Source organism: Lemur catta, chromosome 20 (genome assembly GCF_020740605.2).
Source record: "Lemur catta isolate mLemCat1 chromosome 20, mLemCat1.pri, whole genome shotgun sequence".
In the NCBI taxonomy this organism is placed as follows: domain Eukaryota; kingdom Metazoa; phylum Chordata; class Mammalia; order Primates; family Lemuridae; genus Lemur; species Lemur catta.
This window is the reverse complement of record NC_059147.1, coordinates 8,017,607-8,089,695: the sequence shown is the minus strand read 5'-3', so window position 1 is coordinate 8,089,695 and position 72,089 is coordinate 8,017,607.

Sequence of the window (72,089 nt, the reverse complement as noted above, 5' to 3'; positions counted from 1 at the left end):
ATGGAAATGGCCCACTCGCCGTTAGCGCAGCCAGTCACATCCACTTCTGTAAGACTCCCAGAGTGGCCCACTCTGAAGTTAGAAGTGGCCGCCTCTCCTCCCTTCAATTGCTTTGTTTAAAAGATGCAGTTAGATCACTGAGATTGATTCTTTAATCAAACCTGGCCTGTAAGATGGCCCCCACTTCATGAACAGATAGCTGATCAACCTTTCTGTTTTCCAACATCTACATGTACTGAATAGAGCAGTCATCCTGAAGGTGTGGTATGTGCTTTCAGGTTTAGTATTATAATTTGTTTTCTTTTTCAAGGTGATTAACCTCCATGCCATGTGCTGGGGAGTGTAACAGAAAAATACTTTCTCTTATGATCTTGCTGCTGCTTTGAACTAATCATTCGGTGTAGCATGGCAGGAACAAATTAGAGCAGCATTTATGGATTCCAGCAACTCGTGTTTAGTCTGGAAGAAGGAAATCATGCTTTGAATAGTGAAATTTGACCAAATATAGGACATGGTCTAAAACCAGAGATTATATGGCATTATTTTTTCTTAATCTTTTATTGTTTGATTCTTGATGTTTCTGGGCAAAAAAAAAAAAAAAAAAAAAAAAACCTCAAAGGCCCATTTTAAGCATAATAGGACAGTTTTGGAATAATGAGGTTAATTTGAAGAATTAATCAGGAATCTTTGATTTGCTGATGATAGAAACCAGTTCAAACTAGCCTATACCACGATGACTTTTTTGTTTTTGTTTCTTTGGCTCATATGGCCTGTGAAGTTTAGGGTCCTGGCTGGGGATAACCAGAGATAAGCACTGGGGTTTATCTTCTTCCTATCTGTAGATTGACATCATTCTTTCCCATTGCAAAAGTGACAAGTCAGGGAATCAGCTTCACCAGAGAGAAGGTGCCCCTTCTCTTGGAAGGTCCTAGAAAAGAACTGACTATTCCAGCTTGTGTCACACATGTATTTCTTGGCAGTCACTGTGATCATAGAGACAGAGTCATACCTATAGATACATTTCATGTTTGAACACGTTAGAATTCCAGATGGGGACTGAGTAGGGGCTAGTAGCAACCAGGAAAGAAAGGGGTGGCACAAACAAGGCCTTGAAAAGTTAGGCTATGATCTCAATTTGTATCTACCATAATGAACTGAGAAAGGAAGATGAGAACCAAGAGTAGAATGGTGATGAAGTTGAACAAATGATTGCAGAAAAAACTCTGCCTTGAGACTGTGCCTATTATAACCTAATGTGTTAGTTGGGGTAAAGACTATATTGCTATAAAAAGGATACCCCCAAATACAGACTAATGAGAGAGACATTTATTTCTCTCTCATGTAATAGTCTAGAATTGGGCAGGAGGTACAAGTTAATTAAGTTACCTTGTTCCATGAGATTATCCAAGGACCCAGGCTACTTCTATGTTGTTGCTCTGCCATGCTCTAGGTATAGCCCCACATGGTTCAATCTGGCTCACAATAGTACCTTACACTGCAGCACACAGGAAGGGAAAAAGGGTAGAAGGCAAGAGCCTCCTTGTAAAATGATCTACACATTAAAAACATGGCTTCTTCCCACATCACACTGGTCAAACACAATTCAATGGCTACACCTACCTATAAGGAAGGGAGGGAAAAATAATCTTTAAATGAGTAATCTTCTGCCTTGGTAAAGCTCAGGGGTTCTGCTATTATAGAGTCTGGGAAACAATTAGCATTCTACCACATCCCAAATGTGGAAGATCTCTTAAAAGGACTCTAACTTCAATGGTGGTGAAAGGAGTGTATTCACAGTTTACAATGCTGATTAAAATACATGTAGTCAGGTAAGTGTAGACCCAGGCAACATGTGCAATGGAGTTTATATGTCCCTATTACTTGGTGAACATCCTTGGTAGAAAAAGCACCTTTTGCTTTGCAACTGAGGTTGCATTTGTTTTGCTTTTTTTGTCTTATTGTTTGTTGAAAGGTAGATTGGGTCTCCAGTATCATGATATTTTGCCCAATTTAAGTCTGGGTAATAAAGGTGAGGGGTGGAGAGAGACTTAGAAGAAATGACATGCATTGTGGCATTTCTAATGAATCCATTTGTACAATCATCATTGTTTCGCCTCCCTTGTGTAATTTTGCCTAGGCATTCTCCGGCAGTTTCCAGGAGTAGAAAATGCTGCCCCTCATAACATCTTTTCAGTCTTGGGCTAAACCAGCCTTCTCTTTCCAGGTCTCCAAGCAACAGAATCTTAAAAATGAAATATTCATTTTCTGAAACCTAATTTAATTTCAGCGATGACTGGGTTGCAGAGCTTATCAGATCACAGAATCTGAAAAATTCCCCGAATTAACAATTCTCTCCTAGTGATGTAGGGTTTTTTTTTTTTAATTTTTCTTTCTTTCTTTCTTTTTTTTTTTTTTGCTGCATCTTGTTAAATGTATGCATTCAGTTTTAACCTTGGTTTGTCTGACAGTGATTTACTCATTTGTGATCTAGGGGTAATGAGAAACATTGCAGGCAATCATCTTGCTGTCAATAAATGAAATACATCGTTATTTTTCTGAAACAGGGATTAGTATTTCTCCCAAATGTAGCTTCTACCGTGAGTGAGAAGTAAACTATTCTTTAGCTTTATTTTTGGAGCAAATTCTGAAGTATGGTGGTAAGGAATTCATCTTTCATAACTTCTAGGGCTGATGAGTCATTACTGACATGTAACATCCAATTAAAGCAGTGACAAATGTAATTGTGTGTCATGCACCGTGGGGGTGATAAATTGTACCACATTCTAAAAGACATGTTTTGGTAAATGCTGTTTTGCTGAAAGACTGCAATTATAGCCTACTTTCAATGGGGTGCCTTTGTTTTAAACACAGGGTAATGGAGGTCTAAATAGAGAGATCAGGTTAACAAAAGACATTTCAGAGCAGAGTTTAACCAGGCTAACCAGCAGTTGAAGTTCTGCTATCACTATCATTTACACCTGCAGCCATAATCTATCTTAATTCCTCAAAGTATGATTGTTCCTACAAAGTTTGGTCCAGATGACTTAATTCTCTCTTAATGACATGAGCCATTTTGGCTAATACTAATTCCTTGACACTGTAGGTTCTCAAAACAGAAACTCAGGAAACTATTTGATGAGGTTGGCTTATTTTTGGACAAGTGGAAAGAATTTACGTCCTTCAAAATTTACCTTTCTCTAAAATACTTAGATGGAGAGGGGGACAATTTGGTTAAATTTTGAATTTACCAGATAATTTTTCATCTGTCTACATAAACTTTCCTTTGCTAGCATATGTATTTTATGACTGTATCACACTGTTTTATGTGTGTGTCTGGTATAAAACCTGATCTTAATAAGGAGATTAAGAAAAGTGGTGATGATTATAGTCTAACATTTTCAGGTAAGAAAAGAATCAAGTATTTAGTTTTATATGATGATTGCTTTGTCCATTAAACTAAGTTTGCTGAATTTGATAAATAGTTAAGCCATTCTCAACCAATTTTATTACTGTGATAATTTTCTTTGTTGTTTTGCTGAGGGTTGCCTTGCAGAATTATAATAATACACTTACAATGATAGTGTGATAATAACAGACTACATTAATTGAGAACTTTTTTTTTTTTTTGAGACAGAGTCTCACTCTGTTGCCCAGGCTAGAGGCTAGAATGCCGTGGTATCAACCTAGCTCACAGCAACCTCAAACTCCTGGGCTCAAGCGATCCTACTGCCTCAGCCCCCCAAGTAGCTCGGACTACAGGCATGTGCCACCATGACCAGCTAATTTTTTTTATACGTATTTTTAGTTGTCCAGCTAATTTCTTTCTATTTTTTTAGTAGAGACAGGGTCTCGCTCTTGCTCAGGCTGGTCTCGAACTCCTGAGCTCAAAAGATCCGCCGGCCTCGGCCTCCCAGAGTGCTAGGATTACAGGAGTCAGCCACCGCACCCAGCCAAGAACTTCTACTATGCTGAAAGTGATGATAATCCTAGTGTTTGCAAATTGCATGAATAAAATGTTCAGTACCTGGACCCAAGTTTATTTCTCTATTCAAAGATACATGGTCTCTATCTTTAAAAAGATTGCTATATAGTAGAGGAGAAATACAGTGCAATATAAGAATACACAAGTGTTCGTCCTACAGAATAAATATTCCTAAAAATATCTGCATATGAGGTAGATTAATTGCAGAATGCAATTTGCATTTATCAGTAAGAATATTTATTTTAACAACATGGGGAGTATTTCCATTTTGAGCTATCTTGGATGAGCAGAACAATCTTCCTGCTCCTAAATAAAGCTTTAAAAGATGTCTTTTTGAAAGTATCGGTAGGAGGATTTGAAGGGGGTCAATATCTTGGAGAGAAAGGAAGTGCACAGAAGCCCAGTAATCTCAGCCACTTTTCCATACAAAGTAATTTCCAATTCAGAAGTAGTTCAAGGCAAAGGAGAGAGAGAGGAAAAAAAAAGTATAAAGTAGGAGAAGGAGGCTTCTAAAAGTAGAATGTATAAACTCTTAACAATTTAGATAAAATGGATAAATTCATAAAACAAGGACTTATTAAAATTGACTTAAGAAGAAAGAGAAAATCTGAATAGTCTTACATCTAGTAAAGAAAGAGAGTCCCCAATAAAAAACTTCCCACAAAGAAACTCTGGCCTCAAGTGGGTTTACTAGTGAATTGGTCCAAACAGTTAAGGAATAAATAATACCAGCCTTATGCAAACAGAGAGAATACTTCTTGATTAATTTTATGGCAGGACCTTGAATGCAAAATCTGATAAACACTCAAGAAAGGAAATTTACAGGTCAATCTCTCAAAAACTATGCCAGTCAGTGGAAGGAGGGAATAAAAGGCTCAGAGCACTGGGCCTATTAGGTGGATATATGATGCAAGTCTGGAAAACCCATCAGATGTCTGTGGTCCTGAGAGAAGGCCTGGTGGATACATTATTTACCAAATAAAGCAAATTACAACATCCACTACAGTCCATCCCATGTACCACTCAGATTCACTTCTTCATATAGCTTCTGGGAACAACTCCCCCAGAACTCCCATGGGCATCTTTTCCCAAGGGAAACTCAAAAGTTAATGGGATAATCTGTAGCCCCTGCCACTTGCAGCTGGTCTCAGAGCTGTAACTAACAGCCACTATTTCCCTCTTCTACTACCATTTTAGACTCTCCTCACCCTGAGCTAGCACCTTTGCTGGACTCAGTGGCTTAGCTGGTAGTGAGATCCATATCCTTATTCCTGAGCAGTTTGAGCCCCTGGTCACCATGCCCCTCCCAAGCCATGGTGGCTGTATGTGTACATTTACAAATAAAATTCATCAGACAAGACCAACAGGGATCCAAGTGGATCACCTGGGTACCACACATGTTCCTCTCTGCTGTCATTGTGTAACCACAGCTCTACCTCTTTATGAGATTTGGGTAGACAATGATTTCTTCAAAGGCCATGTAAAACATTAACTCAAAGAGCAAAAAACTGATATATATATTATTATATAAAATTAAGAATTTTTTTCAACAGCCTTGTAGATCAAAAGACAACTTTAAGGAAATTAAAAAAATACAAGTATAGAGTGAAATAATTGATTTGCAACACATATATCTGATAAACATTCAAAACACATAAAGAAATCTTATAAATCACATGGAAGGAAAAATTTAACCCAATAGAAAATGGGCAGAAGAGTTAGACTTTTCACAAAAGAGGATATCCAATAATCACATGAAAAGCTAAATCTTAATAGTCATAAAGGCAATGCAAATTAAAACCATAGTGGATATCATTGTGATCCTACCAGGAAGGCTAAAATGCAGAAGACAGAAAACACTAAGTGTTGGTGAAGACGTAGAACAACCAAATTTCCATTAACTGCTGGTTTACAAGTATAAGTTAGTACAACTACTCTATCTACTAAAGTTAAACATGCAAACAGTATATATTAAACAAACAAATACATAGGTACACCAAAGGTTTATACAAAAAATATTCATAATAGAAGTATTTTTTAAGTTGAAAACTGGAAATAACTCAACTTCCCATTAACAGTGGAATGGAGAAATAAATTGTAGTATACTCAATAAAAGACTACCAAGTAATATTTTGATTCCATTTATATGAATTTAAAAATCAGGCAAAACTAATCTGTGGTGATAAAAGAAGGGCATTCATCACTAAAAAGGGGCTCAAGGGAGATTTTTGGGGTTTGCGGTGGCAAGTGATGATCAGTTTCTTGATATAAGTAGATACATAGGTGTCTTCACTAGGAGAAAATTCGTTCAGCTGTGTACTTCTGATTGTGTAGTTTCCTGTAAGTATGTTATATTTTCAGTTAAAATGTTAAAAGTAAAGTTAGGCAACCAGCAGAGTCTAGGATCTAGCAACTTCTTAATGGAAAGCATGTTGTACTTGTGATGAGACTTTTTCGTTTGAGTGGCTTTGTGTGTTGTCTTTTGTATGTTCCATCAGCACATCAAGCTTGTCCCTCACTCATGTACCCAGGTATTCTTTAACCTGCCAGCCTGTTTTTCCTCATGCTAGCAACTGCCATTTGAAAATCATTTACTTGTCATTATTTGTCATTACTGTCAAATCAGTGATAGCAGGAATCTTGTCTCTTGTTCATTGCTGTATCCATTGTACCTAGATCAGTGCCTGGCACATAGTCAGAGCCCAGTAAATATGTGCTGAATGAATGAATGAGAAAAAGCTATCAAGAATATATATGATAAAAAGACAAAGGTCTGTTCACTGCCTGAACAGAAGTTGAACTTATTCCAATACTAGATTTATTCAGTGATATTTACATTTTAGAGCTATACACAAGCATCTATTAATCTTAAAATTAGTGCAGATGATATAACTTTGTTACTGTGAATCAGAGGCTATTGCCTCATTCCTATTTTCTTCATCAACACAATTGTTTAAACAGCATATTTTTATAATAATCTCTTAGGGATGCAACTACACATTAAAGTAGGAAGGACTAAATATAATAAAGTAGCAAAGTGGAAGGATAAGGTTATAGGCACCAAAAAAAGAACTGGAGAAGGAAGAGATCCTCTGTGGCTGAAGCAGTCAGGGTACCTTCCTGAAGAAAATGGAGTTTGAGCTGCTGTGCAGGAGGAATAGGATACGAGCAAGGACAGATGAAGGAAGCCAATAGAAACATGGAATATGGGGCCTGTGATAGCCCTCTGGCTGGGCTCCAGGGCAAACTGACAGGATGAGGATCAGTCATAGAATCTCAGAAGGGGAATAAATGTGGTTCAAGAGCCCAGTATAAATGTTTAAGCACCTGGGGCAGCATCCTGTTCCAGCTCATTGCCTACCTCTTCTCTTACCAGAACCACATTCATTAGTATTGTTGATTATAAAGAAACTTGGCCTTACATTTCCTAATGGGCCAATCATAACATTTGGTTGTGGGATGACGATACTGTTAGGGGTGAGGTGTGTGCACACATATGTGTATGTGCATGCACGCAACACCACAGTAGTGTTTATTCACTTCTCTAAATCATTATCTCTTAGAAATAGTTGTACAAATATTTCTACACTTATGAAAACTGAGTGTCCATTGTGAATTAGGGACAGAAAGGTGAAAAAGACACACTATTAGCTTTTAAGGAGCTCACTGTCTAATAGGAGAGAAACATATACACAAATAATTACCATTCAGTGGGATATTATGGTGTCAGAGTTATATTCAAGGTACAACAGAAATAGATGGAGATAGTATCAAGACTGGTGCAGGGGTGGTAAGACACAGGAAAGATAAATTGACACAGCCATTTGGTACTCCTAGGACATAGTGATTTGGCTGTTTTGCGTCTGTGATAATGCAAATTCTAAGCTAATCAATAGAGGAAAAAATGAGGGATAAGCAGGAATCACAAATGACATCATTTGTTTGAATGCAGCCCAAAAAAGTGGCCAATTTGGCCTATAGAGTTAAAAAGAGAGAGAGTAAAAAAGATCAGTTGTAATTTAAGGGTAGGGCTAGTACCACAAAGATCTGGTTTAACAGCTTCTCTTGAGACAGTGAAAGATTTGGCAACAACTAACCCTCTTGTTTTCATGGGAGTAAGTAGTTTGTACTCTCTGGTTTGCCATAGTCCCTACCCAGCCTTTGTCATGCAACTGCTCTGCCTTCCTGAACCCTCTGTGAATCTGAAATTGATCCTTATTTATCAGGATGGTTGGGGTCAAAGGACAGCTGAGGGTATCTGCAGCACACAATACTGAGTAATAAAAATCTGTGTTATGTACTGGTCAGTCTGTTTTCTCTTGCCAAAAACAAATACCACAAACCAGGCAATTTATAAGGAATAGAAGTTCATTTAACTCACTGTTCTGTAGAGTGGGAAGTCCAAAAGCATGGCACTGGCATCTTGTGAGGGCATCCCATGGTAGAAGGCAAAAGATGGAAGCTAGTACAGGAGACAGAAAGAGAAAATTGGGTTGAACTCATCCTTTTAACAGGAGCTTGCTCTTGCTGTAACAAACCCACGCCCATGATAATGGCATTAATCCATTCATGAGGACAGAGCCCTCATGGCCAAATCATGTCTTAAAGGCTCCACCTCTTAATACTGTTAAAATGGCAATTAAGTTCCAATGCATGAACTTTGGCAGACATATTCAAATCATAGCAGTACCCATCAGGGAAGACCATTAACATGTGGTCATATGTCAAAGCATTAAAAAAATATGCTATGGAATTGTGCATTCAATGACTAATTAAGACATTACCTTATGAGTGGACTTGTTAACAGCATTCATTTCCTTAATATACTTCATTATCCTAGGGTGGCTGTGGGGATCAAAATACGATAACAAATATAAAAGTGTTCTGTAAAATGGATGTGCTTTACAAGTATAGGAGAGGATATAGAGGACAAAATAATGGATGCAATGAAACTTTCATAATGACAGAATAAATATGAGCAGATGAAAACAGAAGAGAGTGGCATCTGAAGGAGTCGTCTAAATTTTAATAATATGGAAATTGTTATACTGGGTAAACTGGGATGGGGGGGAAGATGGCATCCTGGCAGTGTTCTAGTACTACCTTCAACATCAAGATATGCTATTGTGGGTGTATATAATAGTTGCCCACACTGGTGATAACCCCAAGACACATCCTAGGCACTCTTAACTTTCTATTATAGACCAACTCTTCATGAATTTAAGTCTTTCTTGATTGAGCCTGTTAAATGGTAAAGAAAATAACAGATAAAACAAAACAAAACAAAACAGGAAACCTAGTAGGCACAAGCAGTATAGTGAATCAAAGCAGATTAGAAACCCAGCAGTGAATGCATCTCTCCTTGGTATTTAATCCGGCGAATAGTTCACAGTTAATATGCAGGCTGGTTATTTCACTTCCTCATTAGAAACTTGGCTTCTTGAATGAGAGTTCTCTTCCTGCAAGCAATTAAAAAAAAGGAATACGTTCTCTATAGAAAAGGGGCAGAAATGAAACTGGTGGACAGAAAGAGTAAAGGGCAGGAGAATAATTTCCTCCTCTGAGCACATTTCCCAGAAGTTCCAACTTTTCATCAATTTGTTTTGTAAGCTTATGTGATGACATAATAGCTGTTGAGACCAGCATAAAAACATACCAGAGAAAGTAATGTGAGAGCAGAATAGTGAGAAGAAAAAGTATGGTGCTTTTAAATATACTTATTATCTCCTCATGCAACAAAGTACCCGCCCCCAAAACCAAACCTTCTCCCGAGGGCCCCTACCTCAATTCCCCTAACTTTAGGATCTGCCCTGGGGTGGGGAGAATTAGTTTGGTTAACCAGGATGAGGGTTCTTGGGAGTAAGGTAATTTTTCCCCCTTCTGTGAGCTAAGTTTACTGAACAACAGAAGGCAGATGCCCCATGACACCAGTTCTCAATCACGGCTGTCCAGCAGAATCAACTGGGGAAGCTTTTTTAAAATACCCACATCCAGCCTCCTCCTGTCCACCCTCCAACAATTAGATCAATCTCCAGAGGTGGAATTCAGGCATTTGAGACGTTTGAAAAGCTCCTCAGGTGATTTTAATGTGCAATGTGAGCATCTCAGCCTTCGGGATTTAGGTCCGTTTCTGAACTCCTGGGTGCCAGAGCAGGGGCTTTCAGAGGTGTGCACGTCGCTCAGTGGTCAGCGACTGTCTCCAGACAGGACAGGAGCCAACAAATGGACACCTGAGCAGAGAACACCTGCCCTCTTGCTTCCTCCCAGGCCCCACCCCAGTCCTCCATGGCCTCCTCCTTTTTTCTCCACTCTTGTGAACACCTACCATGTTACTAGGTCAGCATCCCGTCATGCTACTTCTAGCGGCATCACCGCCGTTCTCCTCTCCATAACCAACTTTCCCGCCGTCTCCAACTCTCAGCCGGGAGGGTCCAAGAGTACTCCCTCCACTCACGCTGACCGAAGTACCCCGTGACCCCGACTTGGCCAATCAGAATACCAGCTCCCCTCGCCCGGAGTGATTGGGTCAGGAATAAGTACGTGACCGGATCCCAGCCAATGAGAGGCAAGCTCTCTGGAACGCTGAGAGCCGCGCAGGCGCCGTGGAGCATTGGAGGTGCTGCCGGCGTCCGGTCCCCGTGGGGGAGGAGCCGGCCCTGCGCCAGGGGAGTCGGGAGAGAAGTGGGAGCCGCCCTGGAATTTCCCAGTCACGGAAGCCCTGCTTTCCTTGCTGAGCCAATTTGCAGTGGCCTTTCTGTCACTTGCAGCTCAGTGTCCTGACTAGTTTGCCCACTGTCCTCCGGGAAGTGGCAGTAAGGCCTTGGCGGGCAGTTGTGGCTGCGCTGAAGGGAGAGGTCCCCTCCATCGGAAGGCCCTGATGGGCGCAGCAGCCCACTCGCGTGCTCGATTGCGGCCCCCGACTGTCTTTTCAGTGTTGTTACGGGGGGCGGACAGCGTGGACACCATCTTCGAGGGCAGCCCTGGCGCGGTGCACTGGGCTTTGAGCACAAGCCCCTCGATGGGGATCCTGCTGGGAGAGTCGTAGGAGTGCCTCAAAACATGCCATCCGCTTTGATTTCGTTTCCCCCTTGATTCAGTGGGAACCAATTCAAGCTTGCAGGCCTCTCATACTACGGGGTCACAAAGGGCAGCCCCCTGAAGAGTAATTAGTTGCGGACTTCTGTTTTGGATAAAATATCCATATCACATATACTGTGTAAGCCTTTGGCAGCTATCAAGAGTATTATAACTAACATTTATTGAGGACTTACTATGTACCAAATACCATAGATATGTGTGTCTGCAGGTGCGAGTGTATCTCGGATTATATGTAATATGTTCATTTTATTGTCGTAACAACCCTTATGAGAATTACTACTCATATGGAGGTTATTACTGTTATTTTGTGCATTTTACTTATAAGAAACAAAGGCACAGAGGGTTTAGGTAATTTGCCTGCTACAGTGAGGTTGCTGATGTGGAATTCCAACCCCAGACTTTCTATTCTAGAGCCTGGGTTCTTAAGCAGTATGCTTTATCTCAGTCTCAACAAGGTCACTTGCTCAACACGGAACCAATAGTCATTTTTGGCAGGAGAACAGGTTGCTGGATCCAGGATTATATGTGTATGCCTCTGGCAAGCTGGTCATTTTTTCAGGTGTCTATGTATGTACCCACCTCTCTCCCCTTCTGAATGGAATGTTTGCTGTAGTGGATATTGGCTTGGTTATACAAATACGTATTGATTTGGAGGAACTGCTCCAACAGGTAAAGGGCAGAGTAACTCAGGAATCGAACTGTCATGACCATGTTCTAGGTCCAGATATAGTACTTGATCAATAAAACTATAAAGGGTGCTTTGTTGACAGAAGGAAATGTTTAGTAGCATTTTTCCTTTTCAATTTAATATGCAAGTAACACTTGATTCTCTGGGCATTTTTATTTCTAACGAGAGCTCTGAAATGCAACCTAATTAGCAGCACTGCCTACAAAGTGGAGCTTTCCTCTCCCAGGGAATGGGGGGCCGTTAGAGAGCACTTTCTGTCTGTTGTTCCCCACTTGCCTTACAGTGATTTCAGTTTGTTCAACTTGTCCCTCCTTGCCTCTCCTTGCCCCAAATAGCCCAGTGGAACAAAGAATATAATCTTACTTCTTGCCACACCTTGCATTTGGCTCCTTTTTTCTTATTCTTGGTAAGGTTGAAAAACAAAGCATTTCAATGTGGCTATTCTCTCCTGTGGTTGGAGGCCAGGCCTGAGATTTCAAAGAAACCTCCTTTGTTCAAGATTTAAGAAAACAATCACTGCACAGCAAACATTGATATGACTTTTAATGGCCATTTACCTGATTAATATCCTTTCATGCTATAAGACAGCATGAGACACCGTGCTTTAATGAAAGCCAACAACAAAGCATGGACCAGGTGTGTTACTAAGAAACAATCTCTTGTGTGATTTAATTAGTCAAAGCATTGCATGGAGCAATTATAAGCAACCTTGCAGAAGTGGCAGCAGTATGGAGGAGCCCTCTGCTATAAATTGGTTTTTAAAAGAAAGACATCATGATTTAATAACTGTGCATCTCTAGTGAAAGAAGAAACCCCTCTTTAATTGGGAGCAAAAAGGGGAAAAAATAACACACTAATCACAATTTTTAGATCTTCCCCCACCTCTCCTCATCTCTAATTGGGTATAATAAAAAAAAAAATCCAAAACAAAAAAACATTCAACAATTTCTAGGAGGACTTGAAAATGATTGTTTCTGTTGTGTTTTCTTACTCAGTTTCTTCTGTTCCCTGAGCTACTTACTCAGTATCATCCTTGAAATTAGCACTCTAATTAGTGTCGTAACTTTGGAGAAAAACCTGGAATAACCCCATTTGATCAGGTTGAATGCAGGATATCTGTAATTTTAAGAGTTGCCTTTATTGTATTGTTACATATAAAAGAAATGGGAGTTGTGATGGTTTGATGGGGCTCCCCACCCCCCCCCTTTTTAATCCTCATGCTGTGGTTTAATGATGTGTCAACCTGCCGTGGAAAGATTGACTGACATGATGCTTATTACTTAAGATAAAGATAGATTTCTTGTGTGATGGGGGAGCTTTACAATAGATAGGGTCTTATCAGGGAAAGTCTGCCTAACCCAGGTAGGATTTGTGACTGACTTCTACATTTCAGTTCTCTATACTTCGACTTAAATTAAGGAGACAAGCGTTCAAGGCAGAGAGAGGGAAATACAGCTTTGAGAACCAAAACTGCACCTTCTTTTCTCCATCCAGCTTTTGTGTCCTTGCTCAGTTGGGGGGTCTGGGGTGAGTTTGTGTACGCTGAGGACCTGAATTTTCTTGAGTATGGGAAGTTGAACATCACATACTCTCAGAATCATTTTCTCTGGGGTCATGGGGCAATGCTGGGGTGGAATCACTTTGGAGCTTTTACTCTGTTAATTTTTATCTCTTAATGTATAAAGGTGTTATCTAGGATTGAGAATCTCCATCTGGCTTTGGGTTTTTGGTCCCTCAGGCCAGTGATGAGTCAAGAGAGAGACAAGGTATTGGCAACACTAGTTGTCAGCTTTGGGGGTTTGTAAAGCATGGCCTGCCAGAGGCCTGTTTCTATCAAGAATGTTTTATTGGAGCATAGCCACACCCACTCATTTCCTTATTGTTAGCATTGTGCTACAATGGCAGAGTTGAGTGATTTCCACAGGGGCCATCTGGTCTACAAAACCTCAGATATTTACTACCTGGCCCTTTATGAAAAAGTTGACAAACCCCTGTAAGTTGTCAGAGATGACTTCTGATGAACAGGATTTGCTTTTGTAGCCTGTCAGGTGGGAATGACCCAAGAGGGACCCTTTCCCCCTGTTTCTCAGTGTCCAGGTGGCTCAGGCTGGGAAGGAAGATTGGACTGGGACTTGAACAACAGGAAGTTAGTCCACCTCAGCACACTGAGTGGCCATTTCCCAGGCTGGAGGTAGGGTTCCAGATGTATTTTGAGTCTAACTGGAAGCATCCTTTAGCTTTTGGAAAATTATGGATTTGTGGAATGGATCACTGGATAATAGTCTCTGTACTACAAAACCATATGCTCTAAGCTCTTTTTGTGAATAAAATACATATGCCTTGCACATATAATCTTTTCTTGTATATAACTTTTCAATTTCAAAAGAATTATGTGAATTCATTTGCTAAAAATATTTGAACAGTAAAGATAAGGCCAGGGATGATATTCAAAGTGCCCAACAACAGTTCAGCATGTGCACTGACCAGTCAAGTGGACACCAGCCTTAAAAAACAAGCACTGCTTAGTGGTCTGTCCCAGTGCAGGGTACACATTGCTAATGACCCCTTTGCTAATGACAACTCACCCCTGACTCCCATCCATTTCATTCCCTTCCCCATTGTTCTTGGTGGGGCATGTAACTTGCTGGAGAGTGTTGTGTGCTTGTATGTAGGTGCCCACTGAATTTGGAGTTTTCAGGGGATGGTTTTTATATAAATGGTGTCATAGTATAAGTGGTTATTACCAAACTTGTTTCTTTTTAGTAGATCTTTTAGTGCTAATACAGATAGAGCTACCTCATTCTTTTTAGCTGCTGCATGATACAATGTAGTATAAATATTGTTAAATACCCATAGAAGAAATTTTTTAAATGAATACAGATGTTGTTATTAATAAAATATTAGTGTATTGAAAGTGTCACTAAATTCAGTATCTGTGTTAACATATGAAAGCAAACATATAGCAGCTATCATGGGGATCTGAGAAATATTCCCTGTTAAAAAGAGCTACAGAAAACAAAAAAAGTGTGTATATTCACGTATTTGCCTAATTGGGCATAAAAAAGTCTTTGGAAGGATTCAAAAAACAAACCCAGAGACTGGTAAAGTTATTGCCTTTATGGAATGAACTAGGGGACGAGGTTAAGTAGGAGAAAATTCTTTGGTAGATTTAGAACTTTGAACCATGTAACTATATTATTTGTTTAAAGGAATACTATAAAATAATAGCAGAAGCAGAAGGAAGTGCCTTGGTGTTGATATTGGGATCCCCTGGTCAGGTCTGTGACCCCTAACAGTTGTTCTCATATCAGATCAAATAATTGAATACTTAAATTACTATTAACAACCTCAAGGGAGGGCTGGGACTTTCCTAAAATACATTGCAGATTGAAAATCTTTTCTTGAAAAAAACTAAACATAAAATATAGATCCACTAAATTAAAATAATTTTATTGAAACTTAAACAAATAATACCCAGGGAACCCAGCCCAGCAAACAGCAGCTGCTGCTCCTTGGGTCCCTCCCCTTCCCAGCCTGTGTTTGACCCGTGGGTCCCAGGGGTCATTCGCTCAGACCCACTTCCCCTAACCCTTTCAGCCTGTGACTGGCAGGGGACAGAGGAGCAGCTGTTATGAGAGGCAATAGGCCCAGATGCCAAGGCTAGGACCTCCAGCCTCAGCCCCTATCTTCTTCCAAAACAGCAGGGTTGAGGAAGAAGGAAGCTTTGTCTCTCCCTTCACCTGTAGGGCCTATAAAGATCCCTGGAAACCCTCTCAGCTAGGATGGAAGGAAGATTTTTTTTTTAATGCACCTTTTATCAAAGGGAATTTGTCCATAATAGCAGCTGGATTCCTCTTTTCATTACAATAATAACAAATATTTATGGAGCACTAGTTACGTGTAAGGAAGTTTACTAATAGTGGATTGTTGAATTACCATTGAGATATATTAATATATTGGCATTATACCCATTTTGTATATAAGGAAGATCAAAGTGGTTAAAAATTTGATCACTCAGCTATTGGGGGTCTAGCTAAGATCTGAAATTCAGAGCTAATGCTTTTAACCCCCATGTAATCATGCCTTTCCTTGTATCCCAAAGGCTGGCCCTCACATTGAGATGCCAGAATAAATACTCATATTCACCCACTAAGGGATAAAATGCCCCAGATATCCAGCATTGGGAGCTTCCAAATGTAATTCTTAAGCTCTGAAATGATTGGTTTAAAGCAGTAGTAAATAGTCCACCAGGACTAAGAAATGTATTCAGGGTCCCCCTCTCTGTGCCAGGAATTAGAAAGGACAAAGAACTATAATAATAGCTAGTATGCATCGAGCACTTACTTTGTGCCAGGCCCTGCTGTGATATCTCTGCTTATCACATTTATTCACAATAATCCTGTGGGAAGAGAGCTATTATTCCTCCTGTTTTACAGATGAGGAAACTGAGGCCTAGAGAGATTCGGAGTCCCACATGTAATAAGTGGTGGGACTGGGTTTCAAACCTAAGTCTCAGCTCAACATAGTTGCTCACACCTGTAATCCCAGCACTTTGGGAGGCCAAGGTGGGATGATCACTTGAGTCTAGGAGTTCAAGAGCAGCCTTGGCAACACAGTGAGACCCTGTCTCTACAAAATATAATAATAATATAAAACTAGCCAGGTGTGATGGTGCATCCCTATAGTTCCTGCTACTTGGGAGGCTGAGACAGGAGGATTGCTTTAGCCCAGGAGTTCAAGGTTACAATGAACTATGATTGTGCCAGTGCACTCCAGCCTGGATAATAGAGTGAGACCCCATCTCAAAAAAAAAAAAAAAAAAAAGAAAGAAAAAAAAAGAACCCAAAAAAACTAAGTCTTATGTATAATATCTTACATCATATTTTATGTCATATCATATCATCTATCCTATCATGTCATAGAGATATATAATAGCAACATAACTTATAACTGGTTATAATAATGTTGACCACTGTTTAAGGCAGTACCTCCTAGATGTCTCCACTGTTTTTCCCTTTCCATGGTCTATTCTTTGGAATCAAGTCACTAAATTCAACTCACACTCAAAGGGAAAGGAATTCAGTTCCAACTCCTGGTTGGGGAGTATTTATATATCTAATCTGAAAATGTTCAATAAAAATGAGTTTTTTCTTTTCCCCATTTATTTATTTATTGAAGCATTTATTTATATCTGTACAGACTTATATATATTTATTTGTATACTTTGTGTTATAATCCAGTGCTGTATTACTTTGTTGCTCAAATTGCTCTGACTTGGGCCACTGAAAGTTCTTTCAGTTTGGCCTTTTGTCCCTTTGACATGCCCTCATTCTTTTTGGTTTTTGAGGACTTCCTTACTTTCTGGCACTACAAGACAATCAAAACTCATCTTGTATTTTCTGTGCCCTGTCCCTAGAATCAGTCATTTTTCCAAGACGCACTGTTTCCTTGTGATGAAGAACGGTACTTAGAAACCAAGATCTGGGCACTGGATGCGCTTGTTGTTAACTGACATGTCATTCCTTCTAGGCCCTCTCAGTGGACAGAACCAGGAAACATAGGTGTATGTACTAACCAGTGTATGCACATCTATGCTTATTTCTGTATGTGTCTACCTGCATATAAATTAAATTTACATAAGTTTGTACTGATGTCTCTAATGCTAATTCAGCATTGCAGATTTGATTCTAGTTTTCCTCTCTTGCTTATTTGCAAACTTATTTCTCTGGCAATGAAAAATCTGGCTTTGATTATCTACCATTTATTGGTATATTTGTTCAATGCTAGTGTACATGGACCTCCAGAATTGTTAGCTCGTGCCCCTGAGAGAAACAAATTATCAACTAGAGTGCAATAATTATACACAATTCTTTTTGTCTTTGGTCTTATTTTTTCCAGTCAAACAGCATTTTTGATAGTTACTTAGGTCAACATTATACTCTTTTAAGGGATGAATAAGTTAAACCAGGAAGCAGGTATATTGTGGTCAACATTAGTGATGTTTGCTGATATTTTTAGTTCTCTTCTTTTGGGCACATGAGACGTTTGAACTTCCTTGCCCTCACCAGATTAGATAAGAATGTGTTCCTGGGTTAGGGGAGCAATTAAAAAAACAAAAAAAGGTTATGCTACTTGCTTTGTCCAGTGAAACACAAGAGAAGGTGACACATGTTGCTTTCAGGAAGAAGGATTTGATTGCTTCAGCCCTCTCTTCCCCTGTTTGGCAATTATTGAAGCATAAGTTACTACAAAAGTTTGAGCTGACTCATCACATATGAGACAGCAGCTCAGGAGAATTATTTAGACTCTACGGGATTTTGTGTGAGAAAGAAACATTTATTGTTTTAAGCTTCCTGTGATTTTGCAGTTTTTTGTTACTGCAGAGTGACTGTGATCTTGCCTGATACATAAATAAACAGAATAATTAAGAATGATAAAATATAAAAAAGTAAACTCCAGCATACCCTATGGGGACAATTAGTAGTATAGATAAATGCTATGAATAGTGGTTCTTAAAGTTGTCTGTGTTCACAAATCCATTTGGAGATTTGATGAACTCCATCAACTGTCTTCCTCCCCCAATGCAGAAAGTCACATATACGCAATATTTCACATTCCATTTCAGCTGGTTGCATGGACTCCCTGAAGTCTATCTAGATCATGTGGCCCGTCTGAAGCAAACGGCTGATATTCATGTTCACTGACAGCTGCCATATGGGAATATTGGCTCTGTATTTAGGGCATGAACCTTTGCTATATGGTTTAGGTTGATCCATGCAGGTGGAGGCCTCCAAGAGAGCTTCTTGGAGGAGGTGCTGTTCAGGCTGAACTGACGAGCATGTAGCCCATCTCAAATGGGCAGCTGCCATGTGGAAATATGAGTTCAGTGTTCCAAAATTTCAGTTTTTCAATGGAAAATGGAAAACTGTGGGGTTTTTTTTGTTGTTAAATATTCTGATTTTTTTTTAAAACAAGCAAAATCAGAGCAGGTAGCGGCCACAGCCACCAGTACAGTTGGGGTAAGTTTGTTTTGGTTGAGGCTCCTGGAGTAGGTCTACCCAGAGGAAGGGATGCCTTTTTCTAATTCATACAGAGAGGCACATAGGGTCACACAAGCCCTGACTAGATCCTACAAGCCTGCAGTCCTCCAATTTGAAGCCTCTGGGTTGGCAGCAGCTTGTATTCCCTGTTCCCAGGCCTCTCTGCAAGCTGGTATGAGTAGCTTGTGAGGCACACTCAGTTCGAGGCAACTGGCCCTCTTACCTGTGTGTGAAGGCCTGGTTCCCTGTGGCTGGCATTCAGGCCCCCAGTGGGTAAGGAAGGTGTTGGTGGGCATTATGAATTCTGTCTGCTGTGCACTTCTAAACAGATGCGATTTACCTGGTGCTATTTACCTGTTTTCCTGAACTACAGCATCACCTGATGGTCCAGGAGGCCATGCACATCTAATTACATGATTCTTGTCATTCCAAAGGATGGAATAAAAGCAAAAGCAGGGTAAAATTTATGTGTTATGAACACTTTCTGCACTGCACACATAATACTAGTAATTTGGAGAGGAGCAAGTGTCTAAGCTATTATTAGGGACACTAATATATTTCCCTAGTATATTTTCACATACCAGTTATTCAGTCCATGAACCACTCCTTGACATAGTTTTCTGTTTTTATTTCCTTCTCTTGGACTGTACAGCTTCTAGGGCAACAGAAATGAGTAGAAAAGTGCTTTGGGTTTCTTTGGACTGAAGAGTGTGCTTGGGTTACAGATCTGCCTCATGGCCTTGTGGGCCCTCAGGACTCCCGTGTAGGCAGTGAGTGTCAGCTGGCTTCTAGCTGGTCCTGATAGACCAGACAAAGCGCATGCTGAGAAGAGACGAGGCCAATGAGGCCGGGCGCGGTGGCTCACGCCTGTAATCCTAGCTCTGGGAGGCCGAGGCGGGTGGATCGCTCGAGGTCAGGAGTTCGAGATGAGGCCAATGGCTTAGAAATAATTCAGGCACTCCAAGAATGCACAAGCCATAGTCTGCTATATATCCACAGAGCACACAGAAAAAAATGTGAAGAAATAATGCTCCTATTTCTAAAAATAATATTTCCTGGTACATTACTGGTAAGCCCTTTTCTATATTTCTTCTTCTTCATTGTTTTGTTTTGTTTTTCATTATTTTCTGTTGCTGCTATTAGGTTCTGCCTCTGCAGTTCCAACACTCCTTTTCTCCCTTCCCCCATGGGAGTTAGTCTGAGTTTTGATGTGCCTCGAAGGGGCCAATCTCCAAAAAAGTAAAGGAGAGGAGAGGGGGAAAAAAAATAAAACCTATTAGAAACCTAATGAGCCCAGTTTCTGATTTCTTTCTCTTTCTCCTTTCTGACCTTCACATAATCAGGAGGAGAGAGAAGGAACTTGTATACACTGTTCATTGCTGTTAGGAAACCTGCTCTGTGGCATGCAGGTGGGAGACGTTAAAGGATTAGTGCCAGAGTCCAGAATTTAGTAGACTTTGAATCATTTAGTGGTCCTCAACTTCATGTGCTGGAAGCTCTCTGAAGATGTTCGTTGAGTAGGTCTTGGATAGGGTCTTGGGCTCTGTAGTTTTTTAAATGTTCAAAGGCAATTCTGACATACAGCCAAAGAAGGAAATGTATATTTATTAGATGAAAAGATAATTGAATTAAGGAAAGAATAACAAGGCAACTAGATGAAAAAGTGATTGTATTAGATTGAAATAAGAATTCTTTAATATCACAACATGAACCTGAATTTAAAGAACTTCCTTTCCACTGGCATGTTATCAATTTTAGCTGTGCTAGGGCTCGTGGTATTCTCCTAGGCTTGGTGAGTGATTAGCAGGGTGGATTGTAGGTGGGTACGTGCTGTACCACTGTATTTACTCATTTAATAAATATGTGTTGTGATTCCCTTGAGCAACTATAGAAAACGGACATACGCACACTGTGATAGTTAGTTGTATGTGTTGACTTATCTGGGACGCAGAACAGCATTTCTGGGTGTGTCTGTGGGAGTGTTTCAAGAAGAGATTAGCATTTGAATCAGTAGACCGAATAAAAATCCACCCTCAGCAGTGTGGTCAGCATCATCCAATCTGTATTTGTCTGAATAGAACAGAAAGGCAGAGGAAGGGTGCGTTTTCTTTTGATTCTCGAGCTGGGACCTCTATCTTCTGCTCTCTGAAGTGAACATCATAGCTCCTGGTTCTCTGGCCTCTGGCCTCTGGAACTTACTTGGGCGGCCCCTCCCCCCCCACCTCCCCCATCTCTGGTTCTCAGGACTTTGGCTACTGCACTACTCATAAGAAAATGGTATATGTAAATCAGACAAAGTGGACTTCAAAATAGGAAATATTAGCAGACAGAAGAGGGACATTTCATAATAATAGGGTCAATTTATCAAGAAGGCATAATGATTATAAATGTATATGTGTCTAATAATAATGTGTCAAACTGCATGCAATGAAAATTGACAGAACTGAAGCTAAAAATAGATCCATTCACAGACTTGGAAACTTCAACTGTCCTTTCTCAATAACTGAAAAGTAGGCCAAAAAAAAAAAAAGAAGAAGAAGAAGAAAGGGTATAAATGATTTGAAGAACATTATCAATATGACCTAATAGACATTTATAAAATTCTTATAATCAGCAGATGCAGAATACACACATATTCTTTTCAAGGACACATAAAAGAATACTCAAGATAGAACTGATTCTGGGCCATAAAACAAGTCTCCCAAAATTTCGAACATTAAAATCATGCAAAATACATTCTTTATCTATGATAGAATTACATTAGAAATCAAGAATATATCTACAATTCCCCAAAACTTGGAAACTAAGCACCACACCACTAAATAACCTATTATTCAAAAAAGAATTTGTAAGGGAAATCAGAAAATATTTTGAACTAAAAGTAATGAAAATAGAAATATCAAAATTTGCAGAGCACACTTAAAGTTGTACTAAGAGAAAATCACTATTTTTGAAAATCACATCTTTAAATGCTTATGTTAGAAAAGAAGAAAGATCTAAAATAAATTATATAAGCTTATGACTTAAGAAACTAAGGGGAAAAGAAGTAAAATGAGCCCAAAGTAAGTAAAGAAAAGAAAATAAATATTAAAATGGAAAGCAATAGGTAATATCCAGTCCAAAAGTTGGTTATTTATTTTTAACAAATATTAACAAAATTGATAAACTTAACAAGACTGATCAAGAAACAAGAGAGAAAATACAAAAACTAACATTAAGAATGAAAGAAGTTATCACCATAGATCTTTCATGCCAACAAATTTTATAACATAGATGAAATGGACAAGTTTCTTAAAAAAATGCAATTTATCAAAACTGATTTAAAAAGAAATAAATGCCCTGAATAGCTTTAAATATTCATTTAAAATTGAAGTCATAATTAAAAGCCTTTTCACAAAGAAAACCATCTCTAACACCTTCACTGGTGAATTCTATTACATGTTTAAGGAAGGAATAATTCTAATCTCCTATAAACTCATTTTGAAAATAAGAGAGGAGGGACTTTCTAACTCATTTTATAAGCCAGCATAGCAAAACCTGACAACGACATTACAGGCAAAGAAAACTGCAGGTCATAATTCTTCATTGAATAGACTCAAAACCTTTAATGTAATATTATCAATTAGTACAGCAACATATAAAATGCATAGTACATCATGATCAAGTGGGTTTAATTCCAGGAATGCATTGTTGTTTTAACATTCAAAAACCTATGTAATTTACCACATTTACAGAGTAAAAGAGAAAAATCTTATGATAATCTTAAGAGGTACAGAAAAAGCAATATCCAACACATTTATGATTATAAAAAAAGGAAGAAAAGGAACCTCTGAGCAAATTAGGAATAGAAAAGAATTTCCTCATCTAATACTGTATAGGGATGTCTGAAGGAGATGTCATTCATAATGGGGAAATCTTAAAAACATTAAAATCATTTGTTAACATCATTTTTAATGGTGAAATATTGAAATCATTGATCCTAAGATTGATAAAGGGCAAATATTTATACTCTAAACCATTTCTCTTCAACATTGTACTGGAGTTTAATTCAATAAAATATTGAGAATGATGAAATACTATTCACAAGGACATGACTGCGTATATATAAAGAATCTAAAAAATTTACTAGATTTGATGATATCTGAATTTAGCAAATTCTCAGTATAAAAAGTCAATGTTGAAAAATCAATTGTGTATATATTAGCAACAAACAATTGAAAATAAAATTTTAAAAATGCCACTCACAATAGCCTAAAAAGCAACAAATATCCAGAAATAAATTTAACAAAATGTGTAAAAAAGACTTCTATGATGCAATCTATAAAACACGGTAGAAGAAAAAGCAGAGGCAAATAAATAGGATTTTACCACACTTATGTGTTGCAAGACTCAATATTGTAAAGACACCAAATTTCACCAAAATTGTCTATAGATTTAATGTAATTCCAATCAAAATCCCAGCAGACTATTTGGTAGAAATAGAGAAGCTGATATTAAAATTTATATAGGAAAGTAAAGAACCTAAAATGGTCAAAACAATATTGAAAAAGAACAAATGTAGATTTCAAGACTTACCTGATTTAAGACTTACCAAGCTACAATAATCAAGACAGTGTAGCACTGATGTTAGCATAGACATATATATAGACCAATGGAACGAAAAACAAAGCCCAGAAGAAGATCCACACATATATAGTCAACTGATTATTTAAAAAAATGTTTTTTTGTTTTTTTTTTTTGCAGGGGGAGGGGTAGCCCAGGCTGCTGTTCAGGGGCTGTTCACAAGCATGGTTATAGCGCACTGTAGCCTCAATCTCCCAGGACAAGTGATTCTCCTACATCAGCCTCCAAAGTAGCTAGGACTGTAGGCACAGGCACATTTAGCTGATTTTTGAAGAAAACCCTAATACAGTTCAATAGGGAAAGGAAAACCTTTTAAGCAAATGATGCTGGGTAACTGCATATCTGTATGGGGGAAAATATTGAACTTCAACTCATATTTTATACCCTACACAGAAATTAACCAGAAATAGATTACAGATCAAAATATACAAGCTAAAATGAAAAGCTTGTAGATGATAAAACATAGGCAAATAACTTTGTGACTGGGGCACAAGGAAAGATTTTTTTAGATTGAATGCAAAATACAAAAACCGTAAAAGAAAAAGTATAAATTTGACTTCACCCAAATTAAAAATTTCTCATGAGTCACCATTACAGGAATGAAAAGCTAAACCACAGAATGGGGAAAATAGTCACAATATTTTCCACAAAGTACTCCACAAATATCCACAAGGACTCATATGCAGAATATAAAAAGAACTCCTACAAATAAATAACAAAAGGAGAAACAGCCCAATATAAAAGAGGCAAAAGACTTAGGAAATTCACAAAAGAGGATATATTAATGACCACTAAGTGCATGAATAGATGCTCAACACTGTAAATCTGTTAAGAAATGCAAATTAGAACCATAATAATAAACTAATATGTACTCACTAAAATCTATAAAATTAAAAGTATCTAATGTTAGAGGATGCAGAACTCATGTATTATTGGTGGAGGTACAAAATTATGCAACCACTTTGGGTAACTTTGGCACTTTGGCAGTTTCTTATAAAGTTAAGTACATGGACCCCTATGATTAAGCAATTCAACTTCTACTTATTTACCCCAAAGAAATCAAAGAATATTTCTACAAAATGACTTGTGCAAGAATGCTCGTTGCAGCTTTATTCATAATAGCTATACATCCAAAACAACTTGAATGTTCATCAACAGGAAAATAGATAAACAAATTGTGGTATATCCATGCAGTGGAATAATATGCAGCAAAAAAGAAACAAATTACTCATTCACACAACCACGTGGGTAAATCTGAAAAGCATTATGATGAATGAGTCATTCAGGATACAAAATATTTCATCCTTTATGAATCCAGTTATGTGAAGGTAAAGGGCAGGCAGAACTAATTCATGAGGATAGAAATCAGAATAGTGGTTGTCTCTGGTGGGGTAAAACTGGACAGAAACACAAGTGAGTTTTCTAGGGTGATGGTAATGCTCTATGCTTTGAATGAGTTGCTTACAGGACTATACGCATTTGTCAACATTCATCAAAATGTACACTTAGGATCTGTGCATTTTGCTATATGCAATTTCATCTAAGAGAGTAATATAAGGATACCCATTTTATGTTAGGCACTGTGCTAGGCCCTGGGCATAGGATGATGAACAAACACAAACATGGTCCCTGCCCTCATGGAGCTTAGAGACAAGAAGAAGAGAAAGAGATCCATGAAAAAATCATGTACTTAAAAATTTGAAAAATATAGATGAGTAAAAAGTGTGAGCAGGAAGATGAGAGTATAGTAGGTAAATTCAGATGTGCAAAAAGTGTCACATTCTTTCCCTTTAAATCATCTCAGTTCTCCCCTGTCTGGGTAGGTAGGAAGTTCCATCTCCATATACATGGGGTCTACTTCCCCCTCCCTGGTCACTCTGGATGCAGGGTGCTCTGGTGGTACCTGAACAGTGCAGTGAAGGCCTCCAGATTCCAGGCTCTCATGGTCATCATTGACCTTGGTCCTTTTTGTCCAATGCAGAAATGTCCTTGAAGGCCAGAGGCATGGTATTTTGGTCTCATAATGAATTCTCTAGAAACACTGTGCAACCATCCTTTGGAGGTCTTGCCATCTCTTCGAGGTGCTGTCTAGGAGCAGAGAGAAGGTCTCCATTGCTTACAGGGTTTCTCACCCTCTCTCTCTCTATTCCTCCCTCAGTCTCCTCTCTGGATAGCTAGTATTATCTCTTCAATGGGCTTAAACTGCTTGCAGAGATGAGATGCCTTTGCTTTCTGCCCTGCAAAACTTGTAAGACAAGGAAGAACAAAAAGACCAAGCTACCGTCCTAAAATGTAAGGAAGAAAAACAGAAATACATATGTACATACAGTAAAAATATTTCAATAAATTATCCTGCCCAAGATTATATACTAGAGCAAAGTGCTTTGGTGAGGGAGGCCAGGGAAGAGTTTCTCTGAGGAACTGATTAAGTTAGATTTTTGGAAGAAGAGGTGGAATTAACTAGGTAAGGCAGAGGGTGAGGGAGGAAGTAGGATAGCATGTGCAAAGGCCCTGTGGAGAAGGGGAACATGTTTCATTCAAGGAATTGCAAGGAGGCCAGGGGACCTGCTGTGCAGTGAGCAAAGCAGAGGGGTCCACGCCAAGACCAGAGGGGCAGGCATGGCCAGATTAGGAAAGGCCAAGATTTCCATTCTGATCTGAGGGTAAATGGGGAGCTGTTGAAGGGTTCCAAACTCCTTTTTCTTTCCCTCCCTTTTTTAAAATTTCAGCATATTATGGGGATACAAAAGTTTAGGTTATGTACATTGCCCTTGCCCCCCCACTCCACCGAGTCAGAGCTTCAAGCATGTCCATCCCCTAGACGGTGCGCATACCACTCATCATGTATGTATACACCCCTCCCCTCCCCCACCATCTGCCCGACACCCGATTAATGTTATTCCTAAATGTGCTTTTAGGTGATGATCAGTGAAACCAATTTGATGGTGAGTACATGTGGTGCTTATTTTTCCATTCTTGGGATACTTCACTTAGTAGAATGGGTTCCAGCTCTATCCAGGAAAATATAAGAGATGGTATATCACCATTGTTTCTTATAGCTGAGTAGTACTCCATGGTATACATATACCACATTTTATTAATCCACTCATGTATTGATGGGCACTTGGGTTGTTTCCACATATTTGCAATTGTGAATTGTGCTGCTATAAACATTCGGGTGCAGATGTCTTTTTTATATAATGTCTTTTGTTCTTTTGGGTAGATGCCCAATAATGGGATTGCTTTCAAAAGAAGACAGAAGAATGGCCAACAAACATATGAAAAAATGCTCAACATCTCTAATCATCAGGGAAATGCAAATCAAAACCACAATGAGATACCACTTAACTCCAGTGAGAATGGCCTTTATCAAAAAGTCCCTTAACAATAAATGTTGGTGTGGATGCGGAAAGACAGGAACACTCATACACTGCTGGTGGGACTGCAAACTAGTGCAACCTCTGTGGAAAGGAGTATGGAGATACCTTAAACATATACAAGTAGACGTACCATTTGATCCAGCAATCTTTTCCCCTTTTAAAATATATTTAGCAAAAAAATAAATAAAATAAAATGAAATATATTTAGCTAGCGTTTTTATTAAAGGCATGGCTGGTCCTCAGTTCTGCCCACTGTTTGGGTTGCTTCTAACTGGAATCAATAGATCAGGAGGGCCCCCGTCCTCGGAGATGGGAGTACCCACACCAATGGATAACGTATTCCAGCCAAGTCTTACTACTGCATATTTCAGCAACTTAGGATATGTGATCATTTTCCTGTTTGATTCAAAGTAGTTAGGTGAAATGGCTGGAGAAATAAAAGTAATTTAGGTTATAAATGAGAATGCTAACCATATGATAGGTTGCTATAAAGGAAGACCAACATTAATGTACTGTAATATGAAATTTGAACTTACAGAGGAGTGAATTATGTACTACAATAATAAGGAGGCAAAAAAAAAGTTAAATGAATACTCACTGTAGGAATAGCTATTTCTACAATGAGGTCTTTACACTCTGGGTGCATATCTGTGCATAATTTCCATATGTTTCTCAGGTGTCATATGTTATATCTAAAGACAGAAAGGAGTTAGCATCCAAAAGAGGAAAAAATCTGCTATTAAACTCATTAATTTCAGAGTTCTGATTGTAGAATGATTGTGAAAGACAATCATTTCTTGGCTTGAATGTAGTCTTGTGCTGTAATTCTAAGTGTGAACTTGTGAAAATATTGAGTGCATCTGCCAAGAGAAGCAAAATATAGAGTGAAACTTTGTTTATTTAACCTTATCTCGTCAGTAATAAGGATGGAGAATCTATGAAGAAAGGAAGAGTCTCTCTTAAAATAGAAGCTGGAAGTGAGAATAAAATGGAGTGATGTACTTAAAATGCTGAATAGAATCTGTTTTAATTTCTGTTTTCTAGCACCTTCAAGTACTTTAGAAGCACACATTTACATACCAGTCATAAATCAGTCGCTTATTCCAAAAGTATTTTTATTAGGCAATAGTTTGAACTTGCTATCATAGTTTGAATGTCTGTATGTTCCTGAAAGGAATACAGCCAGATGCATGTCTTTAAATATATTCTAGAACTTTTCCCTACCCCAGAATGAATGTCCTACTTTCCCAAGCAGTTCTACCTCCTGAAGCTGTGGTTGAAGTGGGAGAATTCCTATGTCCTATGTAGCATCCCTGGCTGCCAGACACTAATGACCACTGGGAGCCAGAAGGCCCCGCTGCTGGGCCAGTAGGAAGAGCATCGTGCCAGAAGCCTAAGTGCTGTGCTCTAGTCCTACCAGTGACTCTTGAAGGAGAGTGAGCTGCATAGCATCACTGGAGACTTTTGGTGTCTAGCTTCTGCTAAGCTGCAAATCACTGCTCTGAAATGTCACTTATCTCTGATGAGTTTCTTCGTCAATAAGTTGACTGCTCCAAACTTTTAATGTTTGGCCTCTGCCTAGCTCCAGGTGCTCATCAAACTTCACAGAGGACAGGGGTGGGGTCAGGGAAAGCCCCTTGGTAGACCTCCCCAACCTTAAGGTTGTATAAGTGTTGTCTTGTCCTTCCTTCCATCAAAGCCTAACTAACCTTCAGACTTACCCAGTCTCTTCCTTCTCAAGTATTTTCCACATCCCCCCACCTGCTCCTTTGGCCTGCACAGCTCTGCTTGCAATTTTTTCCCAACCCTGAGAGAACCCTTGACCTGCAGGATTCACAAATTCACATCTTCCTCATTTTGTACATTTGCATCCTCTGTTGTGTATCAGAACAGGTAGGGAAAGTACCCACCAGGCTAGGACCTGGGGCAGTTGCAGAGATCTTGGCTCTCTTCCCCAGCTTTCCCTGCTGGGTTAGACGCCCAGCTGCCCTTTATTAATTGCATTGCCTGGCCCCTGTAAGTTTTTAATTTTCATTTTTATTTAGTATTGTCAAAGGATTTGCAATGTCTTTAAAATACACTAACTTTTAAAAACTATAAGTGACACGTGGCCATTATAGCAAAAAAAAAAAAAAAAAAAAAAAAGATACTAGCAAAGGGTAGAAAATGAAACATCCCTTTATCCTTCCAGAGATTTTTGTGCACATAAACACAGTATCGCATATAAACACGGTATCGGCAGTGTGGTGTAGCAGCTAAGAGCATGGGTTCCGGGCCAGACTCTGGATTTGAAAGCGCAGCTCCGCTACTTACTGGCTCAGTGGCTTCAGACACATTAGTAACCTCTCTGTGTCCCAGCGGTTTCATCTTTAACATGAGGTAACAATAGTAACATCACTCAGGCTGTAAGGATGAATGAGTTAATATTCATAAAGTATTTAGAACTATATCCAAAATGAAGGAAACCCTTGATAAATGTACTATTATATTGTCTATAAGGAAATGAGATCATGCTACATATGCAAGTTTCTAACTTTTTCACTGAAAATATATTTTGAACACTTCTCATGCCATTCATTTGATGTCAATACATGATTGATCTGCTCACCATGTTAACTTTAAGCGCGTTGTTTCAAATGACCACATAGTTGTAAGGGAAATTGCATTTGTATAGGCCACAGGTTTCTCGGGCCAAACTGAGAGGACTGCTGCAGTGTTTTTCCCTGGCCCGTTAGCTGGCCTCCCGGGGAGGCATGAGTCAGCACGCTCATATAACCAAGGTGTTATCTCCTGTGTGAACCCGGGTGATCATGCTTTCCCATGGCATGTTGTCACTGTCATTCAGAGCCATGTATGAGCCCTCACCATGTTCTCGGCCATGCTGTCCACCGCTGCTGTATCCCCCGACAGTAAAGAGCACGTCTCACCTGCCACTACCACTCACCTGTTCTTCCAATTTCCGAAGCCTGAGCTGGAGCACAAGCTGGCCACAGAGCCTCCTCCTCACAACAGTACTTCATTGTGGAGCTGAAATTGAATTTATTTGATGTTCATTATATGAGTTATTTCTAATTTTGTGATATAAACAATGCAGCAACGAATATCCTAGTCCATACCTACATCTTTCTACCTATTCATGGTTTCTAGAAACAGCATAGGTCCACAGAGATACATATTTTGAAAACTCTTAAACTGTTAAATTGACTTCCAGATTATACCCATCAGTAGAGTAAGCCAGTTTGTTCACATTCATTTCTTCACGGACTTTACAGGAACTTTACATTCATTGTATTCCATTGTCTGATGTGTCTAACTCTTCTGCATATGTGGTTTTTAGTAGACGTCATGCCATATACTGATTTTCAGATTGTCACAGCAAGGCACAGTCATCAGGTTTCAAGAAAGGAGTCCCTAAACTAGATAAACACCTTAGGAAGGCCTTGAGGATATAGCTGAACCCCAGGATACTCTTAATGAAGTTCTCAAATCTGTCTGGACATTAGAATTTCCAAGGAGAATTAAAAAAAAAATGCCAATGGTTAGGTCTTGACTCAATGGGTCTGGGGTAGGGCGCAGGTATCTAAATGATTTTAAGAGCTCTCCAGATGACTCTAATGTTCAGTCTGGGCTGAAGACATTAACAGATTGAATTCCTTTAATTACAGGTGAGATTACCTGAATTCAGCACATCTGTTTCCTTACAGCTGCTGAAAGTATCATTGCAGTAATACCATTCAGTCATTCCCCTCTTTTTTTATGAACATAAAAGGAACTGTTTCAAAAAATTGGCAATAGCTGGAAGCACGGGTAAAATATATTCTTGGCATTCACTTTTCTGTTTGAGTTACGCTGCAGACTGCATCCTAACATTAATCTTACTGCTAAGCCATCAATCACCTCTCTTTGATCAGCCCTCTCCCTCAAGATACGAAATATGTCTCTTTTCAGGTGATTCCACCAGCTATTATGTTTCATAAGTTGAGTGAGATGTAAATACCATTGGTTCTATTTTGTTGTTTTTATAAGACAACCTCAGCACTGGTCATGTTTGTTGGAAATGTGAATTCTTAATGGGGCTCACTGAACCAGAGACTTGACTCTTTTGGAATTTTACAAGTGTGGGAAACCTCTGAAGTAATGATTCTCAGTGTAAAACTAGGGAAGGCATTGGATAAAAATGCTTTATAAGAGCATGTTCTCAAGTCTTCATAAATTTATTCAAAAAAGAAATACAAAGAATTGATCTCCCTATAAAATAATATTTAATCGTTCTCTATAATGTAAGAAACAAATCAAACTGACAATGACATACAGTTTTACCAATCAGATTAATAAGAGTATGAGAGAATAGGTACTCTCACATCTTTTGATGAAAATGTAAGTTGTTAAAGCCATTTTGAAGAGTAATCTAGCAATGTTTACTAAAATTAAAAATGAGTATCTCCTTCGACCTGGAAATTCCATATTTAGAATTTGCATTATAGATATTCTTATAAACATATACTAAGGCATATATAAGAGGTTGTTCATTTGATCATTGAGTGTAGCACCAAAACATTGGTAACAACCTACACGTTTATCAACAGGGGACTGGCTTAAAAATAAGGCACGTGTGACCAGCTGTTGAAAATGATGTGTTAGACTGGTGTATGCAGACATAAAATACTCCTGTGATGCTTAATTGAGTGAAATAAGCAAGCTATAGAATGGTCTCTGTGATTGCATTTGTGTAAATTTGAAAATAAAAACATAAATGTTGTTTTATATTTTTATGTCCTTTTAATCTGGAAGGATAAATGAGAAACTGTTAAATGACAGTTACCTTTGAGATGCAAAGAGTTGGGGAAAAAGGGAGCCTTGTACTTTTAAATTTTATATCTACATGTATTTTTTTGATTTTTAGACCACATTTATGTATTAATTCTCTTAAAATTAAGTAAAAAATGATGGCAGTTTTGGGGTCTGCTGAATTACTTTTTAAAAAATAGTAAATAGACACAGAAAATGCTTTACAAATATTTTTGAGTGTTGAAGAAGAACACCACATTCGATGGTAAGTATCCAGCATGGTGTTCCCCTTGAATTAATTGTTCTTCAAAACATATGTTTTGAAAGGGATCCTCTAGTGTGTGTACAAGAATTGATGATATTATTCTTTCTCTATATATAAATATATTTTAATGTCTAAAACATTTTCTTAAGAAAAGTTACCCTCCTATTGTGTTAAGTCATTTATTGATTTGGGAAATGGAAGCTAGGATTGATAGATTTTTGTCTCTTATCCTTTGTTTTCCTACCTCAGTATATTGTAAGTTTTAGAAAAATCTCAGATTGAGTAGTTTGGCATTAGTGTCATTTTCATAGTTTTAATTGCAATCTGTGTCATAATCCAGACACTTTAGAGAAAAAGACAGATCTTTAATTGCAAGTCCTGTTAACTCTTGAAATGTAATATATCAAAAGTATACCCCAACCAAGGATATGATCACATCTCTAATGCCTACCTTCTTCTCCTCCATTCCTTCCATTCCTTCTACTAGGACCTCTCCATCAACGTTCCCTATACTTATGTTTTATTTCCCCCCCTGCTACCATCACCCTGGCCTTGTATTAACCTAGGCCTGGATTAGAGAACTGGAATTTTTGCTGTTTCCTTTTAATGGATCCTGCAAAACCTACTAGAATCGTTTTCTTAAAATGCTATCTTATCCTGATGCCTCTGTTCCTTTATCAATTGAGGCTGCCTATGAGGTTAAGCCCACATTCCTTAGCCTGCATTCAAACTCACTGAAGGCCCAGGGACTCTTCTTTGATTGAACCCAGCACTACTCCCACCCCCTGCACACACTCTCTCTCTCTCTCTCATTCTCATTCTCTCTCTCTCTCTCTCTCTCTCTCTCACACACACACACACACACACACACACACACACACACTCACAGATTATTCTTATTGGGTCCAATTCTTACTAGTGAACTGAATTTCATGGTCTCTGGAACTTAGTGGTAAGCTATTCATAAGGTTATCTAAGTAGTGTGATGTAAATTTATGCACATGCACACATACACACACACAGAATACACAAAGACATTCTCCAGATCTGCTTAGCAAAAAGAGACTCAGTTGCCCCAAAGGGACGATTTCAGTCAGAAGCAACTAATACACCAGTGGGTGACATGTTTAAGTCCTTTCCCTCCATTTTTGACTAGAAATGAGATGCCATCAAGAAGATGAGGTCAGCTACAGAAAATAAAGTAATTGTAATTTCTTTACTTCTCTGCAGAGTTCTGTGTGACTTTGCTTCCTTGTTCCACAGGCATGTTCTTGATAGGTTTCTTGAGAGGAGTGTCTCGGCTTTGTCTCCTTAGAATCCTCCAGTACCATACATACTGCAAGAGCGTGTGTACCTTATATACCTCTGAGAACAGTTACTTGGACGTCCACTTTCAGAACCCAGTCCTTGAAGGGCTGTGTCCTGTTACACGATCATTCAGCTTACCCCAAGGAGAATGTGCAAGCTTGCAGGATCTAGGGCCAGGAAGCAGAGGTTTTGGTAGCTTATGAGTCTGTGGTCCTTTCCCCAAGGAAAGTGCCCACTCATGGAGCTGCCTTTACAGACTAGGACAATGCTCCGCCGCTTCCTGGCTGTGACTGCCATCTTTAGAGCCGATCTCAATTGTCATCAGTATTAGGGAAGGCATCATTTTCTCAACCATAAACTGAAAGGATTAGATTACAGTCTGAATAGCAGCGATGGAGTCCAAAAGCTACTTTCAATATACAGCAGGCCTCATAGAAGTTTGTATACTTGGCTGCAACAGTACCGTATTAGCTATTCTGGAGTAAACGCAGTTTATTGGACAAAATTTTCCCAAACGTGGAGTTTGTGGAGGGAAATTAATAAAAAGGGTCTGTGATGGAGCCTCGTTGGTCTGTATGTCTCCTTTCCAGGCTCCCTTGACATTTCTTCAATTCAGCCCAGCTCGTCCATGAACTTGACAGCACAGGTGAGATACTCTCATTCCACTAGACATTTTGTCTCTGCAGAGCCTATGCACCGTTGTCATTTGGGAAGTGCCTCTGTGTTGGGCAAGTATCTTGACCTGAGTTTCCCAGCATCATCTACCATCTCAAATCTTCAGGCCTCTCTGTCTAAAGCTAGAAGGTTGGAAAATGCTGCTCCCATCCCCTGTCTTTTTTTAAAAAAGCTTAGATCTGTCAGCAGAATTTTCTATGCTTGCTTTTTTTCCTGGGTGTCTTATTTTTGTTCTCTGTGTGCATATTCTTGTGTTTTGTGTGTTTTGCTCTATGCCATTTTTCAGATTCAACTTCAGCAGCATGGTAGCCATAAAACCCACTTGTTTTCTTCTTTTAAGATGCTAATATCTATCTGGTTATCAAGTATCATCAATGCACTGGTCACTGTAGGATGGCTGCATTTGGCTGTGCTTCTTACAAACCTCTGTATGATTATATTCATTAATTTGATAAATACATACTGGCTGATAAAGTACAATTAACATTTAGTAATCAAAAGTGTACTATGAAGAGTCAGCTCTACCTCCCTCTCCATAATGATAAGCAAAACCTTTTATGTTGTGATGTCTTAACAGTTAGCTGCATGAGTGCTAAATGTTGCTTTTAATTAAACAATAAAGAATGTAACACCCTTTATGGTATCATTATAAATTTTGATGTGGTACAACAATTTGATTCTTTAAAAATTAATTGCCTAGGAGTATGTTTAAGTAGTATTGATTATGTTGGTGCCTCGTGTTGATCTGTGATACTTAACCCAACATTTAAAATATCTTTTTTCCATTATATGTTGTGATGCAAGAATAAAAGCAAAGTACAAAACAAATAGGCACTTGAATTCTAATAGCAATAAGCAATAAATGTCAGGCATCTGGAAATTATGGTTGCAATTTCATCAGAGTACACTTTGTTCTTCTATTATGCCTGCATGAATTTTGCTACAGGCAAAATCTATTACAGATAACAGTTAAGAACCTTTCTAATCTACACAGATAGTCATGGCAAAATGCTAGAAAACTAAATGTTGGAAAATGTAATATTGCAGGGGAAAATTGACACTTGTAGAAAATAATGTGGTCCTATTTAGAACCACAAATGGTAATAATTTCTTTAAGATCATGGTGTGGTGGAAGTTTCTGTGATGGCTGACCCAGATGAAGGACACAGCCCTGGTAATGAATCTGGTTCTGCTGGCTGGTGTGTGTGTGTATAGGTAGATGCTTATCTGTAAATTAAAGGGTGGGGGGTGTGCTTAATGACTGTTACCTGAAATTGTAATTACAAAGTCGGATCACACATGACGTGAGAAACCTGGGATTTTTCCACTGCCCTTGGGTACATTGGAGAGGAATGTTTCTATTCTGGGGCCACTTGACTCCCTTTAGGAGAAAGATTAGCTAGTATTCACCACTTTTGATGGCACATAGTGACCCTGGATAGTTGCTTGGTAAATTTACTAACTGAGCTTTCAGGAAATTGGCTCCTGGCTATTAACTCAGAGAAATGGTTTTCCTGCACTCAACTCCAACTTAACCTGCCTCATCGAGGTCTCAGAGCATTAGAATGAGAATTTGAAAATGTGGAGTCTGTCACTTATTTCCCTCATCATCTTTATCTTTCACATCCATTCAATACATATAGGCATTGGCATCTGGATTAATTAGCTATCACTGTGTAACCAGTTACCCCCAAATTTGGCAGCTGAAAACAACAAATGTTTATTGTCTTACAGTTTCTGTGGGTCAGGGATTCGAGAGCAGCTTAGACGAGCGGTTATGGCTTAGGGTCTCTCTTGAGATTATAGTCAGCCAGGGCTGTAGTCAACTAAATACTCGATACCAAGCTGGGGATGGAGGATCCTCTGCCAAAAGGATAGTCATTAGCAAGAGGTTTCAATTCCTTGCAGGCGATTGATGTGAGGCCCCTGTTCATCTCCTTGTGGGTCTCTCTGTAGGGCTATTGAGTGTCCTCAAAACATGGCCGCTGGCTTCCTTGAGAGCAATTTATCTAGGACAGAGGAAGGAGGCCACAGGGCAGTTATGACCCTAAGAGGTCATACACTGTTACTTCTCCTGTATTTGTTGTTAAAAGTGAGACATTGAGTCCTACTTGTACTGAAGGGGAGAACTAAACTCTGCCTCTTGAAGGAAGATGTATCAAAGAATTTTTGGACATATTTTAAAGCCACCATGCCACCTACACAGGGCACGCTATCATGGGCTCCTAGGGCAGACCTGTTTTCCAGGCCTGCTCAAGTGGCACCTTGTCTGAAAAGACTTCCTTCACTTCTTGAACCACACTCTTCTTTCTTCTCTCAAATCTAGATGACTTGGCATCTCACCATGTTGGGCATGTTGCCTTTGATTGTGATGAATCATTATTTCATGTGTATGTTTCCTTTCTCCTCAATAAAATGCTAGGTGTCTTCCGGTAAGGGTTGTATCTTGTAACTTTATCTTCTATAGAGTTCATTCCATGCTAGGCTGAGTCTGACTCTTCCAAAGTAAAACTCTGGAAAGCGATTACACAGGGAGGCTATTAGAATATAGCTCACAAGCCTCTTGTGAAAATTTAATGTGTTAATGCATGTTAAGAACATAGGAAGGGATACACAAATTGTAGGCATTATCCCTGTTGTTGCTATTTGTAGTTATTTCACCTGTTCCTAGGCTACTCTTTGTTGTGTTGAATAGACTGACTTGGATTCTCGTCCTATCAACTTCCTGTGTGAACATTGAACAAGTTCCCCCTTTTCTGAGGCTCAGAGTCCTGATCTGTAAAATAGAGGGTTGTGTCAGATGATTTCTATGACCTTCATACCGCAAGATTCTCTAACTCTGTCTTCACTTACATGGGTTTCAGTAAAGAGAGAATGGAGCGTCTGTTTAATCTGGGTAAGTTTTGCAGGGCATGCCATGTTGAATCTCACAGACAACTGCTACTACACACTCACAATTATCCTTCTCCAGGTCCCTCTGTCCCCGTTTGCTCATTCCAGTCCATCTTTCATCCAAGATCTGCACTAAAGGTGAAGGTCTCAGGTCACTTGGCTGGTACAAAGCAGTGGGGAGACATCTGATTCCAACCTCAGGTCCTTTCTATGCCTCTGGTCACCTCCGTGTGAAAAGGGTGTGACCTCTTGAGTAAGTGACTTCACTCAGCTTGTCCTCTGTACATTGCAACAGTCTACTCAGTCAGCCCAGGGGAGGCAGCAGCAGGATCATTTGTATAGCTGAGTAGCTCCGGTTGGGTCAAGTCAAAGGGAATTTTCTGGAGTCCCTATAGCCAGATGCTCCTTCTTACATCAAAGAGACCTAAGTTCAGTAAGGACAAGAGCTGACATGAGTATCCACCAGGTGGAAAGTGACAAGCATTAGAAGGGAGAGGATGCCCTTAGGCACCTAAGTGCCGGCTGGTGTTTAGTCCTTCGTCCCTTCTAGTCATCTGCTCTCAGACAACAAGCACCCTTGACAAAGCCAGTTCAGAGCCTGGGTAGGCAGGACTCAGCCTGCTGGGCCCACCACACCCTCCTGAAGAGAGTCCAGGACGCAGGGGCTACCGTGCGGCACTCAGTGTTGGCCCTCTAGACCATCCACCACAAGCAGCCGGGGAGTCCCTCGGCATGGCATTCACGTCTCAGCATCCCACTGCTTAAAACCCTCCTCTCAGGTTCTTTAGCTGCCTACGAAGAAAAAATGAAATATAAGTTTAGTAAAAAGTATTAGAAATCCTCATTGTATGTATGGTTTTTAACTCTAATGCAAGACTTCTATTCCCAGAAGTAATTAAGACACATTGTTATTGCAGGTTAAAAGGTGCATAAGGGTAAAACATATTTTCCTTTAACTAAATGTCTCATTCCAAGGCAAGTCTAAACTAAATTAGCGTAATTGTAGCATGCGGCATCTTGGTCTCTTAGAAATTTCTTCTATTTTACTCTTTGAATACTGCTTCTAGATTTAGAAAACTTGCTTACTGAAAAGGAAAAAAGTAGAACAAGGACAGTTTTTAAAACGATCATATATATAAAGCTGAAGCCTGTAATGATTTCTTATCACACTTGGAGTAAAATCCAAATTTCTTCCATGCAGGTATGTTCTTCATGACCTGGTTGCAGCCCACCCCTCTGACCTCATCTCTTCCACCTCCCTTTATTCACTTCTCTCCAGATATATTTGTCTTCTTGTCCCTTGAATGTGCAAACTTTGTTCTTGTTTTAGAGCTTTCACACTTGCAGTCCCCTCTGCCTGGAATGTTCTTCTGCCAAATCTCGGCATGGTTGTCCCCTTGTCATTCCAGTCTCAGGTCTGTGTGGGCAGGTAGAGAGGTATTTCTGACTATCCTACTTTAGGTGATTGTATAACAGGTATAACCAATGGTAACAGTCTTGTTAGTTTTATTAGTTTATTGGTTTATCATCTGTCTCTTTCCCTGAAACATGAGCTCTGAGGGAGTAGGGATTATAGCCTGGCTTGCTCATTGCTGTATCCCCAGGGTTGGGCCAGTGCTTGGCATGAGCAAATATTCAAAGAAGAAATTAAGCACTCTTGGCCTTGCCAGTTGCCACCTGTGCGACCTTGGGCAAGCCACTCTATTTTTATGTTAAATTAGGTTACAATATTGACTTGTAACCAAGATAAATAACACATACATAAAATGCTTAGCATGGCGCCAGATTCATAGAACATGTTTAATAATTAGAATATTTTTTCCATAAAAGACCTAAAACAATGTGTGTGTATATGTGTGTGTGCTCATGAGGCCATGCAGTAGGCACTGAATAAGTATGTGCTGATGGAACAAAATAACTTCTCTGAATTATTCAACTGTAGAGTCCAGGCCTCCTGATTCCCAGTTTGGGGATGGTTATATCTTTGATAGTTCTCAATGCCAATGGCGCCTGAAGGGGTGGATTGGGGGAGATGGGTTTGTGGGGATGGGACATCTTGAGAAATGGATATATGCTGGATTTCTGGAGATGTTGCTCCTAAATGTGGTTCTGTCTCTAACTAATGGACATTGAGGAAGACACATTATGTCTGTTGGCCTCTGTTTACTGATCTATAAAATGGAGATTATGATACCAATTTTTTCCTCTTTCTTACAATCAGACTTTATTTTATCACCTGCTCTGTGTCTAAATGGGAGTCATTTGCACAGTTCTGCCCACATGTTGGATATGGTCTAGTTGGCGAGATATACTATGAACAGATATGACCAAAAACAACACGAGAATTCATCAACAGATAGAGGTTACCGTAGAACAATATGAGTTTGGCACTGAGTACTTTTTGCCACTGAAGGCTGTGATGGCCTAGAGTGTTCTGGAAGAGAGGCTTAAATTGACCCTTGAAGAACCTCACTGGGTGATTGTGAAACTAAGATGGTATAAATGAAACGAAATACAACGGGCTTCACCTCTTCCAGAACCCTCTTTCAGAACCAACTAAAATTCACCCTAAGATAATAGGTCTACTCTATATTCCTATCATGTTTTACATCTGAAGAAAAATGTGAGAGATAATCCCGCCCATCTTCCAGTTCCACTAAGTACAATGTGGGGAAGTGAAAGAAGCATCATAATTTAAGTCAGAAAATTTGAGATTATGTCTGGACTGTGTTTCTTAGCATGGTGCTTAGGTGGCCTTAAACACATAGTATAACCACTCTAAACCCCATTTTTCTTTTATGTAAAATGGAGATTTACCAATGACTTCATAGGGTTGTGGTGAGCATTATATTGTAAAATATAAAGCTCTATTCTGAATAGCCTATGTGGTATAGAAATATTCCAATCAATAGACTGTATACTTCCTAATACATAAAAAAATTCCTCAAAGGCAAAACTTACAATATTTAATTTTCCAGTTTGTATTTCGTCTTCCATACAGTATCTGGTTAGATGACGCAGTGAGCATAATTGTTGATTAGTCCTTAGCTAATCTCCAAATGAATATTTTCCACATTTCTGCCAAAGTCCAACTTCAAACAATTTTCTTTGTTTGGTAAGAGCATCTGGTTTGTATATAAAAGTGGGGATCAATGGATTCTGGGCATTTTCAGCAATGGATTTTGAGAGAAACACTAATTTCCAGAATTGACCATAACAAATAGGTGCTTATTAGTTGAGAAAGCTGAGGGCCTGAGTCACAGAAATATTGCAGTCTTTTTAAAAAGGAGTTTTTTGGCCATCTATCTAAAGTAACCCTCTCCCAATCATCCTCCACAATACCTTCCTGTTCTTCTGCAGCATTTACAACTATTTAAAATTACCTTACTTGTTTACTTGTCTAGGTCTCTTCTCCTCTACTGGATTGGAAGACTGGTGGAAGCAGAGCCCTACTTCATTTTTTATCTCTGAGACCTAAAATAATTCCTGGCACATGGGGGTGATCAAGACATATTTTAAATTAATTAGTTAATGAGTGAATGCAACCAATGAACCAGAAACTAAAAAAAAAAAAAAAAAAAAATTCCAATTGTTCAGCTTTTCTTTTATTCCAGGGATGACTTTCCCTAGATGCAAGAGTGGACACACTTGAGCATTTCACGTTCATTTCTCTGGGAGTAGTCAACCGGCAGGGCAGAGGCAGAGTATCAGTCAATATCACTCACATGCAAAGAGACCCAGTGGAGCGATCTCGGTGACTCAAGATGATGTTCCAAATCCTGAAGCTGTGAAAGCAGATTAAACCTGCCTCCTCATTTGGGATGTGGTTAGTTGTGACAATCTCAATTTACTGGTTTTCTGTTTCTTTTCTTTAAAAAAATGTTTTTAAATGATATGTAGTAGTTGTACATATTTTTCAGGTACATATGAAATTTTGTTACATGTATACAATGTGTAATGATCAAATCAGGGTAATTGTGCCATCCATCAGCTCAAATATTTATCTTTTCTTTGTGTTGGGAACATTACAATTCTTCTCTTTCAGCTATTTTGAAATATGCAATAAGTTATTGTTAAATATAATTTCAACACTGTACTGTTGAATACTAGAACTTATTCCTTCTATCTACTGTGGTTTTGTACCCATCTTTGCAGTAGAGCATGCCCCCTTTTCAGTATAATGACTTGTATAAGAGAGTTACCTGTTTCCCCATTGAGCATGGAGGATGTTATGCTCTCTGCTACTAGGGCTGCAAGGGCTGTGACCTGGAATGAGCAGTGATTAAGCACCAAGGAGACAGGGCTCACAGACTGGGGTCCTCACCGTCACTCCCTGCAGAGGCTACGTGGCATGTAACCCTTGTGACCAATGAAGTCTTTCTTGAAGATTTGTGCTTGGTACTATTAAGTTAATTTGCAGTCGAAGTTAGTTATGATGGTAACTTCTATATTCATGCAGAATTCTTCCCTGAATAGAATAATTCAGGGTAGCCTTCAAAGACTCGCTGTGAATCCTTATTGTGATATTCATCGCAAATAAGAATGGCTGATCTGAATAACTTTGTTCAGAGGTGTTGATTGTGGACTGAAGTCTTGTATTTTTATGTAAATTCCATGCAAGCCCTTTCTCTAATGTATTTGACATTAACATAGCTGGATAATTTTGAGATTCTGGTGACTATATTTTTAAATGCACAAAACAAGTAGGTATTTTTCACCAACAGAAAGATTGGAATGTGTCATAAATATTACAGAAACGGCAGCATTCTGGTTCAGCTATACTGCTACGGATTTATTTTCTCTGAACCCTAGATCTAAGCTTCGAAACGGCGTACTCACAATGTCTACCTTGTCTATCACCTCAGGCCATATTCAGTATTTCCTCACTTAAAATCCATAAAGGTTTGGATGATCACATCTCTGCACACGGCGGTCCTTTGGGCATCCCTTTGATTTCTTTTGAGTCAGGAGATGTTAGAAGTGGAAAAGGCCAGAGTTACATATAATTCAGCAGTGCCCAAACCCTTTTTTATTGACTGACTGTGTCCAAGTCAAAATACCTGAGGATCTTTAAAAAACATACATATCCTACGACTCCCCTCGATCCACGATTCTTGTTTAGAAGGGCAAGGTCTGGTCCTGGAATCTGTATTTTAAAGCTGGATTTGGGAACAGATTGCCTCTAGCTCAACACTCTGATTTTATAGGCAGTAAACTGAGATCCACAAAAGGCGGATACACACACAGCTAGCTAGTGACTGAGCACATGCATCTCCAGTCTTTTTCATCCTGACTTCATCACCAGTCTTTAATTATGATGACAACGTCATGACCAGTAACAATTCTGTCTGCAGCTATCACTCAACAGGTATGCCTACTGTGTTCCTCTTTTGTACTGCCCCGAATGCCTCATGCGTATCATCGTCTTTCATCCTCTTAAGAACGCGCATGAGCCATGCCTTCTCTGCTTCCCAGAATAACCAGGCTTACGGTGCCTCCTTACATAACCAAGTGCCTTTAGTGACATTTCTGTGCATTTTCCGAGGAGAGTGTGAGTGACTGAGTCAGGAAGCTGTTAATACTTCCCACTGGGAACCAGACCTGGAGGGTTTCAATGTCTGTGATTTGAAACAAGAAGATAACAGACCTAAACAGGAGGGGAAAAGGCATTTTTGAAAGAGTTTAAGCTAATGGCTGTTCATAAGTCTCCTTTGTTCTGCAGAATTGATTATTGTTAGTTTGTTTTAATCAAAAGCTGCAACTTTCTTGATTCCTCTGCAGGGGGTGGATACAGGAGTGGGGGACATGAATTCTCAGTGGTAAAATAATTTCCAGATCCAATCAAAACAACTCACCCAGCCCCAAAATTCACTTAATAGGGGGATAGGTTATACACTGATAAAAATGGAACCTGAAAATCCCCAAAGTATTAATATTTTCCTGGTCAGCCTTCTGGGAGACACAGAATTCCCTGAGCTGGTTTTTCTAACAGGGTATCTAAAGAAGGTTTTGGGATAGCTTTTCCTTTGTGAGTATGAATAAGTAGATATGCATGTTTATGGGGAAAGAGGACATGGCTATATAGGTGCATGTGTGTTTGTATGTGTGTGTATGCACAACTGAACCTTCTCAAAGCTCTTCCCTTCTCTCTGGGACCCAGGAGAGCAAGCAAGCAGATCCTCCCAGGATTTCGGAGCTCTGGGCGTTAGGCTACCTTCTCTCAGCTTGGCTGATTTCTAATGTCTTCAAGTAACTCATTCTCGGTTTACTGGATCTTCTCCAATTCTCAAGACATTTTTTCCCCTTTAAGTTAGTTATATTTGGTCTTATTATCAAAGTAATAAATTTTTTACTGTAGACTTTATTTTTTAGAGAAGTTTTAGGTTCACAGAAAAATTGAGCAGAAAGTACAGAGTTCCCACAAACTCCTGCCCCCACCACGGACAGCCTCCCTCATTATCAACATCCCACACCAGGGCGGTCAGTTTGTTATAATCAATGAACCCTCATTGACACATCGTTATCACCCAGAGTCCATAGGTTATATTAGGGTTCATTCTTGGTATAGAAAGAGTGGAAAGTAATACACTCTTGGTGTAGAAAATTTTTATTGTAAAAACTTTGAAACATTTAAAAACTGAAGAAATTAAAGTACCTATAACACTACACCTAAATTTAACTACTGGTAACATTTTCATTATATACATCACTCATCTGTGTGTGTTTGTGTGTATGTATGTGCATGTATATGTCTGTGTTCTTTTTCCTTGTCAAAGAAGATCACATTGAGAATACCATGCTTCCATTAACATTAGATCTTGAATACCTTTTGACATTCTTAAATATTCTAACAAATTATTTTTCATGACTGCAGTTCTACATGGAATATTAGATCATGTTATTTCTACCCATAAATTATTATACACATTGACGGCATGAACCTCTTCTGTGCATGTTCTCCTCCCTCAGCACAGATTCCTAGTGGTGGCATTGCGACGTCAAAGGGTGTTACACTGTCAGACGCTCCTTAGAAGGAGCCAGCCGGTCTCCAGAAAAGTCCACCTATGTGCAAAGAATGGAAGCGCTCCTTTACCCACAAACTTACCCAAGCTAGATCTTTTAATTAAAAAATATATATATATATTATAAAAGCAATTTTAAAACATGTTGTCTTAATTATAATAAAGGGGAAAAACTCTTGTAACTACATGGCCCCAAATATCTAGTAGTTTAAATGAGCCCAGTTAATAAGCACCTTCTAACACTATCCTAATTGTTGGGGCCATTCAATGGGTGGATAAGTCATTCTCTAGCCTCAAGAATTTCATTAATTCTTGTGCATTAGATGCATATGAAACTAAGTTATGTGATGTGCTAAATTCTTTGTATGTGGCTGGTGCTCAGTAACTGTTTTTCGAATGCGAGTCGAGGTGAGAGGGAGCAGTGGGCAGTGGGATTGCCAAGGGGAAAGCCATTATTTTTTCCCGAGGGTGGGCAGGAGGCTTCCCAGGGGCCGTGACTAGCCACGTGTTCGTTCTCCGGCTGTTTGGAAGCTCTGTACAGTCTTCTAGGCCCTGGACACGATGGAGGCCAAGGCCAACAGAGCCCTTGACCTCATGGAGCTTCCATTCTACAGGGGGAAAACAGAAACAGCAGCCTGCAGTGTCAGGCAGTAGCTGTGATGTGAAGAGAATAAGGCAAGTGAAGAGGACGGATAGATGCTGTGCTGGGGTGAGGTCTCTTCCACCCGACTTATGAGATAAGTAGGGTTTTGTCAGGCTGAGATGAGACAAGTATCTGGGGAGGCATAAGAGCCTGGATAGAGTCACAGGTGGCTGTTGTGGTCCAGGAAACTGTGGAAATCACGGCATGACACAGAGCAGTTGTAGGACAAAGAAATTGGATTTGATCACTGTCCCAAGCTACCTCCCACAGGGTTTTGAACAAGGCAGGTATGCGGAAATATTTCATACGGTTCTTCTATACGTTCCCATTGTGGCCTCTCTCCCCCAGCACCAATCTGTAGCTCTAAAAGCCCAGCAGATCAGTGGCATGGCATGCTTCAGACCTTCAGAAAAGTGAGGCAGACGTGAGTTCAGTGGCAGAGTTGTTAGAGAAAATGCAAGGTGTCTAGTTAAATTTGACTTTCAGATAAGCATGCAATAATTTTTTAGTGTAAGTACGTCTCAAATGTTGCATGTTAATCTGAAAATCAAACTTAACTGGGTGTTCTGTGTTTTTATTTGCTAAATCTGGTCAAACTCATCAGGAAGATTAGAATGCCAGAACCAGACGCCTGTGTCATCTTGCAGGGACTCTGAGATTAATTGAGAGAACGTTAGAGAAAAACAATAGTCTTGTTTTAGTTTTATTTCTCCTGGGACTAAATTATTTGCTAGTTTCTTTCTTCTGAGGAGCCAGGAAGATGACTGTTAGTGAATATTTAACTAGAATAAAAACGCACCCCTACCTGTTAGATGACTTCTGCAAGGGAAGGTCTCTCATCAAGGTCTCACATTGGGGCAGGAGGTGCAAACTCCATAGATCGGCTCCTTTGGGATTTAAGGTGGGTGAAGGGGCATTGGTACAGTGACTGTGTGTTCAGCTGGCCCAGGACAGTCCTAATTTGCAGCCGTTGTTCTAGAGTAATCATGAATAACACCACTTTTCGCTCTCAAAGGTATTCTGGTTTTCAATGATAAATGACATGACCACTCAGTGATATGGCCAGGGAACCCCAAGAGCTGACCTGTAGTTTTTATGGACTGGGCTTGCCTTTCTTTATCTGTGAATGAGGGGGCGTTGAGCAAGAACACTCTGAGCTCTCTTCCTGGCTTTGAGACGCTAATTTTGTGTATGTCTCTGGGCAGAGCTAATAGTAGGAGGAGGAAAACGTTTGCTCACTTTCAGTTTGAGAATTGTGTGTATTCATTTTCTGTATATACTGTGTTTGCTCATGCTAGCAGGGTTAGGTTGGTTTTTAAAAATCTTTGAAAAGTTCCACTGGTCTGTGTCCCTGTTCTTGTACCAATACCAAGCTGTTTCAATAACCACAGCCTTGTAGTATAGTTTGAAGTCTGGTAAATTAATACCTCTCATTTTGTTCTTATTGCTTAAAATTGCTTTTGCTAAACGGGGTCTTCTCTGGTTCCATACAAAGCATAAAATTATTTTTTCTATATCTGTGAAAAATGATGTTGGTAATTTAACAGGGATTGCATTGAAGTGAAAACTTAAAACTTTTGCTTTGTCCTTGGGATATGAAGACCAAATCCTAGATAGTACCTGAAATATAGTTTTAGTGAATAAAGAATTACAATGACCGGGTATGATATTGGCTAATTTGAGCTCAATTGTATAAGCAACTTTAGGGACTTTTTAAAAAAGTAATTGCACCATTGATACCAGAATATAATAAAATTTCCACCTTTTTACCCCTCTGAGATCTACAGTGCTCCCTCAAACAAGTTTTATGTGAATCCTTCCAGACCTGGTAAAAATAAGCTCTATTTGCATTCATTTACATACATACACATATATTTTTTAAAATGAAGAATATCCATCTAAAATTTTATAGTACATTGCTATTAATAATTTTCAGCTACACTTCCCTTTCATTAAAAATAGATCTATCTCATTCTTTTCTTTTCTTGTTTTTTAGTTGTATGGTACTTCATAGCATGGGTACATCAAAACATATTGAAATAATCCCTTATCGATGGACATTTAGGTTGTTTCCAATTGTTTGCTATAATAAATAATGCCAAAATGAGTATTCTTGTATGAACATGCATATATGTGTACATGTATATTTAGGTAGAGTACCTTTCTAGAAAGTGGAATAATTCATTTTGATAACTATTGCTAAATAGTTATTTTAAAAGGCTTTTCCAATTTGGATGCCAAATTGAGGTCATGTTCTTGGAACTTGAAGAGAAATTTTTCATGGAGGCAAGGCTTCAAGGTGTTGGTTTGTCCTGAAATTTAGCTCTAAGTAGCCTTTTTTTTTTTTTTTTGGCAGTGATTCCTTGATGTGTGCAATTGGATCAAACCTAGACCAAATTAAATCTTACTTATGCAGAAGCTTGGTCTCTGTGACCTTGTGTTTATCCAGGGACTGATTTCTTGGTGTAGGCTGCAGTCCATCTATGAATAGCCCTGATGGGAGAACACTTTTATCCCTCCATCTATAGAAGTTGAATCAGGCTTACTGGGATTAACTGGGACTGAAGGACTTGTTCATCTACTTTAATTATCCTCCCAATGAGAGCTTTTTCCCAGACTGGATTTTGGATCACAAGAAGAATGAAGGCCGAAGGGAGTGATCGAACAGCTCAGTTAAAGATCTTATAGAAAAGGCGCTCAGAAAGGAAAGCTCTAGTCTAATGTAGTAGATAAGATTTTATTTTATTTTTTTTTAAAGGGGAGGCCATATTTTTTTAAAAAAACAAGTGCATTTTGTAAACTTTGGGTGATTTGGCTCATTCATGAAATTATTTTTCTGAGGAATCACATTAAAAGAGAGAAAAAAAAAGGAGTGTTTTTTTTTGCTTTAAAACAAACCAGGCTGTTTTACACTGAAACTTGCACCCATAAAGCCAAAGTTAACAAAAGGATAGAAGCTGGGAACATTGAGGGAATCGGAGAGCCGAAGACAAAGGCCGGACAAAATGGCCATCGCGCCATCACTGTGTTCTCTGCTGCCCTCTCGTGGTCCCGTGAGGGTGTCCGGTGTAAAACTGTCTCAAGGTCATCCTAGCATAGCTAAATTGTAGAAGGGGGAAAGGTGGCATGAGATGTAGCCCTTAAAGCAGCCTATCTTGGCAATAGCCTGTCTAGCAACGACAGAAGAAATATTCTCTCAGAAACCAGGCAACAGTCAAGCTTATGCTGCAATGGGGCCACAGAATAGTAGAGGAGAAAGATTATGGGAAACAGGCCACTTTTCCCACTTAATTTGGTGCGACTCATATATGTCAGCACTGACTCCGTACCAGATTCTGTGTGCAGCTTTGGCGATCCAGTGAGGAATTGAACATGACCCCTACCTTTGGGAAGATCTCGATGTTGAAGGCAGGGCACAAATGAACAAGTCATATTGGGAAGAGTGGTATAAGAGGCATTTGACAAGACATTTATTCCTGATAGTAATTCTCAAGTCAAAGTGAGATTACTCGTGGAGCATTTTCATTTGTTCGAAATTGGGAAAATATTTCCTTGTTCTGGGTAGAGGTGACAGTACAGGGAGCGGGTAAAGTTTTCTTTCTTCTCTCTCTTTTGTAAAACACTGAATTTGGGTTGCTGAGATGGCACAACTATGACAGCTCAAAGTCTCAGTCCTGGTTTGAAGATGAAAGTCAAATCACATACTTGAGTTCTTTATGCCTCTGCAAAATAAATTCCTCTGTGAACTACAGGGAAATAAAAGGCTCCACTGAGGGAGACCGTCACAAGTGAACGGCAGCAGAGTCAAAGATGGCCACCTCCCCCCACCTGTGCAGAGCTGTGCCCGATGCTCCTGGACTCCTCCCTGCCACCAATCTTCAGGAACCCTCTTTATTTAGGGACATGTGGGCTTTGCTGCAGAATCCTCTCTCTCAGGTCTTTTGCTAGCGGCTTCTGGATTGCATTTATTAAGAACTAATCTTCTACTCTTTGCATTAACCAAGAAGCAAGAGAGAGCCTGAGGAAGAGGACGAGATTAAAGGGGTAGCAGAGTTCCTTTCCCAGAATCGAGACACTAATGTAAGATGTGTGTGTGTGGATTTAGGGAAGCCATTCTTACCTTAATCTGGAATTTGTTAATATGGCCAAGGAGTGTATCTCTCTAGCACCCATTCCCTGTCTTTCTGCATTTACATTGGGGTTCTAGGAGTTTTCCATTCCTCCTGACTCTCTGTCCTTGAGCATTTAGAGTTCAAACTACCCCTGACATGTAAACCATGACTGGCCCGAAGATGTCAGACTCTGAGTTTCCCTTATTCAGGGAGGGGCATGACACCTGGGCTGGATTAATCAAGACAAATGGGACTCCACCTTGGGACTTTGATCGAAGCTATAGGGGAAAAGCATTCTTTTCCTTCTGGGGTAGTCAAGAAAATGGGACATAAGCCTGGAGCTGCTGACATCTTTCCGTCACGTAGGGAGAAGTTACCTAAGAGTGCAGCCACTCTAGAGGAAAGAAGAGAAATTGATACTCGGGTCCTAATGATATTGGTCAAGCTTCTGGGTACAACCAGCGTGGAAGCCTCATCTATCTTTCCATGAACTTTTCAGCTACGTGAACTCAAAGTTGATCTCAAACCTTGGTTTGCATCAAATCACCTGGAGGACTTGTTAAAATACAGATTGCTGTGCCCCACCTGCGCTCAGGTCTAAGGTGGGGCCTGAGAAATTGCATTTCAAATGATTTTCCAGGAGAGGCTGGTGTTCCTGGTCTGGGAACCACACTTTGAGCATGAGTGGCTTGTAAATCTTCTCTGGTTTCTTTACTTATAACCCAAACTGTCCTGACTGTTACTGGAAGATCTTTTCTAAATGGGAAAGAATTTTATTCTTAGAAGAATTAATAGAATAAGATCAAAGAATGTGTTTGGGACCTAGTCAAAAAAGCACTTGAAAAAATGACATGGCCATACTTCGTGACTCGTGGGACCAATCTGACACTTTCTTTACGTGGTTTTCCACTGTTTCTACTCACATCTGATCCCTTTTATGGCTAGAAGTGAGGCCAATGGAGAATATGGCAAATGAGCAAAAACAGCAGGACTAATACATGTTTTGTCAAAGACTTAAAATGCATGCATTGAGAAAATGCACATTTTTTCACTCTGACCCAGTCTGTCAACAAAATGCTTTTCATAAGAAACATCAAAGCCATTTCATCTGCAAATTTCACTTTTTTTGAATCCCTTAATCTAAACTGTTGACAAAAATTCCTGTCAGGTGCCTCAAACCATTGTATTAACAAATTTCGTTTTGTCAATCATGATTTAGCCTGCTTGCAAACGCATTTTGTAATATTCCACTCCATCTTGCAGGAAGAATTCCAGTCAATGCCTCAATCTTAATGTTGAAAGCGAGTGAAGAGGGAAAGTAAAAGTGGTGTCGGAGCCCACTCATTTAGCACGTTGATCGGATGTCCCTGTGCATTTTAACTAAATCCAGCTCATCTGAAGCCTTCCCTGGGTAATACAAGCCACAGAGAAGGTAAAGACATTACAGTTGCTGAAATCACACAGTGCTATTCATGCTTTCCTGTTTGGTGTCTTATCTGCTAGTCACAGCCTTTCTTCTTTACTTCCAAGCCTTCTCACTGTGGCCGGTCCTGATGGCTTGTATCACCATTCACAGCTCTCGCTAATTGCAAATTCAGGAGGATGGCATGTAGATTCCAGTGTCTTCTGATTCCAATGCGTCTTCACTCCAATTATCATGCCATCAAAGTGAAGGATGGTCACTGATGTTTTCCAGAGATGCCGTGAGAGCATCTGGCTGTTCCTGCTTAGGAGCAAGCTGTGGTAGGTGATCTCAAGCTTGAGTTGTCTGTTTTCTGCCTTGCTTATCCCTAACTTCTTGGTGATGGGATGACAAGAAGGGGAGGAGATGTTGCTGAATTTCCCGCTAGTCTCTGACATGTTTGATTGCTACGTTTTCTTAGGCACTTCAAAACAAGGAAGTCATAAACTAAAGCCATCAGTCTAAATTATGGTGGATCCTCCTATGCACAATAGGCAGACGCCAATGAATCCTGTAAGGGATTAGACACCTTCTTGCACTGCAGAGCAGAAGGATACGCTGGGTTAAATATTGAGCAATCTGAATTTGAGTCTTGACTCTACTTCATAATAGCTACTTGAACTTGAGAAGTCACTGGACATCTCTGTGCCTGGACATCTCCTCATCTAAAGAGTGGCACTAAGAGAACCACTTGCCCTGCAGACTTTCTAAGCCCCCAGGAAGATCAAAGGAGAGGATTTTATAAGCCAAAGTTCAGGATGATTGTGGAGTGCAAGATAAACACGAGGCTGGATTGGATATTGTTTCAGAAATGCTTCTTTCATTTTCATTATCTCAGGGGAGGCACTAGATTCCTCTATGTGCTGCAAGACAATGGCACAGTGGCAATGCAAATCTCTTTGACATTGACCTTCCACACAGCCTGAAAACCCACTCTCAGGTGGTCTTTGGAGTCTGGCATGTGAAGAAGCGAGGACCACACATAAAGTGCGTTGGTAAATGTCACTATGCTGATGTGCATGCGTGTGACACATTGGTTTCTTGTATGATCATTACTGGAAACAAAGATGGATTGGTCCTGATGCAGAAATAGTGAAGGCCTGAAATGCAGAAGCCTGGCCTTGAAGAGCAGGTGGCAGCGGGCACCAGGCAGGTGGAACGGAAGAAGCCCCTGGGTGTCTGAGGAGGTAAGAGGCCACACCAAGGCCTAATATTTTCTCTTCTACAATTTTGCTTTCATCCAATCCCACACCAGGGAAGAATCATCTTATATCTGAGACACTGGACCCCAGAGTATCCCAGTGGGATTTAGGATCCCAGTGGTCATTACAAAAGTTCCCTGGTGGTCAATTTTGATTGGCTGTGACTTTCACCAATGGGACCTGTGTCCGGAATTATGGCAAGACCCCTGAAGTCTGCATGTTCTTGTATATTCCTTCTTGAGCTTTTTAAGACCTCTTCACACTTCTCTTCTCCGTGCAAAACTACCTCAGTTCTGGCTGTCACTCTTCCCAAACCCTTCATCATCTCCATGGCCACCCACAGCCAGGCTTCTTTCACATGGCAAGTGATGTGTAGCTAATAATAGACTTCCTGGTGCTCTAGGCTCCAGATTTGCTGTCTACAGCAAGGGAATCAGTACACAGTTGGGGAGAAACAAATCAATTATAATAAGTGACAAACAAACAAACTCTCCTTTTGCTCAGAAGCCAATGCTAGTGGAGTGAGTTACACAGACAAGGGATTTCAGGGCTGCTGGTTTCTAGGGAATTGTTTTCAGGATGGATGTCCACAGACATTAGGAGGAAAAGGGCCTGGGGCAGCCCAGGGGTAGAGAGACAAGCAAAGTGGTAGCTTCTGGCTGCAGGTTCTGCACAGTCCATTGCACATAATTGGTTCTTTTCCAGGAAACATTTGCACTAGCCTTTGGCTTTTAGAAGCAGAGGTAGGCCCACAAAATAAAATACTATTAATTATATTGGGTAGTATGACAATCAGGACTTTTTAATTGCAAATGATGGATTGTATAGCCAGAAAACTCCCCAAGATTCACTCCATTTGGGAAGCTTGGGCTGCATCTCACCCCTAATACAGTGACTATGTGAGGAGGACTCAGAGTGCTCATTGGCTTAGGCTTGGGTTGTATGTTTTACCTGTCTGGGCCTAGGATGACTGAGGTGGAACAGGCTGGAGATTCAGCTGAAAATCAGAGGTATTAGCAGAAAAGAGGGGTCTGTTAGTCATGGCTCAGTGGCAGAACACACAAATTGCTGTTTTACACTGATCGCAATTTATTACAGGGCATTGAATGGTTAGAAGATGTTAGGAAGACCTAGGATTGGGCTTCAGATATGACTTTCAGAATGGTAATACAGAATTGGTCCATGTAGGGAATAATCCCTCTATTATACTTAGGATGCTGGAGAATTGAGAGGCTTCCCTACCAAGTTCGGGCTCCTGTTTATAACTCCTTCGTGTGATCCAGGGATGAGGAAGCCACCATTGGAACCATTGGCTCCAGAGCCATGCCACACCTGCTGAATCCATGCTGGGAAAAATGGCGCCCTCTGTCCTGCCTCACGATATCCTCAGAGCTCCTCAGTCCCTTCCCTGGAAATCTGGTAACGCTACCTTAGAAAAATCAAATATTTTTGTGACAACACTAGCCAGCAGAAGCAGCAGAATTGTGGTTGTCTCTGCCTCACTGCCTTCTTCCAGATCTTGTGCATTTACCTGGCCAAAGCTAAATGACATCTTGAAACTTGGGGAGTCTGAGAAGCAGAGTATTTAGCTTTATAGCTTCTGCCGCCAGTAGAAGACAGGTGAAATGGAAGTTGAGTGGTCACCTTCATAACTACCATGGAGGGCCAACCAGGAATGTCTACTCTAGCTAAGATTTAAAGTGTACACAAGGCCTCTCATAGAAAGTCTTTCTGTTAAACACTGTCTCCAGATGGACCCATCTTACTGGAGCAAAGCTGCAGAGACGCATGGAGGGACAGACACGCTGCATTAGAGAGAGTCACTCATGAACCTTGGATGCTCAGCAAGGGGTCTGATGTGTGTACCTTCCTGGAGAATAAACCCAAGAATGTAAGCATGGGGGACCATCAAGTTCAAGTTACGCTGGCCAGAGGGACAGTAGCAAACCATGGAGCAGAGAGCAGGCTAAGAAGGAAGAAGCACTCCGGACTGCCATGACTATATCCCTGTGGCTGTTCCTGGCTCTGGTGGCCCAACCAAGGCCATCGCTGTGTGTATTTAGAGTTCATGATCCCTCATTTGAACAAGGCTTATTGCTAGTGTTATGATAGTATTACTTGTATGTGTACCATGGCCAGGCAGCATTCTATGCCCTTCACAGATATAATCCCATTTAAGTCACACTGCAATCCTGTTTGAGAGGGACCGTTATGCATTCACTTATTCAACAAGTACTTGGTGAATGCCCACCATGTGGTAGACTCAAGTCTGGGGTGCTGAGTTATAGCCATAAACAAAGCAGACAAGAATCCCTGCCCTTATGTTTCTTACATCCTAATAGTAACTATTATTATTCCCAGTTGATGGGGAGGAACTTGAGGCATGGCAGAATTGAGTCACTCACTCACGGTCAGTTGGCCAGCAACGGGTGTATTTGAATCTTGGCAGCCTGGCTCCAGAGTCTGTTTTCTCCATCACCTGGTAACACTTCCATGCCCTCATGGCTGCCCTGAGCAGGACCGGATCTCCATTTCACTGATGGGTAAGTTGAGGCTCAGAGGCTGTTAGTTCATGTGACCAGGCTCCTGGCAATAGCAAGGAGCAAAGCTAGAGCTCTGTCACAGATATGACATGGTGAAGTCTTTTCATGGGAACATTCTGCCTCCAGGGCTTAGCACGTTATTATCCCCCTTAGTTTGTTGTTACTCCCCTTCCCTGTAGTGTTTCCAGTAACAATAAGGATGATGTTGCTAAGCGCCGACATTCAAGAGCTAACTGTGTGCCAGGCTCTGAGATAACTGCTTTGTGGTTATCTCATTTAATCTTTACTACTCTGTGAAGCACATACAATTATTATCCCCATATCACAGGTGAGGAAAGTGGCTCAAAGTGTAATTTTCCCAAGGTCACACAGCTAGAAAACAGAGGTGCCAAGGTTTAAACCAGCTTTCCCAGCCCAAAGCCATGTGAAATTGCCCTTGCCTTACTAAACCGCTGTCTTTCTCTCACACTCAGAGGGAGAGCTTTAGGGGTTGGCAAAGAAAAACCACTTTTGTTAATGCAAGAAGCATCTCATTTTAATCTGTGTTGTCACAAAACAAGTTCAGAATTATGGTTAAGACTGACCATTTTGCCAAAGCCACATTGGAGAAGTACTCGTGCTAGCACATGAGCCAAGACCAGTTGATACAGAAAAAAAAAAAAAAAAAAAGAATCATATGCCTGATTTCCTTTGGCACCCAACCCTCACTGCCCCTTGCTATTCTAGCTGAAGCCAACTCTTGGCTTGACTCATGTCTCTGCTTTTTTTGCAGTCATATTTCCAAAGGATATATTTTTATTGCAGCAATAATTTACATCATAAGTTAAATAATCTGGCAATTGCCTTTTGCATGAAAGGAAAAAAAGCCCTGTATTACTTAAATTTTAAAGTTTCATGTCAATCTCAGGAGCTTTTCCAGTGGGGTAACCTTTGGAGGCTAGGCCCCTCATCCTTAGAACTGTTGGAAATATATAATGATATGAGCAAGACTTCTCAATCCGGGCACTTCTTGACATGTTTGGGCCAGATAATTTTTAGCGGTGGGCATTGTTCTGTGCAATATAAGACATGCATCATCACCCTGGGCCTCTTCCCAATAAATGCCAGTTTTGGCCCCCTAATTGTGACAAATAAAAATGTATAGAGAAATTTTCAGATATCCCCGGGGGCTTGTAGTGGGGTGGGCAAAATCGCCCCTGCTTAAGAACCGCTGGAGAAGAGCGTACAATTAGGAGTTGCAAAGACTTGCATTCTGAGCACGACAGCTTGTGTCAGACACTGGAGAGCAATCTTGTGAGCCCCATGCAGCATCTCAAAAGCTAGCAGTCTTGGCTCCCAGAGCATGGGTCTTGCCCACTAGTAAAGAGAATCCGTGATGTTCTCCTTCTCAGGCAAGCCTCGTGCTTAGATCCAAGTAATGGTTTAAGGGGGCTCTGGGAAGGCCCTTTGGGTTCCAATATTTCTTTCTTGTTGATGCTAGAAATTCATATTCCTGTGGGGAGCTACATTTGAATAACGTGCACTGCACAAAGTCAATGAACCCAGTAGGAGTTCAGACTGGTAAAATGCCAGTGGAGACAGACCCCAAACCCCACAGGGAGGACTTAGTGGCTATATTCTTTTTTGTCCTCTGCCATAATCCTGTGCCTTTCCTTGTGTTGAAGATGCTTACAATACTGGGCTTTGGAAAGACTAAATATTTCACATACTTTTTTCCTACAAATACTTGTTGCATACCAACTATGGGAGGCTGAATAGTGAGTGGCCTTTCAAAGATGCCCACTTCCTAATCCCTGGAGCTTGAGAATACGTCACTTTCCATGGTAAAGGGGACTTTGTAGATGTGGTTAAGTTAAAGTCGTGAGATGGGGAGCTTGTCCTGGGTTGTTCAGATGGGTTGAATGTAATCACAGGGTCCTTGCAAGAGGGAAGCAGGAAGGTCAATGTCAAGTGTGGCAACAGAAGCTAAAGGCTGGAGTGAGGTGAGGAAGGGGGCACGAGCCAAGGATGCAGGTGGCCTCTAGAAGCTGACAAAGGCAAGGAAACAGATTCTCCCCTCAGAACCTGCATTAGGAACTAGCCCTGCCAACACCTTGACCTTAGCCCAGTGAGACTCTGGATTTCTGACTTGCAGAACTGTATGACCAGCTTGTTATAAACTAAAGAAGCTGATCCAGTTTGGGTGTGGCCACTATATAGGTCACGATTCAACTGGTTGTGATAGAAAAATTAACACAAATTACCTCCAGGTATGCCCATATGAAGGAGTTCAGATGGTGTCATCAAATCAATCTCTCTCTGGCTATTATTCTTATCTCACCAGTTCTAACTCTCTGTTCTCATTCTCTCTGTGTCAGCTTTGTTCTCTCTTCACGAGGGGAAGATGGCTGCCAGCAATACTAGGAAAAAATAAGTCCAGCTCATCCAGTGGCAAGAATGATTTCCTCTTCCAGGATTTACAGGACAATTGTGAGAAGCATTCTGGTTGGATGCCTTGGGTCACATGTTTATCCCTGGACCAATCGTTGGGACAAAGGGAATTGTGTAGTATGATTAGTTAATACCAGGGCATATATCAACCTCCAGGTGCAAGGGCCAGGGCAAGGTGATTGGCTGCCACTGAGAACCAGAGGGAGGACAGGATGAGTGTACAAATGAAGTGGAGAATTAGGTAGAAGAATGGGGAACATCAAGAAGGATACAGCAACTATTGGCAGGATCATCAAAGTCAGGGATGGTTTTACATACAGATTATAACAAAAGTTTTAAGTAACTGGTTAAAGAAGGCCATCATGATCACCCCTCCTGCTCCCCTTTTCTTTAAAAGAGTGGCTATATCCCATTTTCTATCTTCACATCTAAAGAAAAAAAGCCATTGCTGAAAAGGTAACTACCTTGGCTCCCCATTTTGCTACTCCTCCTATTATATTTGGGGCTCAGAACTTCCAAGACTCAACTCCTGGGCAAAGCTCTTAGGGCCTTCTTTGCAAAGACTACCTCCAATGGATGCAATTAATCATTGTAACTATTTAATTTTCTTGTGGGGAATGTCAGACTTACCTAAAGAAGCAGAGCTCCTGAGTTCTGGCAAAATTAGCTCTCTGCTCCTTTTGCCCTGGCCCCGATCTTTTCCATAAATTAATACAGCTTATTGGGTTCCTGTGGAGTTGACCATGAGAGCCACTGAGTGGATTTTCTTCTACTGTGGTGCTGGATTAGGATAATGCCAGTGAGAACCTGCCGATTATCTAAAAGTGACTCAAAGTGTGCATCTGACTCCATTAATCTTTCCTAATTTGTGCCAGCCTGTTACATTCTGATTCGGGGCTTTACTCCTTGCGTTGGTATTTAAATGCTGTCTGGTTAAGATCAGCGCCCCCGCCCCCCAGTGTGTGTGTCTGTGCTGTGTGGCTGTGTGTGTGTGTGGCAGGGCATGTAAGCTACGCCCCTTGCTCCCGGCCTTCGGAAAACAGACATTTTGAAATGGAAACAGGGCAGGAATGTGGAGAAGGTGCAGCTGGGAGGCTCCAGGCATCCTGATAACATGCTCTAGAAGTGCCTAGGCCGGGCTGTGGGAAAGGTCTGCTCATCTCCCAGGGGCACCTGCCCAGTGTTCCCCGTGCATGTTGCTTATAGTAGGTCCATGGTGTGGAAGGAGCTCATTGGTGTTGTGCAGCAAAACGGACACCTTAGTGACAAAAGGTCTGGAGAACAGTGTACTGAACAAAGGGACACATGTTTCTTCCTTGTAGAATTTCGCAGGGCCCTTATTTTTGCTTATCTGCACTGGGGATCTCTATGAAGACAACACATGTAACATTTCCCAAACTTATTTGACAACACACTAGCTCTGCACTGCAGCTTCACTCGCTGATTTAGCAGACATTTATTTGGTGCTTCCCACAGACTAGGCTCTCTGCTGGGCACAGAGGATGCCATTTGAGAAGAGTAGACTTGGCCTCACATATTTCGGGCTAGCATTTCAAGGAACTCTCTCTGGGAAATGTGGCCATAGCCCATTGTATTTGCTTAGAATAATAGGTCTCTATGGGGTTTGTGCCTTAATCTTCTTATTCTCAAGAACTGATTTATGGACTAAAATGAAACAGTTTGAAAGAGAGAATAGCAGATATTGTTTAGTGCCACAGAACACAACCGTTAGAAGAGCCTTCTGTCCTGTGGCCTTTTATAGCCTTGTGGGATATTATAAGTGTATACTTGTGATGGTTAGGGGTTCAAATAGCTGCACTTGGCTCTTTAACTTGGTTTTAAGCTCCTTGAGAGTTGGGATCATGGCCTATTTTCTTTTTTATTTTCCCTTCTTTGTTAGGAAGCCAACTCTAATTAGATAATTCTTGGATTTTCATAACCGGATGAGGAAAGGGCAAGAGGGAAGTTGGCTTAGGTAATGCGGATCCTGGTAATCAAACACCCTGAAGTTACTCTACCCTCATCTCTGTCTCTGCCTCTCATACACACTTTCATGTGTACACACATATACACATGAAACACACATATACACACACGTACACATACACACTCTTCTGATTCTTTGTGTGTTACTTCATTTGCTACTCCTGAAGTCATTCTCCTCCACCTGCTGGGGGCTGTAGCCTCATCACAGCCATGGGGCCGTAGTCCTACATCTACCTGATCACAGAATAAAGAGACGTCTGATCATGGTGTCCAGTGAGAAAATGTCAGAGCGGGGCTCTGATCAGGCTGTGTTCATGTGCCCATTCCAGGCCGTCCCTGTGAGCACAGGATGGTATCCACTGGGATGACTCCCTGCCCAAGTCTGTGGCCCCAGCATATACTCTGTTGCCCCAAGCAAAGTACATGGTGAGTGGTCAAAACAATACCCGCTTCTGTTCCACACCTCTCAGGAGCATTGAGAAGATCAGAGAGGTGCTCAATAAATAGCCGCTGGATAAATGAAACAAAGAGATGTAGAAATTGAATAGTACCAGAATGACGGATTATTTGTAGTTCAATAGTACGTTTCTCTCACCCTATTACAGTCTTGGAACATAGTAGGTGTTCAGCAAAAATTTGCATAATAAGGGGAGGTCTCTGTTTTGGTTTAACATTATAGAAAGTTTTGTTGCATTTGTCTCATCTTCTTTGGAAGCCTCTGATCTTAAGATCTTTATGAAGGTTTGTATTTTCAGAATTGTTTTTCTGGTGAATTTTGGGGGGGCTCTGACAAGTTTCTGCCCCCCCCCAAATTTCCCTCTTTTCATCCCTGAGTGCTGAAAGCGCCTCCTATTTCTCATTAGCCTCCTGGCTTTCTGGGCTTTTGATTCTTCACTTCTTGTCCTTATAAAGATATCCGACCTTCACTTTATCACCCCCTTTAATGAGGTTCCACACGGAGATACGAGTCTGTATCCACTCTCCTAATTGCAGCCCAGGAAACTTCGTGTCATTTTATAGGCTGATGCAATGCACAGGTAGGGAGGGCCGACTGGTGGCCGAATAGTGACCTTGGGCTGGAGAATTAGAGCTGAGGGTTTGTGGACTCCTCCTCTCTCTCCCTGTCTCCTGAAATACAGCTCCGTAGGAGCTCAATTCTAATGGTTGTCTTATTAGGAAAGATGGAGCTGAACACCTGTGTGTAGGGGCTGTCTAAGCATATGGCCGCTGTCTCTAGCACAGGAGCTGTTCTGCCTGGTCTTTGCTTTTTTTCTAAACTGCAGAGAGGATTAGGCAAGGTTGGAGGAGAGCAAAACTATAGCAGTCATCTTCATAATAGGTTAACATGTTTTTGCACATTCACGACACGCCAGGCATTGTATTAGGTTCTTTACAGTTAATAGCTGATTCAGACTTCAAATCAACCATTTGAGTGTTATTGTTCCTATTTTATGGTTGGAGGTTCAGATAAGTTAGTGTTATGTAATTTGCCTAATGTCACAGAGTTTATAAAAGTCAGATCCAGATTTGAGTGAAGGCAGTTTGATTCCTGATCTCTCTCTTACTCCTTCTGCTTTCCAAACTCAACATGCACACTCTATTAACTGCCATGAGAGGAGGCATTAATATCACGCCAATTCGTGTATTTAACAGTACACTCCGGTGAAGGCAAGGCTGCAGAGCCCAGGAATGTGAGGGCTAGAAGACTCCTTCACACACTGGCATGGTGGGCTCAGTTTGCAACAGAAGAAACCAAGGCTGAGAGAGAAAGTGGCAGATCTGGGGTCTGGACTCTCAGGGCCCTGTGCTCTCTCCCAATGCCAGGATCTCACCTGGTATGCTATAGTATGATACTCTGGTATGGTTTTATCATACATGTCAAAACCACCTCCAGCGATCGGAGAAATTGCACATTCTGTGCCCCCCGCCCCCAGACATTGGAAGCATCAATCTTCAACAAACTCCCTGGGAAATTCTCGTGTTCTCTCAGGTTTGCAAAAGGTAGTTGTTAAGTTCTGCAGTTAGCATTTTGAGGCACATACAGTATTGCTCATCTGGAGGCAACCGTGGCTTGGAGGAAATGGGACTGGATTTGAAAGTCGATGTGTGCAGTATGACTCATTTCCGTCTAGGAGACTCAGTTTCTTCATCTGGAAAATGAGCCTCAGGTCCCCACTTATGTGATAGATGTGGTAACAGGAGTGAAACGTAGTTTGTGAACTGGAAGTCAGCTCTGTGCGGAAGTTAGCAGTGGATGCTGGTATAGTGGAGGATCTCGTATGGACTTTGCGTGGATCGTGGGTCTGCCCCGGGAGCCATCTGTAGGTATGAATACTACGATCCACACGTTTGCTTGTCATCCAGCTCTTCATGGTGGAAGAAACCCCGAGGGCAGGCGGTGGTGAGGGCAGTGGTCAAGCAGTGGCTAATGGAATCTTTGGTGATTATGGTATCACCCGCCAGGCATCTCCACCGTGGGTAGCTACCTGCTCTCTTCCTCACCTGCCTTGGATGTCCTTCTGTCTCCCTTCATGCTACTCAGCCATCTCCCTTTCCATTCTGGAGTAGAAGTTTAGATCCCAGAAGGGCAGAACTGGCAGAGGCTCTTGAAATAGCCCAGAGATAACAAGTTCCTAATTTCTCCAGCATCTCTCAAAGCCTGGTACACAAACCAGGTGATACTTGCAATTCGTTTAAGTGGTAAAAGAGAAATATACTGTTTTTCATTTTAGTCGTTATGTAGTTGTGTGAAGGAATATTAGAAAAGACCTTTAGTTATTTTATTGATAGTGAATATATAAGATTTCCTTTAAAATACGTTTGGTAAAACCAATCATAATACAGGAGTTGCCCGCAAACATCACGATGGAGACAGTATACCATTGCGATGTGTGATACAGCTTAATTCTCTTTATTTTACAGAGGAAGTAACCGGGGCCCAGAGAGGGGAGTGATTTGCCCAGAGGTACAAAGACCACACGTGGAGCTTGGACTAACACTGGACTGGGGATGCTCTTCCAGGGCTCTGCTCACCAGCCCAGTTAATGCCCACTCTAGACCTTAAGTCAAATGTGGTTAGGAAAGTCAACCAAACCCCTCCAAAATGCTCTCTAAGGTCAGCTAAAGTACATTTTGGAGCAAGATCTCTCTGTCTTTTCCATTTTATTGTGTGTGTGTGCGTGTGTGTGTGGGCGATCCTTAGTGAGGAAAAACGCCAATGCCAGCTCCAGCTGGAATCTGGCAGCAGCAGCTGGAGGGATGGAGAGGCAGGCTGAGGGTTTGCCCACCAAGGCTGCTCTCTCTGCTGAACTCAGGGTGGAGCCAGGGCCATGCCCACCTGTCCCTCGGAGCCCAGAGCTGCTGCAAAGGCATCTCAGGGCCTCTGTGAGGCTGGGGTGTATGTGTGTGGGTGGTTTGGCAGGTGAGCTCTGTCCCCGTGCCCTCTCTGAGTTTACATAGTTTATAAATCGGAATTCCACATAGCATTTCACTTGAATAAATAATCAAGAGGTGGGGGTGTTCCATAACAAAGCTGGAAAATTGCTGGTGTGGTGGAAAGACCACAGACTTTGGAGGAAAAAGAAAGATCTGACTTTAAGTCCTAGCTTTGCCATACACCAGTGGTGTGATTTGGGCTAACTCACCTTTGTGAGCCTCAATTTCCTCAACATTAAAGCCCTCTGTTTCTCTGAGGTTATTGTGAATATGAAATGAAACAACATAGAGAAAAGCATCCAGAATTGTTACTGGCATGTAATAGACACTAGATAATTAGAAACTTTTATTCATCATCATCATCATCATCATGTCACTTCTCCTAAGGTCATTTTGATTTAAGAGGGTACAAAACTCGAAGCTAGAATGTCAGATTCGATGAGGAACTTTCAGGCAGCCATGAACAGGTGGTGTATGTTGAGGGGTGATCGTGGTGGTGGAGGAGGGGTTCAGTGCCTGCTATGCACAAATGATGTCACCTCTTTGTAAGTACAAGGCTAATTTTTCTTAGGGATCACAGACATCAGTTATCCTGCATCTAGCCACCAAATTCAGAAGTCTACTTCCATCTGAAAAAAAATAAAACCTCTAGCATGAGGGAAGCCAGGGAGAGAGGCCCAGGGTGCACACCCAGGCAGTGGCCTGGGGCGTGGGCATTAACACAAGGCACAGACGCAGTTTCCAAGGTGGGCATCCTATTAACTAACCCCCCAGAATGTACTTTCTTGCCATTGCCTCTGTCCTATGGAAGGGAAAATAAATTTACTCATTCTCCTTATGGATCGAGGAGATTCTTCATAAAGACTGTTTTCTTCTTCCAAATGAGTTCTCGTAGGAGTCAGCGCCCTGAGCATGGGAACGCTGTCATGGTAATGGCGCCTCTGCAGCGACCCCTGCCCGCCCGCCCCCCCTCCGCCTTCCCGTCCTTCAGCACAAGCACTCCATTCCCGCTCAATTAGAAACACACAATGGCTCATGTTCATGAAGTGGGTTTTGAACTTTAAGTTGCCTCTTCATATTTTTAAATCATTGCATTTGAATCGAATTCAATAAGATTCTAGATTTCCTTTTAATTTAATCAGTGAGCTGCTTTCGCCTACCTGTTGCCAGGACCACCAGCGCCTGCTCTGGCTTTTGCTTGTTGTCTAGGTGGAGGCTGTGTTAATTAACTCCCTGAAATTGCAGGCCAGCTAATCGATACCAAATGTATGGACTTGGCTGGAATGTTTTAATTAAATTTACAGTAATTTTATTTGCAGCTTCTTCTGCAATCTGCATAGTGAGCAATTGATTTTTATTTCAGATACAATGGCCTGCTCACCAGCTGGGTCATCTCTTCTCCTAAGTGCCTTTCTCCATCAGCTGGACCAATGTTAACATGGGGAATAACCAAGGCACATGGTTAGTTAAAATAATAATGAAAAAAAGAAGCAAACCTTAACATATCAGGAGGGTTGAGCTTCTGACAATTAAGCCACCCTCTGGCTGGCTGTGTTTTGTATGAAATGAATCTAGAAGGCAAGGATCAGTAGGATCCCGTAGAAAATACCCAGCGATGATGGGTGGGAAATGCAAAAACTGTGTAGTGCAGCCTCCTCCGTGCAGCTGAAAATAAACAACGGCCCTCCACCACTGGGATTCTTGGTAAAGGTGTGTCCTTACAGAAATGGGCTGTGTATCACTTGGGAGAACCTCTCCTCCTTTCTTTAAGCACAGTGGTTAGGTGTTTGGGCTCCCAAGGTGGGTTATCCTGGGGTCCTCATCCCAGCAGTGCCACCAAGTCAAGTTTATAAGTGTCTCTTTTTCTCCAAAGGAGAGGTGCTGGATCATACCCTCCTCATAGGGTTGCTATAGGATTAGTGAAATCCCACACAATGGGATGTATTAGCCCACCATGTTAATAACACGAGCTCTGGAGTCAGACAGCCTGGGTTTGTGCCCCAGCTCTGTCATTTGCTCTTTGGATGATCTTGGGCAAAATACTTAACCTCTCAGGGCCTCAGGCTTCTCACTTGTAAAATGGGCATATTGCCACCTGTCTGGTACAGTTATTCTGGGGATCCTCTGAAATAATACTCTGAAAGCACTGGGCTTCAGTATACCTGGTACACACATTTCCTGGGGTTTTCCTCAGTTTGAGGTTGAGAGGGGTTCTTTAGTCTTAGGTAGTTTTATAGTTTCCACTGAGCAGGTTCCTTGGAGTGTGAGGACCAAAGCTGTTTCACTTGCCTGGGGTGATAGAAGTTTATTGCAAGGATCTCTGAAGATTCTGAGTAGAACTAGAATCTGTCCCAACAACCACGCTAACCCTCTAGACTCTGTCTCTCGCCTCTCATGAGGGCCTGTAGAAGCACACCCCCACCCCTGCAAAAAAGGTCTTTATTTGCTATAAGTGTAGGGGCCCAAGATGAAAGCCCTGCCATTTTCTTTGTTTGCCTGGCATCCCCACTTTTTAGTGAGAATCATCTTGGGTGTGGTTTTCCTCTCCTCAGCCATGAGGAGCTTCTACTGAATAAATTCCCACTCAACCACGTCGGAATCGGTTGAGTTCCCTTACGTGCTTCCGTTTGGGTATGACCCTGTTCTAATCCTCAGTAGCAGGGGAAAAGGGAGAGGCTAGTTCTGACTGCTCCACCGAGGAAAACAGTGTAACATGAATAAAACAAGAACAAAACGAAACAACATACCCCTGGCCGGGTGCCCTATTCCAACAATGGCGTTGAGACATTTATACCATCAAGTAGAGCCAACTTTTATTTGAAAATAAATTTTATGATTTGAAATACCTAGTAGGAACTAACTAGACATCACTGAACGAAGGAAGAAAGAAAGGAACAATTCAAGGAGTCAAGCAGGGTTCTATCATATATGGTTTCTTCAAGGCGGTGAAGGGGCAGCCAACCACTGACTCTGCTAGAATGTCTTTTGAGAGTCTTTTTCTAAGAACGATAATGTATTTAACTAAAGGCATTTTTGCCCATGAGAGCTTGGAATGGCCATTAGAGAATGAGTGAGATTTTTTTATGGTGAACACCTGTCTGAAAATTCTTTCTCTCCGCCCACATCTTATGTTCCAAATAAACAGAAACTGAGTGAGAACATATTAATTTCCTTTAAAAGATAACGTTAGAATATTGTATTGGAAGAGCTACAACTAATAGGGAAAAAATGTGTCCCTTGGTGAAAATATAGTCTTTATACTGGAATTTGAGAATATTTCCCTTGACAATAAAATTAATCTTTTTTTCACTGCTTAAGATAATTTCCTCATGGGAGATGCTGTGTCTATTTAGATATTTTTGCTAATTTATTTGAGTTCAGTGAAAGAATTGGCTAGAGTTCATTTTAACTTGGGAAAGCCCGACCCTTGACAACTGACTCATTCTCTAGTTAGGTTTTCCTGATAAACACCTCTTTCTCACTCACTCTTTCTTTATATTCGTCATGGAATTAAACACAGACGAGAACATTAGGCAGACGCCGAAATCTATGAAGGAGCAGTTATTGAGTGACGTGGGACCTGGGTGCCCGACCTTTCCTGTAGACAGGAAGGAGAGCTCTGGGTGAGAAGTGGCCAAGCCCTGCCAAGGAGCTCTGTCTCCTGAGGTAGCACCTGGAAGACTTCCAGTGTTGGAATTCTTTGTCCCCACTCTGCCTACCTCAAAGGCTTGGCTCAAGGCTTTGAGAATTTCTGGAACCTTGGGGAACTCACAATCAGCTTTAAAACAACAATAACAAATCTGAAAGCAAAACAAAATAAAACAAAACAAAAATGCAAATTTTTGGTACTTTGTTTTGTCATTGCCTGTAAGCAGATTTCCTTTTTGTCCTCACATATTATTTCACGTAATAACTATGCAGCTTACTTTTTTCCTCTAACATTTCTTCTCCCTTTCCCAATTGCCAAAGCACCAGAGTTGTGTGCATTTGCCAAGTTTCCGCTCTGTCCTGAAGACCCAGGTTGGGTTTGACAGTTCACCTGCTCTAACTATGATCCCTGAAATGCAATATTGAGCAGAGAGAGTGTGATATGACCTCAGTATTCATCATCCCTACAAATTAGAGCAGAATAGAGCCAGAGATAATGAAATGACACAGCAAACACATATACATTACCTACTGTGTATAAGGCACTATTCTAAGTCCTTATGTATAAAAACACATTTTATCCTCATAGCAGCCCTTTTGAGGAAAGTACTATTATTATCCCATTTTTTATGAGGAAACTGAGCAAAACACATTTAAGAAACTTGCCCCAAATCACATGGTTGTTTAAAGGAAAAGCCCAGAGTCAAATCCAGGCTGTCTGGCTTCAGAATCTGGGCCTATTGTGTAACTGTTGTTCCCATGGGCCCCTGAAAATATTCTGTAGTTCTTTTCCCAGTGGGATTTCTCTTTCTAGTTCCACTTGGGTTATTCATCCATTCATAAAGTTTTCATTTTATTATTAACACATTCATCCATTCAAAAAATATTTACTTGGCACCCAGCGTGTTCAGACTCTATGCTGGATACTGGGATTGCAGCGAAGGTGCTCACAGGCCCTGCCCTTAAGGGGCACAGTGTCTACCAGAAGAGCCAGATGAACAAGTGATTATAGGATTAACTGGTTATTTATAATTTCTGCTTGCATTTAATACCGTTGCATTTTCTACTTACTGTTTTGAGCAGTGAAAGGATGTGAACAGATTAGCAGAGAAGGTATCAAAAGGGAGCAGAAATTGGGCAGCGAGGAGGAAAACAAAGTGAGAATGGAGCATTTCAGAATTACTTGTTTCTCAAAAGTGGAGTTGAGTTTCCAGGGCAAGGGTCTAATCTGATGTGGAGTAAAATGTGTGGATTGACCCTCTAGTCTGAGAATAAAGATGGCTGCCCTTTATCTTCAGTCTAAGGGGGTGAGTGTTCTGAAGGTGAAACAGCAGGCCTGTTTACGCCTGGGGTTTGTGGGTGGTTTCTTTCCAACTCAGGGAGCAGGTGCAAGAGGCAGCCTCTGAACCCAGAAGTCGTCACAGCAAGTCCATTGTATCAGGGATCCATTTCCTTGCCTTCTCAGCAGAGTCAGCATGTTAGAGATTTGTGTTGCCTTGTCAGTTGTGGCGTTTCATAAAGGCAAGGCCTTGGCTTTATGATCCAGGGGCCCTGCAAGCGATGGGAGATGCAGGCCTTGTCAGAGCCTCTTCTGTGTGTATTGTTAGCAGTAGCTGACTGGGAAGTTGCTCTCCTGCCCTCTCAGGTCTGGGACCCCATGGAAGGAGAAAGGGGCATCCAAGAATCTCCCAGTCTCAGGAATGGAGGGATCCTCTTAGGGATCACCTGACCACTGACTTCCAAATCTCACTGCTCACCCAAAGCACTTGAGAACATTTGTCTCATATATGGTCTGTATTAGTGTTCTCTAGAGAAAGAGAACTAATAGGATACCTATATCTGTATATCTCTAGATACAGGTATATAGAGAGATGGTTATAAGAAGAGATTTATTATGGCTGTTGGTTCACCTGATAACGAGGTTAAGAAGCTGGAGACCAAAGAAAGCTGGTGGTGTAGTTCAGTCTGAGTCCAGAAACCTGAGAACCAGGAGCTCCAGTGTTCAAGGGCAAGAGAAGATGGGTGTCCCAGCTCAAGGAGAGGGAGAGAGAATTCACCCTTCTTTTTGTTCTATCCTGGCCTTCAACAGATTGGACAGGGGTTAGGGTAGATGTCCCTACTCAATTTACTGATTCAAATGCTAATCTCTCCCAGAGACACCCCCACAGGCACACCTGGAAACAGCATTTTGCCAGCTATCTGAGCATCACTTAACCCAGTCAAGTGGACACATTAAAATTTTGTATATGCACATATTTACATACCTATATAAGAGGTCTGTCCGGAAAGTATCCAGCCATGTAATAGGAAAAATAGACATTTTTTTGAAGAAGATACAAGAAACACTGTACCGAGGACAATGATGCCTCAGTCCCCTTCAGAGTAGGCACCTTGGGACCTGACACAGTTCTCCTGGGGTGTCTTACCCTAACCTGTACACGTTCAGCATTCTCAGGTGTTCTGCGTGTTGCAGGCCTTCCGGAACCTGGATCGCTTTCCACAGATCCTCGACCGTCTTTGAAGCGTCTATGCCACACTTTGATCTGCGCTGCGCCCATTGCATCGTCCCGCAAAACCTTCTGAATCATCCGGATAGTGTCCGCAGAGGAGTGTTCAAGCTTAATGCAAAATATGATGCAGATTCATTGCTCTACTCGCTCAGTCATTTTAGATGCCATGGCCACACAGTGCACGTGCTCACGTGATAGCATCTAGCGCCCCAGTGACTAGTATGGTGAAGTCGTCATTGTTCACGCATGAGCGTCCCAGTCCACTCTCTTTGGCTGCCTGGTTGCATTGATGCACAATGGCTCAATGGCTGGATACTTTCTGGACAGAGTATATATATATATACACACACATACACATGTGTGCACAGACACACGTATATGTATATGTATACATATGTGTGTGTGTGTGTGTGTGTGTATAGAGAGCGATACGTAGGTAGAGATATATATCTGTATATCTCCAGATCCAGAAACTCTGATGATCAGGGTTGGGAAGGGGCGCAGGAACCTGCAAGCTGATGACTCAAAGCCTGGGTCTAGAGTTGCGCTTCTCCCCTGGGAGAGCTTGTCAGGCTCTCCTTCAGCGGATCCGTGGTGGGCCCTGGAGTCTGCATCTCTGGTAAGTATCCAGGTGACACTCTTTGTCTGAGGGTTGCTCTCTCTATTAGTTGCAGGAAATTAAGACAATCTTATAACCAGTGAATTTGCTTTTCAGTCTATATTTGAATTCTTCTAGAAATACAGAGTTCTCAGTTACATAAGGTAGTTCCTACCATTTGAGAGAAGTTTCAATTATTAGCAAAATCTTTCTTTTATTGAATCAAAATCTCTGTTGGTAACTTCTGGAAAGCACTGTAGTGAAGCAGTTCTGAGTGAACTCTGGAGACAGATGACCTGGTTTGGATGTTGGCTCTGACTTCTGCTAGCTTTGTGACTTTGGGCAGACACATGGCCTTCCTGTGTCTATACATTGGGGTAATAAGAGTACCTACCTCATAGGATTACTGTGAGTTCTTAAAAACATTAACCATCTTCTAATCCGATAAGATTAGAACAATGCTTGGCACTGAGTAAGCATTTGGCACTTATAAGCATTTTGCTATTGGTGCAGCTATACTACAAGTAGAGTCATTTTGACATCAGTTCTGTTTCATTTCCCTGTCTGAGGCATTAGCAGACCAGGTAGCGACTCATAAAACACCTCTAAGGCATAAGTTAAAATTAATTCTTACAAACACTCCAACAACCTTTGCAACTTTCACACCCCTGGTGGTTGTGTGTTGATACACATCTCTGCAGTCTGATCTGCCTAATATTACTTTGTACAGACAGAAATCCATAGAGCATTCAGAATGTTGGCTCTTTTTGTAGGAACACAATTTGAATATAAGCTGTTGTAGTTTCATATTAAGCATGGGAGTTTCAATCCCCAATCCCAAACAGTGGGAGAAAAGAGAATTGTTTTCCTTTTCTTCTTATAAAACAAACAAGCAAACAACTTCATATTTTGGACATACAAAAATTCAGCAAGAATACTGCGACAAAGATTCATGTACCTACCTCCCAGCTTCAGGAATAGGGTATTAGGAGTATTTAAAATCTCCCTGTATGCCACGTACTGATTGTATCCCTTCTTTTTCAGAGGCCACCACTACTCAGAATTTAATGTTTATTATTTTCACATATTTGGGTTATTCTTTAACTCTAAATGTATGTATTCCTAAACAATGTTAGGTATTATTTGGTATGTTTAAAAATTTTATACCATGTGTCCTTCTGCAATTTGCTTTTCTCTCCTCTCTACATTATAGCTGTGAAATTCATTCAGGTAGCTATCTGTAGTGCTATTATTCATTTTCACTGCTGTAGAGTATTGTATGGTATGAATATAACCCAATTTATTTCTCATTCTCCTGCTTGACAAATTCTTAACTCCTTTGGAATGGAGAATGGCTGTTTCCTCATCTCGCATTCTTTCCCAATCTATCATTTATAGTGTGAATTTGGTAGTTGGAGTCTTCTAGGCTGGGTGCTGAGATTCAAAGACATTTTGTCTTCTGGCTCATGTAGTTGAAAAGTGATGGCTTTCAATATGTTTTTTTGTTTGTTTGTTTTGTTTTGTTTTTGTTTCCTTCTGCCTCTACTATACATTTAAAATGTGTTCAGAAAAACTGAGGTCACTTCTTTGTTCCAGGCTGTGTAAGCCTTCTCCTGCCCCCACCAAGAAGCCGTTTCTATTGATGAATAGAATCGTCATAAGAGTAATTGGTACAAGGAAGTGCAGGAAAGGAATTGGGTGGGAGAAGAAATCTTAGTCAATATCTGAAAATACTATCTGCTATACTGACAAGGATAGTTAACCAAATCAACACTGATGACTACATGGTATAATTAGCATTTACCATGCTAATGTCCTGCCTCTCAAATTTGATTGCATATGCCTATCATCTCTGGATCTTGTTAACATGTAGATTCTGATACCATAGGTCTGAGGTATGAGCTGAGATATTCTACATTTTTAGCAAATTCCCAGATGATTCTGGTCATGGACCACACTTCAAGCAGCAAACATGTGTAGACAGGGCACACATTTGGCTCAGACCTAAGTCTGAATCTTGGCTCCCTTGTTTTCATTACTCTTGGGGGACCTTGGAAAAGTTAGTGTCCAGTTCGGCCGCTCTGATCCTTGGATGCATGTTATAGACACTTGGGATACATTTAAAAATCTGATAGCCAGATCAACTAAATCAGAATATTCAGAAGTGGGATCAAAACATTAATAGTTTAAAAAGTGATTTCAATGTACAGCCAAGACTTCTGAGAACCTTTATCTTAAGGTAGTTGTTCTCAAACTTTAACAATCATCCGAATTGCCTAAAAAACTTGATAAAACACAGATTGCTGGACCACAGCACTGGAGTTTGTGATTCAGTAGGTCTGGGGTTGGGCCTGAGACTTTGCATTTCTAACAAGTTCTCTCAGATGATGCTAACATTCCTGGTCCTAGAACCCCGCTTAGAGGCCCATTGCTCAAAAGACTTGAGTTCTCATCATTAAAATGGGTATAAGTATTTCCCATCTTTCTTGGCCCGTTGGAGGATCAATGAAGTAAAACACTCAGTATAAGGTTTGATGCATGGTAGACAATCAAGAAAAGGTGGTTTCTTTCTATTATTGATAATACTAGTGTTATGTCTATACTTAAGTTAACTGTTGAGTTAACTTAAATAGTTTGCCTATAATATTGGTTAGGTTATTTTCACCTAACATCTTTGTTTCTAAATTTCCTACTTAAAGAATCACTTTCAAGTGTGGTTGTAGTGGTACCATTAGCTCTCAGAGGGTTGTAACTCATCTGGTTACAATGATGTTCCACTTGGGGACTAGCCTTGATTGAGTTTTCTACCACCTGTATGCACGTCCAATGGTTACACTAGTGACTGCTTGTACACAACCCACCTGGTTGTGTCTGGTAAACCCATCATGCCCTTGTCTGATTCTTATTTCCACAAAGACCCCTGAAGACTGTGCTTTCCTCATGGCAACACTGTAGCCCCCAAGACTTCAGTGTGTGTAAGACCTGGTGGTCTCCCAGTGGACCGGTAGATGTGACAGCTTGGGGGTGGTTGGACTCCCTGCTGAGGCTTGACTCTGTCATGAACACTTTTCCTTCACTGCAACCCTGGTATCTGCATTGTGATTTTTTTTTCCTGCTCTTTAATACTGTATTTCTACTCAGCTCCCTCCCTCTACAAGTGGTTCCCAGGTGGTATTCTCTGGCCTGAAGGCTGCTACTTCATTACCATCTTTGTTAACCTGAGAATACCACCCTTTGGGTTCTGCAAAGGAACACATCATTCTTGCTAAATTCACTGTGTCAAAAATGACTTCTCGCTGGGCTTTGGAGCTTCATTGGTGAACTGCAGCTATTGATCTTGCTTCCAGCATTGTGAATAATGCAGACAATGCGGTTTCTGGGTGCCTTCTCCGAAAACTGCCCAGATTTTGGACTTGAGCTTGATGCAAACTGCATTATAAACACGCCAAGCTGGTGCTGACAGCACTGAAAGCACTTTGGGATAAACATTTGTGTTTGCTAAAAATGTCTCCAAAGAATTGGAAGTATTTCATCAAAAGATTTATCTGTGCATTTCTGGGGGTATTTTAAAGCTTTCCATGACCCCAAAGCAATGGTTCCTGAGTGACTCATTCATTGGCTTCTGGTACCTTTCTAACCCCAAGTTTCAAGAAGGAAAACTGAAATTAAAAATTGACAGGTGTCCCTTCTGAGGGATAGAAGAGTTTAATTGACAGGATGTTTGCTATAGATAGGAGTTTTTGGCTTGACTGTGACTAT